This window comes from Phoenix dactylifera, unplaced genomic scaffold, assembly GCF_009389715.1.
Source record: "Phoenix dactylifera cultivar Barhee BC4 unplaced genomic scaffold, palm_55x_up_171113_PBpolish2nd_filt_p 000694F, whole genome shotgun sequence".
Classification (NCBI taxonomy): domain Eukaryota; kingdom Viridiplantae; phylum Streptophyta; class Magnoliopsida; order Arecales; family Arecaceae; genus Phoenix; species Phoenix dactylifera.
Window position 1 is genome coordinate 12375 of NW_024068077.1, and position 71023 is coordinate 83397.

The following is a 71023-nucleotide window of genomic DNA, read 5'->3' on the forward strand; positions in this document are numbered from 1 at the left end:
CTGTTCCACGCCATGGGTTCGATGTATAAAGCTGTTTTATTTGTTGGGGTAGAGAATTCTCTATCCATTCAACCAGTTGTGGCTATTGAACGAACAGTGTTTTACAGAGAAAAGGCATATATGTTCCCGTAGTATATGTCCTGTTTGGGTGTGAGTGGAAGGCTTCCAAGTTCTTCTGGACCTTATTTTTCACATACTTCACACTCCTATACTACAAATTTTATGGGATGATGGTGGTCACCTTGAGTCCCAATTTACAATTTAGTGCATTATTCTTCATCATCTTCTATAATATATCGAATCTTTTTGCTGGCTTGTCAATCCCTCATATGGTAAGTCTTTCAGAGCCCCATGTTTTCTCTCAATTCTTGATAGGAAGATCAATGCAACATCCATGCAACGACTCCTGGCCACTCATTCATGGAGAATTCCAGAATGGTGGAAATGGTATTATTGGGCATGCCCAGTCTCTCGGAGCTTATATGGACTGCTTGTCTCCAAATTTGGAGATTTGACGGACAATCTCGAATCCGGCAAGACTTGTGGCCTGGATTCTTGGATGACTACTATTGGGTACTGGCCTCAGATGTAATCATCGGGTTTGGGTTGCTCTTTGCATTCACATTTGCCATCTCCATGAAGTATCCCAACTTCCAGAGGCGATAAAAAAAGATAAATCTTCTCCAAGAAACAGCTCTTTCTTTTTGCCCCAACTTCAAATAAAAGACAGGAAGACGGTTCTCAATGTTATCCTTGGCCATGATCCATCCCTAAACCCTATACTACTGTACTTCTAGTCATATTATACTGGTTGGAAAGAGCGATGGCGAAGTCTAAAACCACTAATAGAAAGTTTGTAATGCAGTAGACGATGATCATGAAAAAAAAATTAGTGCACAATTGAAAGATTGTGATGCAACAGTCAAAAAAATTGTCGACATTGCCTTGTCCATGATCCATAAACTATAATATTAAATAGGCAATGCAGGATTCGAATCAAGCAATAAGATTCTTAAAATCCAGTAAGCAAGGATGAACTAATTCTTCAATCACAAACGGATATTCTCGCCTAATCGAAAGATTATGATCCAAAAAAGCGAGAGAAACCAAGCGTCACAGATTGATTAAAAGAGGAAGAAATCAAGAAGCAAAGAATTGGGAGAAGCCAAGACCGTACCTTCGGTTGATGCCCATCGTCGCTGTGAAATGGATCTCTGATTTCTTTCCATCTCCGGTGGTGCCATTAGCGAGGTCGCCACAGCACACCACCAAGGCCACAATCGTCCCCCTCTGGACGCTGTTTTCTCAAACAGGAAGGAAGCCTCGCGTGTCGGAGACTTGAGGGCACCGCGCTAAAGTGAATGTTAATGGAAAAATTATTACTAGGTCGCTGTTTGTAGAGAAACTCCAATATAAAATTTTACTATAGAATAAATTGATCAAATAATTTAATTATGGGGGTTTTTTTTTTGGCATGAATATCCATCTAACATTTTAAATTTACGAAAATACTCTCTTAAAACTTATATTTATTTTTATATCATCATAAAACACTACTTTTATACAAATATTTTTAATATAACAGTTATTTTAACACGATTAATAAAAACCATATTTATTTTAATTAAAAATATAATAAAATTTTGAAATTACTTTTTATGTTTCTTTTTGCACATCTACTCATTAAGAATATTTTAGTTATTTTAATTTAAAACTATTAATTTTTTAACGGCGTTAAATGATGTAGGTACATTTGCAAAAATAAAAATAAAAAAAGAGTAAAACAGCAAAATAAGTGTTTTATGAGGATATATATGTGAATATCAATTTTAAAAAGATATTCATACAAAATTTGATATTTAGAAAGATATTTATGAAAAAACTATTTAATTATTTAGGATCAGTCTAGCATCCTTGCTTTCTTTTCCGGGTGCCACTCCAATACGGAATCCTTCTTGGGCATTTTAAAATAAAAATAGAAAAATAAAAGCAATATCAAATTAGAAAATTCATATATTCTTCATATGGAATAAGTTTAGAAAAAATTACAGTAGATTTCTAAATAAAAAATAGAATTTTTTTTTTAAAAAAAATAACTTTAAGGTCTCTAAATGCAAAATTAATCATTAACATCCCTTAAGTCACAAATTTATATAAATTGGAAATTTCTGTCCCACGCTGGAAGATGTTTGGCATATTCTTATCCATAACCCTCTTGCTTGAAACATCTGAAATTCTTTATCAAATAGAATTCAAATACTGCTTATCTTCGGCTCTATTTCATCCTTGTTGGAGATCATTTCAATCCAGGATACTACAGGGATCATGCAAAGGTTGCTCTATTTTGCTCATATTTACTAGTTGGATGTTGTGGAATGCGAGAGATCTTCCGTCTTCCTCTCAATTGTATACCAAATACAGGGAAGCCAAAAAATAATCTTTGAATCACAAATCAGTGGCATTGGATTTGGGTGGATTGAAGGTGAGTCATTCCTTCGTACAAAAAATACGGCCCCCATCCTTCTAGAAGGTCCGATGCGCTATTTGTGTACATATTTTAATGCTTGATAGCAAAGGAAAGTAATAAATATAAATCCATCAACTTATTTCTTTATATATATTTAGTATTCCTCCCAAAATAGAGTATAGAAAGTAACGGAGTTTAAAAAGAAACAGTTGTTCATAAAGAAAGTAGCTCAATGCTTCCTGCATGGTAGTTGGTCGAAACAAACGAGCGTCATACCATTTATGCTTTCGTAGTAATACATATCCAAACCTTCTGCTTCAAACATGCGGTGGGCTGGGTCATAGGCCTTTCTAGAAGATCAAGACGGGCTGGTATGAAATATACTATTATAGTATGCGATGAATATTTCATTATTATGGCATGATACTATAAGAATGACAGGAGAAAATCTCGACGTGTTTCTTCAAATATGTTGATATCTTTACATTTTCGTATGACAGCCAGTTGTATATTGCTGATCACTTATTTATCCCATCAATCTGGAAAGAATGATGGCTGCTCCGAACTCAAAGAAGCAAAGAATTTATATAGGCACAATTAAGTGTTGGTCACAGATTGCTTAAAAGAGGCCCGGTCCATTTGTGCTTTCAGAGTAATATATGGCATGATACTAAAAAGAGACAGGAGAAAATTAAAGCTCGACGTGTTTCTTCAAATATTTTGGTATCTTTGCACGACAACCAGTTGTATATTGATGTTCATCACTTATCAATCCCATCAATCTGGAAATTATGAAATCCCTCCCATCCATTTAGAAGCTCTTCTCTTTCATTCTTTCTTCAGGTCTCGGTTTTTCTTTTCTGGCTGGCTGGAAGGAGATGGCTTCACTGGATGCCGGTGATGCATTCAGAGCCGGGAGTTTGCGGCGGAACAATTCGATTTGGAGGAGCCGAGACGACATCTTTTCACGGTCTTCGCAGGAAGAAGATGATGAGGCGGCCCTGAAGTGGGCTGCTCTCGAGAAACTGCCGACCTACGACCGACTGAGGAGGGGCATACTGACTCTAACCGAGGGAGAGCACAAAGAAATCGACATCCAGAGCCTTGGGGTGCAGGAGAGGAAGACATTGCTGGAGAGACTCGTTAGAGTTGCAGAGAAGGACAACGAAAAGTTCTTGTTGAAGCTAAGGGATCGCATCGACAGGTGAGAACTCGGTAGCCTTATGTTTCGCATCAGCTGGATCCCCAAAAGGCTGCTAATCCTGCTTCTTACTCTTCTTTTCCAGAGTTGGAATTGAACTTCCTACCATTGAGGTGCGTTATGAGAACCTCAACATCCAAGCAGAGATTCATGTGGGCAACAGAGGATTGCCGACGATCTGGAATTCCACCATAAACGTACTCGAGGTACAATGCAAATCTCAAGTGTTCCCGTCAAAACAGCAGTACGGAATACCACTGTGCTCATAACTTCCTTCTGCGTTTGGTATCCTTCTGAACCAGGCTCTTGCCAATAAATTCCACATATTACCAAGCAGGAAGAGATCATTGCCGATCCTTCATGATGCCAGTGGAATCATCAAGCCTCGCAGGTAAGAGAGCTTTTTTCTTTTTCTTTTTTTTGACTCATATGAAAGTGAGATGCATTGTTCTCTCTGTCTTTTTCTTCAACATTTCAGGATGACTTTGCTCTTAGGTCCCCCGGGCTCAGGAAAGACCACATTGTTGTTGGCCTTAGCTGGAAAGCTGGATTCGGATCTGAAGGTCAAAATCATCCATTTTCCATCCATTTTCTTTAGTTTCAAAACATAAATCCCCCATCCTCCTCTTTGATAATTTGGAACTAGCATAAAAGTTGCAATTTTGCTTACTATCCATGCAAAAGTAAACAGGTTTCAGGGAGAGTAACTTACAATGGTCATGGAATGGATGAGTTTGTTCCTCAAAGAACAGCTGCTTATATCGGTCAACATGATCTTCATATAGGTGAGATGACAGTTCGTGAAACCTTAGCTTTCTCTGCAAGGTGTCAGGGAGTAGGAGCTCGTTACGGTAAGAATCACCTCATCAAAATTAAAGCACAGAATTAGTCCACTGATTTGTTCTTTTGTGTGTGTGTGTGTGTGTGTGACCGCAAATAAATCATCTCCATTTGACACCATACAGAAATGTTAGCCGAGCTATCAAGAAGGGAGAAGGAAGCTAATATCATGCCAGATCCTGATATCGACGTTTTCATGAAGGCAAGACACAAAATTTTAGATAGAATTCCTCTTCTAAAATCCTCAACCGCAGCCAGCTCCAATCTGAAATTTTCCTTGCTTTTCACTCATGCAGGCAGCTACCACCGGCGGACAAGAAACCTCTGTTGTCACAGACTATATGTTGAAGGTACATTCTCCGCATTTCAATTATATACAAAGGAATGCTGATAGAATGAAATGAATATTTTCTTTATATTATGCAGATCTTAGGATTGGAAATCTGTGCTGACACTATGGTGGGAGATGAAATGCGGAGAGGTATCTCTGGTGGCCAAAGGAAGCGTGTCACGACAGGTATAGCGATCGATAATACGAACATCTAAGTTCAAAAAATTTTCTGTATGAGGCTTCATAGAATACATGTGCCCTTCTTGTATCTCCAAAATTAAATGGATTGGTATAGGCGAGATGCTTGTCGGACCTGCAAGAGCTCTGTTCATGGATGAGATATCAACTGGTCTGGACAGCTCCACAACTTTCCAGATAGTCAACTCACTCAGGCAGTCCACTCACACTCTTAGCGGGACAGCTCTTATTTCCTTGCTCCAGCCTGCTCCGGAGACATACGAACTTTTCGACGACATTATTCTTCTCTCTGATGGACAAATTGTGTATCAAGGTCCCCGTGAACATGTGCTCGAGTTCTTCGAGTCCATGGGCTTCAAATGCCCGGAAAGGAAGGGTGTTGCAGACTTCTTACAGGAGGTAGGTTAACCAGGAAAATGAATTAATTCATCCAACCATGAGATCAATGCATACTCTGCACTCTTGTTTCACCATCACAAGGATTATAGTTAGTATCTTTTTTGGGTGCGAAGGTGACGTCGAGGAAAGACCAGCAGCAGTATTGGGCACGCCCTGAGGAACATTACCGGTATGTGCCTGTCAGGGAATTTGCAGAGGCCTTTCAGTCTTTCCATGTTGGTCGGGCTATAGGAAATGAGCTTTCCATCCCCTATGACAAGAGCAAGAGCCACCCTGCTGCCCTAACAACATCACAATATGGCGCTTGCAAGATGGAGCTTTTGAAAGCCAACCTTGCAAGAGAACTATTACTGATGAAGCGAAATTCATTTGTCTACGTCTTCCAAGCAACTCGGGTGAGCGACTTGGACTCGTGGCGATTGGCTCAGACTCAACAAATAAGAACCCTATCTTTAAAATCTCGTAAATTTGAAATTTCAGGTGGTAATCATGGCCCTCATCACAATGACAACGTTCCTGCGCACGGAGATGCATCATGGCTCGGTAGCTGATGGGGGAATCTATTTGGGCGCACTTTTTTATGGATTAGTCACGATCATGTTTAATGGGTTCGCGGAGCTTGCTATGACCATTCTGAAGCTTCCTGTCTTCTTCAGGCAAAGAGATTTGCTCTTTTATCCTGCATGGTCTTATACACTTCCAACATGGATTTTGAAGATTCCGATTACATTTATAGAAGTTGGAATCTGGGTGTTCGCAACTTACTATGTTATCGGCTTCGATCCAAATGTAGGAAGGTAATATGGTTGACTCTGGTTCTGTCTGTCTTCCATTAAAAGAAATGACTCTCAGTTTCTTGGGACCTTGTAGCTCAATCCTTACATTCCATGACCTTCAAAATGACTGTGTACTTGTCTCCTTAACAGGCTGTTTAAGCAGTATTTACTGCTCTTAGCGATCAATCAAATGGCATCGGGACTTTTCCGGTTCATTGCCGCACTGAGTAGGAATATGATCGTTGCAAATACCTTTGGAGCCTTTGCGGTGCTTGTTCTTATGCTTCTTGGTGGGTTCATCCTGTCGAGAGGTAATTATGTTCCTATCACTTGATTTCTTCTTTAGGTCATATGCCTTGTCCCGAATGTTCGTTATCTAGTTCTGGTCTCAGTTGCCTGCAATAATGGTTTGCTTACTATAATGCTATCTCTATTCTTTTGATAGAGAATGTGGAGAAATGGTGGATATGGGGTTATTGGATCTCGCCCATGATGTACGCACAGAATGCAATATCGGTGAATGAATTTTTAGGAAAAAGTTGGAGCCATGTAAGGACATCTCTCCTTGATAGGAGAAGGAAAATGCATGATTTGAGGAAAGAATATCTGATATCTGTGTTCGATGTTATTGCAGATTCTTCCTGAATCAAAAGAGTCACTAGGAGTTACCATCTTAAAGTCTCGTGGGATCTTTCCTGAGGCAAAATGGTACTGGATTGGTTTTGGTGCCTTGGTTGGATACATGTTTCTATTCAATGCTCTTTGCACTGTGGTTCTCACCTACATCAAACGTGAGTATAAATCACATGATAACATGTTGTGGAAAAAAAAAATCTTACAAGCTACATGCTGAAGTTATAAGTATGAGAACTCTATTCTGAGCATCGTCTAATGTCCGCAGCATTTGGGAAAGCTCAACCAGGGATACCTGAAGAGACATTAAAAGAAAAGCATGCAAATTTAACTGGTGAAGTATTAGAACCATCATCCACATCCAAAAGTAAGTCTAGTAAATGGGTTTGACATAAGCTAATTTCCTCGCAGCAGGCTTCGTCAATTGTAATTTTCATGCTGTGCAGAAACTGCCGATAAGATTAGGAGGAGCAGGACCTCATCAAGATCCAGAAATGAAGTTCTTAATTCAAATCAGAACAAGAAAGGAATGGTCCTTCCATTTGTACCACTTTCTATGACCTTTGAAAATATAAGATACTACGTGGACATGCCACAGGTAATACCATAGGCAATACATATACCGAACCTTCGAGTAACTATCATGGTGATATACCTAAATCCTGACAAAAAAAAAATTGAAAATTTTCGGCAAACTTGTAGGAAATGAAAGCAGGAGGTGCGACAGAAGACCGATTGGAACTCCTGAAGGGGGTGAGCGGGTCTTTCAGGCCAGGAGTGCTCACAGCTCTAATGGGTGTTAGTGGAGCCGGTAAGACAACACTGATGGATGTGTTGGCTGGAAGAAAAACAGGTGGATATATAGAGGGAAACATTACCATAGCCGGCTACCCGAAGAAGCAAAAAACATTCGCTCGTGAATCAGGATACTGTGAACAAAATGATATCCACTCTCCACAGGTGACAGTCTACGAGTCTCTTGTATTCTCTGCATGGCTACGATTGCCTGCTGAGGTTTATTCTACAACAAAAAAGGTTGGTTAAATGGATGTCGACCTAATCCTTACAATTCCTTTGTCTGTCCATGCATAGAATTAATGACCAATACAACTATTATCCACAGATGTTCATTGAAGAGGTCATGGAGCTCGTAGAGCTGACACCATTAAGAGATGCACTGGTTGGATTACCTGGAGTTAATGGGCTATCGACTGAGCAACGGAAGAGGCTGACGATTGCTGTGGAGCTTGTTGCTAATCCTTCTATAATTTTTATGGACGAACCAACCACCGGACTTGATGCACGGGCTGCAGCAATTGTTATGAGGACTGTGAGGAACACGGTGGACACTGGGAGGACAGTTGTGTGCACCATTCACCAACCTAGCATCGACATATTTGAAGCCTTTGATGAGGTGGGGGAATGTTAAGATTAATTAGCTTTTTATTTGTGTTGGTGCATTTGAAGTACAACGAGGCATAACTTTTGATATATCTTATATTTGCTTGCAGCTATTCTTGATGAAGCAGGGAGGAGAAGAGATATATGTAGGCCCACTGGGGCAACATTCTTGTCATCTTATTAATTATTTTGAGGTGACACACAAAGGAAAGCTTACTTCTTTTTAAGATTCAGCTCCACAAAACAACCAACAATATCTTTTGGTTTATTTATCAAGGGAATTGAAGGTGTCAGTAAGATAAAAGATGGCTATAATCCTGCCACATGGATGCTGGAAATGACTACATTGGTTCAAGAAGAGATGCTAGGGGTTAATTTCCGTGAAGTATACAAAAATTCCAAACTGCATCAGTCAGTAACTTTCGCTTTAGCTTTTTGCCTAATTGAGCAGCCAGCTTGTCCTTATTCATACTTGCATATTTCATTTCAGGAGGAACAAGAATTTGATAAAGGAACTGAGTACACCATCTCCTGGTTCAAGTGATCTTTACTTCCCAACTCGGTATTCGCAGTCCTTCTTCACACAATGTATGGCCAACCTATGGAAACAGCACTCGTCATATTGGAGAAATCCTTCATACACTGCAGTAAGGCTTGTCTTCACGACAACTATAGCCTTACTATTCGGGACTATTTTCTGGAACCTTGGCACCAAAAGGTACATTTTCAGTCAACCTTTCTCCCCGTAAGCTTTTCACTCTTCTATTTTTTTGGTCCAGAATGATTTCAGTGCACATATAACATTTGATGTTACAGGAGTACGCAACAGGATTTGTTTAATGCAATGGGCTCCATGTATGCTGCTGTTCTGTTCATTGGAGTACAGAATGGTTCATCTGTTCAGCCAGTTGTGGCTGTTGAACGAACTGTATTCTATAGAGAGAGAGCAGCCGGAATGTATTCAGCCTTGCCATATGCATTTGGACAAGTAAGTACTCTTACTTCACCTTGTCTATCCTCCTTTCGAGCTTCTTGATCTAGAGGTTCTAAAACCTGAGTTGAATATTTTCATATTTGTCGCTGACCACCATGTCTGATTTGAAGGTTGCAATCGAAATTCCATACATCTTCATCCAGACTTTGATATATGCTGTCATAGTATATGCAATGATTGGGTTTGAATGGACTGCAGCTAAGTTCTTCTGGTATGTGTTCTTCATGTACTTCACATTACTTTACTTCACATTTTACGGAATGATGGCAGTAGGCTTGACACCCAACCACAACATTGCCGCAATAGTTTCCTCTGCCTTCTACGTACTATGGAATCTTTTCTCTGGGTTTATTATTCCACGACCTGTAAGTTCCAACTCTGGGGCCTTGATTCTTGCAAGATCTTTTGCGAAATTATATCCACTGAAGCAGCTTCTTCATTTCACAGAGGATTCCTGTTTGGTGGAGATGGTATTATTGGGCATGCCCTGTTTCATGGACCTTGTATGGTTTGGTTGCTTCTCAGTTTGGAGATGTACAGGATAAGCTCGACATCGGTGTGGCTGTTGATGATTTTGTCGAAAGCTACTTTGGATTCAGACACAGCTTTTTGGGAGTGGTAGCAGCAGTGGTTGTCGCATTCTCCGTGCTATTTGCTTTCCTATTCGGGATCTCAATAAAAATGTTTAATTTTCAGAAAAGATGAAGAAGGTTATCCTACAATCGACCATGATGTTTTGGACAAATACATTCAGATTAGCCTACCATGTCATGCAGACTGGAGTCGCTTGTTTTGAAAAACATTTAGATAAATACTTGTAAGACTTGATCGGCAAAGAAGTAAAAAACTCGAACAGAACGACTCTCAATTTTTCCTGTAGCTTTGTATTTTTTGCCATTTGTCTGCCACAGTTTTTTTTCAGACTTTCTCTAAATGTGTTTGTACAGATGTCTGTACGTGCTAAAATGAGAACTGAAAAATGGTCTGGTGGAATTCCAAAATGCTCACTTCAATGTGTTTTTACAGAAAAAGATAAGATAATTTCCAAATAAATTCAAAATATGGACACCTTACAGCACTTCCGTCACATAACATGAATGCAAAAATAAAGAAAATCATATGAGGAAACCCCAATTCTATTGAAAGTGACAGATGATACTATGACCATGCAAGAAGCAAATATCAATGGGAGGAACCTAAACAAGTCCAAAAGTTGGTAAAGGAGATTGTTGAAATATGAAGGACAGATCAAAAGTGCTTTTTAGCCCATCAAAAGTTTTGTCAAATGGGGCCTAAATTGTTGTTCGTCGAGAAACTCCAACATGAAATTTTACTCTCGAATAAATTGATAAGATAATTTAATTATTTAGGGCCAGTTTAGCACCATTGCCGTTTTTCTGGTGCCAGACCAGAGTACATCATCCTTCTTGGGCTTTGAAAAGAGAAACAGAAAATACAAGCAATATCAAGTTGGCTGTGTATCCCAAATCATATATTCTTCCTACGGGATAAGTTTAGGAAAATTATGTTAGATCCCTAAGTAAAAAACTATTGTTCACAGTTCCTAATTCCCATGTTGATGCAAGGACGGTAAACAAAATAGGAATAATTTTTTTAAGTCACAAATTTATATAAATTGCAAATTTCTGTCCCGAGCTGGAAGGTGTTTAGCCTATTCTTATCCACATCCCCCTTACTTAAAACACTTGAAATTCTTTATCAAATAGAATTCAAATACTGCTTACCTTCAACTATGTTTCATCCTTGTTGGAGATCATTTCAGTCCAAAATACTATGGAGATCATGCAAAGCTTGCCCTATTTTGCTACTATAGCAGATGAATGTCTTCATCCTTTTACTATTTTGTTGGAAATTTGATCGGAATTTGTGTCCTTGGAGATAGAAATAATATGAGTTTTGCTACCATAAGAACAAACAACCATGAAAATCTAGCTACTTGTATTCTTTGAAGCCATGACAGCTGAAAGAGCTGGGAGGGATGAAGAGATGCTGCAGAATGCTATTTCAATATTTGCTATGAAGAGAATGATAATATAGAGTGGGGAGGATTTTTCTTTACGGACTCTTTTTACATATTAATAGATAAAAAATTGGGACTGTTTTCGGTTCACATTTTATAAAGACATAGAACTAAATGGAGAAGAAGAGAATCAATTTCAATATTTGCGATCACCCAGGATATTGAGAAGAATAAAGAAACGATTTCAATAAACATATTGATTTGCATAAATAACAAATTTGGGGTATGCGTGTAAGATCGTGACAATGCTGCTATGATTAATTATATTAATAGAAAGGGATTAATTGCAATCACTCGCGATTTACTCAATATGGTTGTAACGTTTTGGTGGGAGTCATGGGTATATCTGTGGAATTTTAGAATATTGAAATGGTTATTAGGGCCCAAAAAACGAAAAATTTTGTTATAGCGTTATCGTCGAGAAGATGAAGAATTAATTTTTGCTATTTTTTTTAAGGAGAAATTAATGGTTGGTCCATCCTTGGACTGGACTCTAACTTTTAGTTCCTCTTGACCAATTTTATAACAATGACTCCGGCAGCAATGTTTCGCTATTTAACTATTTTCCAAGAGACAAAAATACCCCTCACTGTTCCGCTCTTCCGCTCTTTCCTAGTTTTCAACCCTGAGTTGGACTTTCTATCCCTCGTATCAAGATCATTTGCAACATTCCCCAGAGCTCTTACTCAAGAGCAGAACCAATTAAGGAATGCTGATTGGAGAAAAGCATCAAAATCTATTGCATATCCTGCTGTAGCAAAAAAGCTCCAGCAGGATATGCTGTAGTGAAAAAGCATGATTTTGTATCACGGAATGGCCTAGCGAAAAAGCTCCAGCAGGATATGCTGTAGTGAAAAAGCTTCTACTTCGAGGGAGTTTCGTGATTTTGTATCGCGGAATGGCCTAGTAGATTTAGGTTTCTCCGGACCACAGTTTACCTGGTATAATAACCAATATGGCAGTGCTAGGGTTTGGGAGCGATTAGATAGGGCTTTTGCATCCCCAGATTGGATCTTACGATTCTCTACCTGTCATGTTAGTCATTTACCTCGGATTGCATCGGACCACTGTCCTTTGCTGCTGTCCACTTCATCTGGACCTAGACATCACAGCCCCTTCCATTTTGAGAAGGTCTGGCTATCGTACCCCCAATCTTGGGATATTGTCCGCAACGCGTGGCGCCTTCTGGTGCGTGGGGATGCTATGCAGCGGGTCTCGCTTAAATTAGAATTGACCAAAAGACGGTTTCGCCGTTGGAACCGCGAGGTAGTGGGCAATATCTTTCGGAGACTGGAGGGGGTAGAGTCTGCTATTGCTGAGTTGCAAAGGAAGGAAGACCTAGGAGGTGTGCTCCCGGTGGACGATATGGTCGACTTCTGGGGGCTATTAGCGACTCCCCACTCGTTGCTACAGCAGCATGAGATTTTCTGGTGACAGAAATCTCGTGTGCAGTGGGTATGTGAGGATGATCGCAACACTAGGTTCTTTCACCGGATGACGGTTATTTGGAGACAGCGAAGCATGATCCACTCTCTGCGAGATGGGTCTGACCATCGGGTGGAAGGTGAGCCTGCTGTCCTGCATATTCTTCATGTTCTTCACATTCGTTTACTTTACATACGATGATGGCAGTGGCACTGACACCCAATTCAGACATCGCTGCAATAGTATCCACCGCATTTTCTTTTATATGTGATCTCTTTGCAGGCTTCGTGATTCCTCGTCCGGTAAGTTTAATTTAACATATACTTTTTATTCAAGGATTCAAGCACTAAATTTCATTTATTGACTACAGAGGATACCTCTATGGTGGAGATGGTACTACTGGGCATGCCCAATTTCTTGGACCCTTTATGGCCTGATTGCCTCACGGTTCGGAGACATGGATGATGCCATGGACACAGGTGAAACTGTGAAGCACTTCTTAAGGAGGTACTTTGGATACAAACACGACTTCTTGGGAGCAGTTGCTGCTGCAGTTGTTGCATTTCCTTTGCTCTTTGCAACTGTCTTTTCATTTGGAGTCAAGGTGTTGAATTTCCAACGGAGATGAGATCTCTAGCGAACGGCAGAGCTTATATTTTGTTAGATGCTGGTAAAGTAGCTCCTCTGTTAATGAAGAAGTGCAAGCTTTGGTATTTGTTATTTCTGAAAGATCACTGGATCCATCACGATGTAAAATAATAAAATAATAGACCAGATTTTGGCTCACAGTATCTGTGGGCACAGAGACTAAAACCCTGGCTACCTTAACCAATAGATTGATTGATGGGATTGTAGAGAATGAGAAGAATTTAATTGTTTAATAAAAACCTTGGTATCGAACTTTTCTTGTTTCATATTTCCAGGATCTTTTGCGCCTTCGAACTACATCCGAGCACCTCATGGCAGGAGATTGCTCTGTTTACGTTTCAAACAACCCACGAAGCAGATGTAAGACTCAAAAACAAATGTAGACACTCTTCCAAGCCCAAGAATAGGAAATAGTACAAATCAGTTCAAGCTATAGTGGTGGAAGAACTCCACTATTCTCATTTGATGAAAACACAGTGCATTGCATATCTCTATTCTACTCTGCTCCCTCATGTCCTCTCGGTCTCCGCTCGTCAATGTGATTCACAACGCCGACACGTTCTTTGGCCAAATAGCCTCAAAATTCCCTCATGTCCTCTCGGTCTCCGCTTGTCTCTATCCTTTTCCATAAGGCATTAAATTAGGGATAGAATAATCCTCCTATGTAAACTTGAGCTACCAAGAAAGAAAGAAATAAACACTATCCTCTCTCTCTCTCTCTCTCTCTCTCTCTCTCTCTCTCTCTCTCTCTCTCTTCTCTTATTTTATTTTATCTTTTCCTAGGAGGGTTGAAAACTATAGATAAGAGAGTTGTATCTTTTGCGCGAAAGAAAAATTTACCTTCTTTCCCACGAGTTCACCATTGGATCGTACAATAGTAGCTTGGAGATCTATACAGCAAATGAATAAGAGAATTTGGAATAGTTTAAGAGCTATGCAAAGAGTTATCCAACAGTTGACGTCGCAAAAGTAGAACAGTTATTTTTTTATTTTTTCGCATGAAGGATACAATCCTAGCACATGGAGAAGGATATAACTCAGTAGCCGGAGGGCAGCAATATTTTAGATTCGTCTCGTCTTTATTATTAAAATGACCAAAAAAATCTTTTATAACCAAAAAAAACTCTTTTTAGCCCAACAATAACCATTTATATATTAGTTGTATAATCATGATATGAAGATCAAAGTGAACTATCTTTATAAAAAAGAAAAAGAAAAGAAAAGAGAGAGAGAACAATGTATCCGACCCTATCTCGGATAATTACACTTTATCTCTGCATTACACGGCTCCTCTCTTCTGTTTCGCTAACCTATTCAACAATCCAGTAAGGATATAGTCACATTGACAAGGATGGTGTCTCTTGTTGATCAGTTCCTGACTGCGACAAATGAAATAACGATACTGCCTATGACGAATACAACTCTAGGGTCAAACTTAACATTTTCCTTAAAACCTCATGGAAAAACATCAAACCACATCATTTCATGGAAAGATGCCTTCATTGTAGGTCTCTCTTGCCAACAAATCGGATTGACCGACGAGTCAAAAATGGAGCTATTCCATTCAAGGCCGGCCCAACCCTTAGGCGACCGCCTCGGACGCCTAAGGCCCCGGCCCAACCCTTAGGCAACCGAGGCGGTCGCCTAAGGCCCCGGCCAAAAGAAAGGCCCCGACAGGCACTAGGCAATGTGTTCGCAGGCACTAGGCAGCAGGCTCCAATCTCTCTTTTTAGGCCTCGCTTCTTCTCTCGCCAAAGAAGAGGAAGCAGAAGGGAGGTGGAGATGGGGTGGTTCCCCTACTCCGAAAAGGCCACCAAAAAGACCAGAAGGAAGGATCAATTTGCTCCCCCCTCAGATACTTCGAATCACTATCGTTGGTTTAGGGATTTTTTTGTTCAGTCTCCAGTTGGGTTTTCTTTGGTCCTTCATCTTAGTTCCCGATTCGAGCTGAAAGATTGGATTTTTTTGGACGGAGGTATTCAATATGATGATTTGTCCGTGTTTTCTTGAAAAAAAAAGTTGAATAATTTTGGCTATCGGATCCTGGTTTGGTATTGAAAAGGGTGTTTCTATCCTATTCTCTCGACATGGTTCTCTTCGAGTATTTCTATATCGGCTTAGAAGAAGGTATTTGATGGGGCTTGGGAGGAAAAAATTGTTGTAATAGTCCAAAACAATCACCTTTGGATTATTTGTTGAAAGAAATATCCTTTTTGAAGGGAGATATGATGTTCTGTTTTTAATCATCATGTTTGATGAGGCTATTGTATTGATATTGGATAGATGATTTTTGGCGTAGTTTTCTTTTGGGTTTTCACTGATGGGGCACCATAAGTTTCTAATAATTTGATTGTGGATTAATTTGAAATTTTTTGAGGAACATTATACCCAGATGGCCAAATTATTGTCGCGCATGTCAACAAATAAGTTTTGTTTTATGTTTGACCGCTCACTTGAATGATGGGAATTAGAGTTTAATGTCATGAGAGCTAAACTAATTATACGTATACGGTTTCTCCATTGTGTTTTTTTTTTCATTAGTTATGTGTTTATTTTGGGAGAGTACACAGTGCGTTGTTGTTAGGTGAATGTATTGAAAGTTTGACGGTGGAAGCTTATATTATTTCTATTCATAGAGAGATGTTGTTCTTGAGCTTTTTGTTTGATGATGTTGCTCCAATCCTTCTTTGGGGCCTTCTGCTTTAGAACTTGTGAAACAATGTTCTTTTTTATCATATAGAGTGTGGAGAGCATCGCATACTTCTCTGGCATCTATCAATGTTTGCGTTTCTTTTTCCTTTTCTATTATATGCTTGTTGTGGAGATGGTTTTGATTACCAGATAATAGAGAAGTCAAAGCCAAATTCCGCATCAAATGTGAAGAAAAAGAGTTCATTAGATGGAAAGAAGAAAGCTTCGGACAATGGTTTTGACACATTGCCGCCCAGACCTTCACATTTCGTGAATTGGCTACCGCAACCAAAAATTTCAGAGCTGATTGCCTTTTGGGGGAGGGAGGGTTTGGTCGAGTTTATAAAGGAAGATTGGAGAGTATAAACCAAGTCAGTTTTGTGCTATATTTGCTTTATTTATTTGATCATTCCTGCATTAGACTATGATAAAGTAAACTTTCAGCCTGGTCTTGAATTACAAGGTGATTTAGAACTTAAGAAATAATTATAAGATTTCAAATTTGTACTTCTCACAGATCAATATTACTGTCTTGGACAGATTGTGACTATAAAGTATTTTGCACTTATTAAAATTTTCTCATCATTTAGAAAAAAAAAACCTCCATTAGCGAGTTCGTCTTAAGCCCCCAAATGCATTGAGCCGCCCCTGATTTCATTGGAGGAACTGACAAATAATGGTGTGGACGAGAAGCTTCCAACCGACGGTCAACTTTTTGAGGTAAAGATTTCGGTTCAATTTTGGTGGCAAAAGAATTCCCTCGGCCAAATTGCAGAAGATGTACGCCGTCTTTATGTGCTAAGTTTGTAATGGCTGGGATGAAGACCAACAAATCTTTGCATCAATTTGCAGCTTAAAAAATAATAATAATAAAATGTAATAAGTAAAGACACTTCTACATGCTCAAGTTTTCATTATCCTTGAAAACCACCACCGACAGCCCACACATATCACGTGCAACCAACAACCAACAGATCCCACGTGCACGTCCTTCGATCCTCAAACAGATGGCGAGAATCCACCAGATGCTTGAGCAGATGGGAGAGGGATTCGTGATCAGCTTGTAACCTAATAAGTCTTTTGGATTCTCGTACTCGCCGTCTCAACCTTCGGATGCTGTGCAAATTTTTTATTTCCGGACAACCATGTGAAGGGTTCATGCGCTGAACAAATCCTTTACATACAGGTACATGTGCCTAATGGTGACGACAATTTATATATCTCACATCTAATGACTCCATGCTGTTCTCACCATATTAATGCTTCGTCTGCTAAATCAGCAACCACACTGATGACCATTAAATAATTTGTAGAACATACATCTTTCTCTGTGAAACTTTGACCATTCACTCATTCATAAATATTTTCAGTTCAAGCTATGGTGGTGGAAGAACTCCACTATTCTCATTTGATGAAAGCACGGTGCATTACATGTCTCTATTCTACTCATGTCCTCTCGGTCTCCCCTCGTCAATGTGATTCACAATGCCGCCTCAAAATTCCATAAAACTTGCGTTTTCTAGAAGGGAGAAGTAGTACGCATGCTTTTTGTAAGCCCCCCGCCTAATTTATCTAGTGAAATCGCCATCTAGTCTGCCGGTACTTAGATAGTGCTAGTGTGACATAATCACACGTGGAAGGAGCTGCCACGTTGGTAGACCTCCTCAACGGATGGAGAGTATATGAGTAAAACTTGTCTGCCTGTATCGAACATTTTCTAACAGGAAAGAGGCCCAATAGGGGTTGCTACACGGGTGAGATTCTTCTCACCCTCCTCTTCCCTTTCGTCTTGCAAAAAAAAAAAAAAAAAAAAAAAAAACAAACAAACAACAACGTCACCCACATGGTTAGGTCGTTCTTAGAATCTTAGGAATTGTCTAGTTGGTAGCCGGCGGTCTCTAGCTTCATTTATATCCCCATTCCACGTGATATTCCCACGGAGTGGGAATTCGTGGGACATGACTACTTATTTTAATAAAAGGATAAACTAAATTTGCTAAGAATAGATGTTTTTACAAAGATGGTTGCCTTGCCTTCCAATCACATGCTAATTATGACTACATTCTCTCCCTAGGACATAACTTGCACCTCTACCGTATGGATCATGACAGCGGCAATTTACCATGTTTCGCACCCCTAAGAAAGAAGTTATACCATATATTTGTACAGCGTATACTAATTTTTATGATGTACTTACGCCATAATCTCAATTATTATCTATACTTGGTGGCCCAGTTCATACGGCTTTCTTATCTTTTTAATCCAACCCCTGCGATTGCTCCCCAGAAAACTTGCCTTTCATCCTAAGATACAGTTCCAACAAGCTGGTAACTCTCTTAAAATAGAAAGAGACATGTATAACAGCTCACGATTAAAACTGACGTGCAGCATTAATGCAGTCGATTTTTTTTTAACTAATTGATGCAGCATTAATGCAGTCGATTTTTTTTAACTAATTTTTTTTTTTTTAAAACTGACGTGCAGCATTAATGCAGTCGATTTTTTTTTAACTAATTGAGATTTTAGACAGCAACTCCGTGCTATAAGCTCCATTAGATCTTAAGGTCTAGTTTGGAAATTGGATGAAGTGTCTTATTCTTGCGATAAATACCAAAGGCATCATTTAACAGCTTGGAATCGCCTATCCTGCATATAACTCAGTAGCCAAGAGAGCAGCCATATTTTAGATGCCATGAAACCAGGTTATCCTCATGTTTCGTCTCATCTTTATTACTAAAATGACCAAAAAAGCTTTTATAACCAAAAAAACTCTTTTTAGCTCGCTCATATATTACTTGTATAATCGGAAGATTAAAGTCAACTATCTTTATAAAATAAAAAAAGAAAGAAAGAAAGATACGCTCTCCTATTCAACAATCCAGTAAGGATATAGTCACTTTCACAAAGATGGCGTCTTTTGTTGATCAACTTCTGACGTGACAAATGGAATAGTGACACTGCCTATGATGGATACAGCTCTAGCGGTCAAACACATTTTTCTTAAAACCTCATGGAAAAATATCGAACCACATCATTTCATGAAAAGATGCCTTCATTGTAGGTCACTCTTTTGAACAAATCGGATTGATCGACGGGTCAAAAATGGAGCTATTCCATTGGAGAAATTGACAAATAAAGGTGAGGACGAGAAGCTTCCAACGGACGGCCAATTTTTTGAGGTAACGATTTCGGTTCAATTTTGATGGCAAAGAATTCCCTCAACCAAATTGCAGAAGATGCACGCCGTCTTTACATGCTAAGTTTCTATTGGTTGAGATGAAGACTAACAAATCTTTGCATCGATTTGCAGCTTAAAAAATTATAATATAAAATATAATAGAATAAAGACACTTCTACATGCTCAAGTTGTCATTATCCTTGAAAACAACCACCAACAACCCACAGATATCACGTGCAGCCAACAACCTACAGCAAGACAGGGCTTCACATGCTTTTGAATTTTAAGTTTTTATTTTCAGTCCATGATGATTTCATGATTCTTTGACCACAAAAATATTACAGGGTAGGGATGCATGCTTTGATATTAGTTACTTAGTAGAGATTATGAAGGACAAATGTTGGAATCTAGAGTACATCTATTAGAGAGGAGGTAAAGAAATATCGGACACGATGGGTTAATAACTTGCATCCTTGGTAGAGTTTGATCATCTGCTCTAATTAAATAAATCACTAGATCTTATAAATGCTGAATTCCTTGATGAAATGCATGTAATTTGCTTTCTCTCTCTCTCTCTCTCTGGAGCATAGATTTGTGAAAGAACAACATATAGAAACCTTTTATCAAATCACTACCAAAAGACAAAGTTGCATGGCATCCATGCGCTTAATCTTTAGCCGTTCATGTGCTGAATGCATGCTTTACATACAGGTGCATAAGCCTGATGGTAACGACAGTTCATAGATCTCACATCTAATGACTCCACGTTGTTTTCACCATTTTAATTCTTGTGCTATTAAATCGTCACGGACACCGATCACCATTAGATAATTTGTAGAACATACATCTTTCTCTGTAAAACTTTGACCATTCACTCATTCATAAATATTTTCATAGTTCTCGATCACGTCCGTCAGATTCTATGTAGCTCTTTCTTTTTTTTTGGCAGTCTTCGAGGCTTGATGACCCCAGGGTTCAGACTCCCCTTGGAGGGGGTTTTCCATTCATATATACAAATCATAGACTGAACCAAGGGGTAGACTGGATCACCAACACCGCCTACCAAGAGGAGAGAATCCATGAGCTTGGGTAGTCATGTATCTGCGAGTTTACACCAGATTTTGGCTCACAATATCCGTGGGCACAGAGGCTATGACCCTGGCTCCCTTAACCAATAGATTAATAGATGGAATTGTAGAGGATGAGAAGAATTTAATTGTTTAATCAAAACCTTGGTATTGAACTTTTCTTGTTTCATATTTCTAGAAACTTTTGCACTTTCAAACGATACCATAGCACCTCATGGCATGAGATTGCTCCGTTCATGTTTTTAAACATGACAAGTAGAGAACTCTAGACAAGCTGAATCGCTGAGTAGAAACTCTCGAGATTAATATCTACATCTTAGCTACTTGTGTCCACATGTGAATGGAAGCCCGCACAAACTAAACCTCCATGCAGAACTTCTTGTCGTTGATATCGGTCGCATAGTAGATACAATTTTTTCTTTTTTTCCAAATATTCTTGAAATACAATATAATAATATAATAAACTATAATAAATAAAAAGTTTCAATTGCACATTAAATAATAAACTTTAATTATAATCGAGCATATTAATATCAGCAGCATTAATATCCGATGCGTATCAAGCAGCCCATACATTAGTATATTAATATCAACATCATTACTACAGAAGGCGCCCATACAGAGAATGAAGAGTTATGTGCAAGCTAAGCCTCCATTTCTATAAGGGTAGTCTTTGAGTGGTCATGGATAAGGATCAAAGTAGTGACATATATAGACGGTCACATATTCATCATCAAAAATCAACAGCTTGTATGTATTCATAGTGCATAAAAGTTTATTCTTGTATTATATAAAGCCTTGCTCTCTCTAGTATTTAGGTATGCTGAGTGCATGCTGGGGAAGCATCCGTCCTTTCATTAGACTATTTAGAGATAGTCGTGATCCATGCGGTACCACGTACCAAGATAAGTCCGTGGTCCACCGGCTTGTGTGAACCTACACGACTTTGACGAGCGGAAAAGCAGCGTCCAACAGCCATATGTCTGACACGGACGCGAGGGCCAAACTGGTCGGGTTCGAGACCAGAACCAACATGGACCGGGTCAGGATACTGGACCGGACCCAGATGAACCGGTGCTAAGAATAATATATATATATATATATATATATATATATATATATATATATATATATATATATTCTTGTATTAAATATATTATGGTTTCTAGCGGTGGGCGGCGAAAGGATGGATCCTTACGTTGAAATGGAAGGCCTCCCCCTCCTCTAGAAACGTTGAAGTCCAAACGGTCACGTGCTGTTCTCACGCGCAAAGAAGGCAGGGAGCTTGCGTAGCTACTGGTGCGTCCTTGAAGTCCCCGAGGAATACCATTTCACTAGTGCTTCCTTACATCATTAACACCAGAGGTTCCGGTTCTATTTAAAAGGCGCTATCCTCCTTACCTGCCCCAGTACTTCCTTCCCACGAGAAGCAGAGACCCCATATTCTTCCCTCGCAGCTACCTCCATATCTTGGGATCTCAATTCTCTTAGGGAGGAAGCTGGTGATTCCCAGTCCCTTTTTGGCTGTCAGCCAGAGCCCAGCTATTCCTTGTTTGAAGTTCTTGAAGTTCCCAAAAAGTTTCGGCAGGGGCAGAGAGCTTTTTCTATTCTGTTTCTGAAAAAAAGAATCAAGGGAGTTCGAGCAACCGAAGATAAGATGGAAATCGCAGGAAGCAGCATAGTTGCAAGCTTCCACCGGAGTAGCTCGGCGTGGCGGAGCGGCAGCACCAAAGATGTCTTCTCACGGTCTTCAAGGGATGAGGACGATGAGGAAGCTCTGAAATGGGCAGCGCTTGAGAAGCTGCCCACTTACAACAGAATGAGAAAAGGAATACTGACCGGGGCCACAGGTGAGCGTATGGAGATCGATGTAGAGAATCTTGGATTTCAAGAGAGGAAGAATCTGATGGAGAGGCTAGTGAGAGTGGCAGAGGAGGACAATGAAAAGTTTCTATTGAAACTCAAGAGCCGTTTGGACCGGTAAGTTTATTTACCTGGATTGCTGGTTTCCTTTTAAGGTAGGACCTGCTGGTTTCTTCGAGTTTCTTGCTGATTTTTTCACTCTTTTCAGTGTTGGAATTGAAAATCCAACAATTGAGGTCCGCTTCGAGAACTTAGAGGTTCATGCGGAAGCTTTAGTGGGAAATAGCGGTGTTCCTACGGTCATCAACTTCTTTGCTAACAAGATAGAGGTAACCTACTAACTATAGAGACAATCATGCAAGCTCATATAAATATAAGATGGATTCATGAATTCGAGGTAGCCAAAAACTAATAATGGCTGACCTGATATACTGTTGTCTCTCCACAGGGGTTGCTGAACTCCCTTTATATACTTCCAAGCAGAAAGAGACCTATGACAATACTTAATGACATCAGTGGGGTCATTAAGCCTAGCAGGTAAGAAACGAATCGATGATAAATTTATAATAAGAAATAAAATACTTGGCAGTGAATCAGCTTTCCGTTTTGGCTTGCATGCACTAAGTTTCTGCATTTCAGAATGACTTTGCTCTTAGGGCCTCCAAGTTCTGGGAAAACTACTATGCTCCGAGCTTTAGCAGGAAAGCTTGATACCAGCCTCAAGGTAATTTTATCACCTTATCTATTTGTGGCCTCTCACTATGGTTTACATGCTCATGATATTTCAGGATTACTTAAATATTCGTGTATGAAACATTAGGTTTCGGGTAGAGTGACTTACAATGGCCATGGGATGGATGAGTTTGTCCCCCAGAGAACGTCTGCTTACATCAGTCAACATGATCTCCACTTAGGTGAAATGACAGTGAGAGAGACCTTGGCTTTCTCTGCAAGATGCCAAGGTGTTGGAACACGTTATGGTATGCACAAGATAAAAATGTCAGTCCCGAGTTCATTTGAGGGATATTTCCAATGTTTGAATCTAATAACTCTTGTATCGGCCTTCTTGCAATGAACTTCAGAAATGTTGACAGAGCTATCAAGAAGAGAGAAGGCAGCAAATATTAAGCCAGATCCTGATATAGATGTCTATATGAAGGTAAATATTCAATCAGTAGGATCGAAATTATCCTATCTCAGACAAAAATAGACCATTAACAGGAGCAACCAAAGAAGAAAAAGAAAGGAAGAAGGAGATCATTTGAATTGCAAGATATCATTCTATTGTAGCACCCGAGTAAATATTCAACTGTTGATAGCAATTAAATTTCTTAAATTTCATATTGCATGAACCGAATCTGCCTCGTCACAAGCATATTACTTTTGTCCATGACTCAAGAATCCTAGTTCTAGGATACAACACAGACCACATTTATACTACAGACAAGTGAAAGCACTTTCTTCATATACACTTGCAAGTCAAAAGAATCAAGCATTCTAGCTGTCTTGAGGAACATAACTGCAATAAAAAACCAAAAACAACTTTCAAAATAATTAACCACTCTTCTTGAAACAGCAAAGAATGAAGCCACAAAGATTTCTTACTTCTTTCTATATACCCACCATTTTGTCTAATCATAAAAGATGAAAAGATGCATGGATACCTATTGGAATTCTGGAAATTTGCCTTCGAAAAAAACAACCTCCAGTTATTATCTCTGGCACAAACCAAAGCTTGATTATGTCATCTCAGGCAAAAAGATGCATCCCTAAAGGCATTCAGATTTGGTATAAATATCCGCATGATAACAAGCTCGTCATTCATTTGACAATTCTCTAGGCTCGCTTTCTTTCATATTCTCACATTGCTATCCTTTTTTCCCTCTTTTTGTTCTTAGAATATGTCTAGCACATATATTTTAGAAGCTTGATTTAGTTAAATGTTGAATTTTCTTTTTTTAATCTTTCTTCCTTTCTCTACTTTAACAGGCTATTTCGGTAGAAGGTCAGGAAAGTGTGGTCACAGACTACATTCTGAAGGTATGCCCTGAGATCAAAAAGATATAAACTCTTCAGCAAGTGTAGAAAATGCTCTCAGAAGTAGATAACCTACATATTTCAAAACAGTACTCCTTATGCCGTGCTCCATCAATCATTCCTGTAACCCCAACTATTATGAGTGCTTCCATCCAAGCAAGTCAACTAGGTGCTATGGTCAAAATACTGCATAAATCAAAACCACTGACCATTTTATAGACATTCCTACTGAGAGCAGAGATACTGCAAAAGGTATCCCACAGGATGGTAATTGATAAAATGATTACATAGAGAAGAAAATATTAAAGTCCAATTAAGGATAAGGTACAAGTGGCAAGGTTGGAGGCAAGCGCTCGACATATTAGGGCAACAAATATGTTCAGAGATCTCTTACCCTAATGCACAATAGTCATGACTCCTATCTTCTTCTCCCTGCTTCCTCTAAAACTGCAGATTTTAGGACTGGATATCTGCGCCGATACTATGGTCGGGGATGCAATGTTAAGGGGTATCTCTGGAGGGCAAAAGAAGCGAGTCACGACAGGTCGAATTACTGTTAATGAGAACCTTTGGGATTGTACTCTCGCACTCAAAAACACTCCTTTTGTTGTAAGACTGCCAAACTTGAACAAGTCTCTTCTTGTCAATAGGTGAAATGCTTGTCGGTCCAGCAAGGGCACTGTTCATGGATGAGATCTCTACTGGCCTGGACAGCTCCACAACTTTCCAGATTGTCAATTCCCTCAGGCAGTCCGTTCACATCCTTGGAGGCACAGCACTGATAGCTCTGCTTCAGCCAGCTCCAGAGACTTACGACCTTTTTGATGACATTATTCTCCTCTCCGAAGGGCAGATTGTGTATCAGGGCCCACGTGAGCATGTGCTTGAATTTTTTGAATCCATGGGTTTCAGATGTCCTGAGAGAAAAGGTGTTGCCGACTTCTTGCAGGAAGTAAGTAGCTAAAGTAGTTTGATATGATATTTTGTTTATATTGTCTATGTTCCAAGAATTGTATTGTAATTTCAACAATAAATCTGATTGCATTAACAGGTAACATCAAGAAAAGACCAGCAACAGTATTGGGCAAGAAGAGATGAACCATACCGTTTCATTCCTGTTAAGGAATTTGCAGATGCATTTCTGTCATTCCATGTTGGTCATAGGTTGGAAATTGAACTGTCCACCCCTTTCGACAAGAGCAGAAACCATCCAGCTGCTTTAACTACATCAAGATATGGAATTAGCAAGAGAGAATTGCTGAAAGCTTGCATGGCGAGAGAGTTTTTGCTGATGAAGAGAAACTCATTTGTCTATATATTCAAACTCTTCCAGGTCAGCGACAGACCTTGCACAATTCCTAAATTCATATCATCCTGCATCTTACATGCTCTGGCCTTTAACAATTTCAGCTCTGTTTGATTGCAACTATTGCAATGACGGTCTTCCTGCGCACCAAGATGGGCCATAGTGACACGGAGGATGGTTTAGTTTATATGGGTGCACTTTTTATCGGTATTATCACGCATCTGTTCAACGGGTTTGCTGAACTTGCAATGAGCATTGCAAAGCTTCCCGTCTTTTACAAGCAAAGAGATCTCCTATTTTATCCTGGCTGGGCATATGCACTACCTGCGTGGATACTGAAGATTCCGATCTCATTCTTGGAATGTGGTCTCTATGTCGCCATGACTTATTACGTCATTGGTTTTGATCCAAATGTCCAAAGGTGAAATTGGATAGAAAAATCTGATCACCATCAGTAAATCCAGATTGCAAATTTGTAATATATATCTTTCAGCGTCTTGAAATAACCAGACAATTTTCTTTGCACAGGATGTTTAGACAATTTTTGATATTTGCACTGGTTAGCCAAATGGCGTCTGGACTCTTCCGGCTCCTGGCTGCATGTGGTAGAGAAATGGTTGTTGCAAACACATTCGGTTCCTTTGCACAGCTGGTGCTTATAGTCCTTGGAGGCTTTGTCATATCAAGAAGTAAGATGTCTTTAAGATAATGTGCTTCTGTACAAGGCCAAGATTCTTGCAACAAATTAAAAGCCATTATCTCAACTTTAATTTTATTAGTAAGACTAATGACAAATGCATGACTAAATCTTCTTTGCTTTCTTCAGAGGATATCAGGAAATGGTGGATCTGGGGTTACTGGTCTTCACCCTTGATGTATGCACAGAATGCAATAGCTGTGAACGAATTTCTTGGGAAAAAATGGAGACATGTAAGAAATTCCCTACTGAATATGCAAAAGTTTGATTCATTGGAATTGATCTGAGTTAGCATTGACTCCTCAAAACAGGTTGTTAATGCGACTGCTAGCACAGAAACTTTGGGAGTCCAAGTTTTGGAGTCTCGAGGTCTTTTTCCCCAAGCAAAATGGTATTGGATTGGTGTCGGTGCATTGCTTGGATATATTGTGGTTTTCAATTTCTTCTTCACTGTTGCGCTTTCTTACCTTGACCGTGAGCTCCCTCCCCTCCAAAATTAAATGTTTCTCAGTAATACTGGTCGCACTTCTCAGCAGGATAAATCAATGATCTAATTGTCAAATTACATTGATGCAGCAATTGGAAAAGGCCAAACAGTTATATCTGAAGAAGCGTTGAAAGAGAAGCAAGCTAACCGAACAGGCGAAAGTGTCGAGCTGCCAACTAGAGAAAGGAACTCCAGCCATCCATCTGAAGGTCAGTTTAATAAAAAAGTTCGCAATCTGATTTACAAGAACACTGATGCTTACCTACAAATCCACATGACTGCAGCAAGAGGCAGTGGAAGTAGGACCACGGGGATGGAGATCAGCACTGAGGCTAATCAGAACAGGAGGAAGGGTATGGTACTTCCATTTGTTCCACTCTCACTCACATTTGATGATGTCAAATACTCCGTGGACATGCCACAGGTATGCTCGAGTTCAAACATATTATGCAATTTTACAAAGTAAAGGCTAGGTTATGTCATTCACATTATTATAAATTTATAACCAAAGAACTGCGGACTGATTGTTAATTTACACTCACAGGAAATGAAAGCTCAAGGAGTGACAGAAAATCGATTGGAACTGCTCAAGGGTGTAAGTGGAGCATTCAGGCCAGGAGTTCTCACAGCACTGATGGGTGTCAGTGGAGCAGGTAAGACAACATTGATGGACGTGTTGGCTGGGAGAAAAACGGGCGGATATATTGAGGGAAGCATCAAAATATCTGGTTATCCAAAGAAGCAGGAAACTTTTGCACGGATATCAGGATACTGTGAGCAAAATGACATCCACTCACCCCATGTGACAGTATATGAGTCTCTTGTCTACTCTGCATGGCTAAGGTTACCCCCTGAAGTTGATTCTAGCAGAAGAAAGGTAGGCACTGCAATAACTTTACACCCTACAGCTCAAATGGTAGCATCATGTAGTATGTACAATATGCATCATTCATCATTTCCTGGACGTTTAAACATATATGTCGGGTCTTTCTTTTTCAGGAAAAATAAAGGGTCAGTGCCAGCATGTAATACAACACTTTAGAAAGAATGTTTTCTACATAATTTCCTCAGATGATATGTAGTTTATATTGGAGCATCATGATATTATTATGCAAATGAACAGGCAAAAGTTAGACTAGACCACATAATCATGAGTTGGTAATCTGCAATTACCTCCTAGAATACCAAAACCTGTTCACAAGCTCATAACAAGTTGATTATACAGATCCAGTAGGTTGATTACACCATCAGTTCAACAAGTTTTATTATATATCACATTTGAGACTAAGTTTATAAAGTTGGTTATTCAGATCCAGTGGGTTGATTGCATCATCAGTTCAACATATTTTATTGTATATTCGATATATGCATGAAAAGAAGTATGTACATGTGCATGTTCATCAGCATATGTGTAGTCTTAATAACTTCAACGTCAGCTTATCTTCTCCATAAGCTCATCGGTATCACTTTCAGATTACAACTATTGACCTAACCTTATATTTCGCAATTCCATTCTTTCCACTTATTATACTTTATGTTATTTGTGTCTAAGTCACACATGTTAAACAGTTTCTATATGATCTATACAAAACACTCATCATAAGCTTCTATCTTATTTATGTCTTAATAGCACCTGAGGTGTAAATTCTCATGTTTTGTGATGTAGAGAACACAAGGAATTTCTCTTAGTGGATTCCAAGCATTTTATATTATGTAATCAAGTTGCAGGTAGGCTCCCAACTTGGTATAACCAGTTGTTCAGTTATTGTTTGAGGAATTTGTCACCGACCAGCCACATGCAGCATCTTCCTCCCAATCCTTATTGCACTTTATATCATAAAGTGCTGAAAGAGCATGGCATGAAACACGAGACTATTAATAAACAATACTTATCTAAAAATTCTAATTAATCACATAATGCATACAAAACACATATATGCCCTGAAAAAACAATACAATTGCATACATAAGATTTAAGGAAGGAAAAGAAAATTTTCTTTCTTTCCTCTTCTTATGAACATTTTGCGTGCCTTGTTTCATTTATCTATCTACACAAACAATAGAGGCAAGGGCTAATATACTGGCATACTAGTGATTGTAGAAGCAGGATTGCATGGATCACTTGACATGGATTGTCCAAAAACTATTTGTGAGAATATCTTTAAACTCAATGCTCATATTTTGCTGATGTTCGCATGCATGTGACTGCTTACAAAAAGCAAAACATATAGAGAAGGCGTGTTTTGTAATTTCTTTTGGGGCTAATAATTTGGTCATATTGTTTTTTATGTGTTTCATGCTGTGTCTGCTATACTTACACATGCTACATAGCATATGACATAATATACTGAACTTTGATATTAAACATCATACTCACTCTTGACTTTGCTTTTCTCTGATCCATCAACTCTTGATGCCTATGGTCTCTTACACCAGTAACTAACAACATTGTGGTTCTAGTAAAGCCATATTCAATGCAATTTATGTAAGATATTCATTTTTAGATCTATTACCTATTTACAGAAATAAATCAAATAAATAAATTTATAAAAAACACATTTCTAGGATGACAAATCTTCAAAAATGAAATAAAATAAGTCCTCTCTACTGTAATTGAACCAGTCCAACTACCTCTCCTTGATGTTTCTATGATTTGTTGTACATCCAGAAACCATGTAATACATCCATCATGCATTTCTAATCGAGTAGCGTATCTCAAATATTCCATATATCTTAAAAGAAATTATCTCTGGTATCCTATAAATTGTATGCAAATGGTAAGATGCTATTTGGATGATAGTGGTGATGAATGAAAATTTTAGTGATAGAAAAAAAAAAGAGTGAAGGTCGGTCCATACAGCTAGCTCAGAAGATTGGTTTTTAATATAACAAACTACAATTACATTTAATCAAATTTAACTATATAGCAAACTCAAATCTAATGTTAGTGAATAAAGAAGATTAGCAAATGTACCTCTATAGTATTCCAATATTGATGGCTAAGAAAAAAGGCCCGAGTTATTAAAATCTTTTCTGGCATCTTAAGCAGGAGAAGAATAAATTGATATGGCACATATGCAATGTATTGATTTTTTAAAGATTAGAAGAGTTCATATATCCTTAACAGTATTTCCTACATTGGTCTATGCTTGTCTATATCAACTAATGCCTAGATGAATTGGTTTACTTCTAGTCTGTTTAGCCAATAATCGACAGTGGACACAATAAATGCAGATGTTTATCGAGGAGGTTATGGAACTAGTCGAGCTCACACCGCTGAGGAAAGCAATGGTTGGCTTGCCAGGTGTAAATGGGCTGTCAACCGAGCAGCGCAAAAGATTGACAATTGCGGTTGAGCTTGTTGCAAATCCTTCCATAATTTTCATGGATGAGCCTACATCTGGACTAGATGCACGAGCAGCAGCAATTGTCATGAGAACTGTCAGGAACACAGTAGATACAGGAAGAACAGTTGTGTGCACAATTCACCAACCTAGTATTGACATTTTTGAAGCCTTCGATGAGGTAAGAGATAACTGGAAAAGCAAAATTTGCTGTTCCTCCTTAGAGATGGATATGCTAATGCACCACAATTCCATGACCTTTCTGTGCCAGACCAACCAGAAGGGTTCTTTTGGCTTATTGGTACTATTGTTTTGATGTCTAATTTTACCAAAATTGCAGCTCTTTCTTATGAAACGAGGCGGTGAAGAGATCTATGTAGGCCCACTGGGGCACAACTCATGCGAACTAATCAAGTATTTTGAGGTGATGAGAAAAATAGTATAGATCTGCATGAATTTTTCCTTTCCCTTAATGAGATCCCATGTTATAGGTGCTGATAGCAATTGTTTATTTTTAAGGGAATAAGTGGAGTCCCTAAGATAAAAGATGGTTATAACCCAGCAACATGGATGTTGGAAGTCACTTCAATGGCACAAGAAGAAATTATAGGAGTTAATTTTGTTGAAGTATACAAGAACTCAGATTTATTCAGGTATGTTGACTACTAGCACTTTCACTGCATCTCTGACCTCTTGTATTAAGAAAATTTTTGTGGTGATTCTTGCAGGAGAAACAAAGCTCTGATTCAAGAACTCAGTACACCTCCTCCTGGTTCAAAAGATCTCTACTTCCCCGCACAATATGCACAACCATCCCTCATCCAGTGCATCGCTTGCTTCTGGAAACAGTACAAGTCATATTGGCGCAATCCATCATACAATGCCATACGGTTATTCTTTACAACAGTTATAGCCCTAATGTTTGGGACAATATTCTGGAGACTTGGCTCTAAAACGTATTAATTCTGGATCTTTACTTCAATTTGATGTAACTCTTGTCTTCATGTCAAATTTATGATTTTTTTAATTTGGTAATGACAAAAGCACCTCTACGTGGTCGTAAAATTTGCAGAACCACACAGCAGGATCTGTTCAATGCCACGGGATCAATGTATTGTGCAGTCATGTTTATTGGAATACAGAATTCTCAAACTGTCCAGCCTATTGTGGATGTTGAACGGACAGTATTCTATAGAGAGAAGGCTGCAGGAATGTATTCTGCTTTACCATATGCATTTGCACAGGTAAATGTATAAGATTTCATGTTTCAGGACTGTCATGTTTCAAACAATCAAATGATTTTTCAGGTTATTCTGTACTGGATCCTCATTAACAATTGGGGACCAATATTACCATATTTATGCATTTCTTTCTTTTCTTTCATGAATCACTCCTCACCTTATTCTATTGCATTCAGGTTGCAATTGAAATACCATATACCTTCCTTCAGACAGTGGTATATGGGTTACTTGTGTATAGCATGATAAATTTTGATTGGACAGCTGCCAAGTTCATGTGGTACATATTCTTCATGTTCTTCACATTTCTTTACTTCACATACTATGGGATGATGGCAGTGGCACTGACACCCAATTCAAACATTGCTGCAATAGTATCCACTGCATTTTATGCAATATGGAATCTCTTTGCAGGCTTCGTGATTCCTCGTCCGGTAAGTTTAATTTATCATATATTTTTTATTCAAGGATTCAAGCACTAAATTTCATTTATTGACTACAGAGGATACCTGTATGGTGGAGATGGTACTACTGGGCATGCCCAATTTCTTGGACCCTTTATGGCCTTCTTGCCTCACAGTTCGGAGACATGGGTGATGCCACCATGGACACAGATGAAACCGTGAAGCACTTCGTAAGGAGGTACTTTGGATACGAACATGACTTCTTGGGAGCAGTTGCTGCTGCAGTTATTGCATTTCCTGTGCTCTTTGCGACTGTCTTTTCATTTGGAGTCAAGGTGTTGAATTTCCAACAGAGATGAGATCTCTAGTGAACAGCAGAGCTTATATTTTGTTAGATGCCGGTAAAGCAGCTCCTCTGTTAATGAACAAGTGTAAGTTTTGGTATTTATGATTTCTGAAAGATCACGGGATCCATAATGATGTAAAATAATAAAATAATTGCTTGTTAATACAATCACTCGTTTGGTGTGACCTTATGCATTCTCAAAGGTTGATTTTCTCCAATATGACAGACACCAAGGATGAAGTTTCTTTTTATGTGTCCCATTCAATTTTTTTGTACTTATTAATTAAGGATAAATCTTTTTTTGAAAGGCGAAGAAGGAGCGAGTTGCCTCCCTCCGCACCAATTTATTCAAAGCATAGAGAAAATACAGGAAGAAAGATTACAAGTTAGGAATCAGAGCTAATAAGTAGAGAGCTAAGATTGCATGTTATTTTAGGATAAATCATGTTGTTTTGTTTCAATTTGCCTTGTGTTTGGACAACTCCACGGCAACAGGTACGAGCAATAAGATTTCATTGACCTATGACCTCCTCCAAAAAACTAGCTGGTAGGTGTCATTTGGATTTCTTGGCCCTTTATAAGTATCCAAGATCTACCTAGTGTATAGCCGATGTGGAACTAAATACATACCTGCACGGATTCTCACATACTTCTTTTTTTAAGCTCCAGCATCCTTGCCAGGCTAAATATCCAAATCCATTCAAATCCAATCACAAGTGCCACAAATCCATTCACAAACACCACATACAACTCATGGGCAATCCAAATAAACCTATGCTACGGTATCTTCTAATCCATATGAGCTATAAGCTGGACCCACTCTAATACCATTTGCAACAATCCAAAACCTTGTCAAAAAAAACTAGTCGGAACATAGTATGTTATACCAGCTTGAACCGGATGGTACGTACCGTACTGTACTATACCATACCAGTTCGGTACCAATATTTGATATGGATGGCGTACCGACACTCAGTATGTTATAAAAATTCTATACCATACCATATCGACAATGTGCTAGTGTGGCACCGGTACCAAGATGGCAAATCTTGAGTCGGAAAGTATTATTTGGATTTCTTGACCTTATATAAGCGCCCAAGATTTATCCAATGCATATGGGAGTAAATACGCACTCGAGCGGGTCCTCACATGGTATCTAGCACTTTTGTACTTAGGGATCAGCTGATGAAACCACTAATCACCACATATCCTCATCTCAATCACCAAGTTTCATATATACTCCATTTAACTAGATAATTACCTTATCACTAGTCCCATTGGATTTTCATAACAAAAAGGGTGCCATAACCATGTAATTGTTTGTTAATATTATCATGATAATTTCTCTCCTTCAACACTCCTTTCATCATCACCTATGACACACTCTAAAGCGAAGACATTTCACAACAATGTCTTGAGACCAAGGCCCAGAAACTCTTACAATTACTCCCCTTCTAATTGATATATTTGCCACATGATGCAATTTTATTTCCTAAATGAAGGACTTCAGCCACTTATGTTCTCTCCTACCAATATTCACAGATCTTTTGATTAATTTGAGTAAACATAATCAATCCTACCACTGATAGAGACCTTATCACCAATTTCATCCACTTTCTGCCTACCCTTAACACTGCCACATCCTCATCCGGCTTCCCATTCTAGCAACCTCCTCTTGTCTATTTCAACTTAGTAAGGTCATTGCCTACCACTATTTGACTACCACAGTCCATATTTTGCTATCAAAATTATGACCCGTCACCCATCTCACCTATCAATAACCATCGACAACTGTAGGTTCAATCAGATCGCCCCAATAGGCACACATGAAAACCTTGTTGATGCCTCATCCTCCATTGGTTAATGCACTGCTCATATAATCTACCATCTTCCCACTCCCACATCTAACATCTCGTCTTGAAGCACTGTAACACAAATAATTGAAAGTGTTTGAACTTTCAAGTGTTGAAATCCAAAAGACACAGAAATGTAACTTCAAGAAGGCCAATAAAATAATGCACGGTAATCATGAGACAGCAAAATCAAGCAAATCTGATAGTCCAAGCAATGTTACACTTGCCAACTTTTGGCAATAGTGTAAAACACTAACATGAAAGATTATCATAATGTTTTGGCGATGACCGTTATGTTGTCTTGTCAAGGAGTGTCCATGACTCTTGAGGAGCTTAGGGCTTGTTTGGTTCGGGAAAAAGTGTGGTCAACGGAAAAGTAATGAGATGCCTCTTGTTTAGTTAGAGTTTTCAAAGGAGAGAGACAAAAAAGTTGTATTTGCATGGAAATATGATTCCCACATTTCATGGAAAAGTCTTTCCCATGAGAAACATGCCATGAGTCAAAAATCACTCCATTTTTATTTTTTTCTCAAAAAGGCCCTTCAGCATTAAAGAGGCATTAAAGACCTAATTTTTATTAAGGGTATAATAGAAATTATACATAACTTTTTCAGAAAAGTGGATGGTCAACCAAACATAAACACTCTAAAAAAAATCTGTCACTTTCTCATAGTCAACCAAACATGCCAAAAGTATTTTCCTATGCATGCTCTTCCTAAAAATATGCTTCCCAGAAATCATATTTTTAGGAAAAAAAAATGCTTCCTGCGAACCAAACGAGCCCTTAGAGTTTCCAGGTGTCTGACATGCCAAAAAGCTATACGCTTAGAGAGTTTCCTGGCAACCAAAGTGCAGGGACTCGCGTAAATCAAAAATCTGAAATCATTCCACCAAGAAAGCAAAATCTTTCCTGGTGCAACTGGGGACTTGAGGGAAGAAGATGGCATCTTGTTTCACAACTCATTATGCCAACTCAATGCTAAGTCGCTTCAACACATTGAATTCTTGGAGTTATTCGGCAAGACAGGGTCGATAAAAACTATGATAATGGACATGAATCAAAATCTATCAAGAAAAGTGCCTCTAAGAGAACGAAATGATGACCCATTAATCAAGAGGGCGAACAGGACGAACTTTTGCAGCGCATTCGGAAGCGTAACATGAAACAGTCAAGTAAAACAAGAAATTAAAGAAGATGGATGAAGGAAGAGAGGATGACCTACCAGTAGATCCCGTCGAGATATCTGGCTTAAAATATCTTGATCTCACCAAGAAACAGCAATGGAGATTGAAATAAAGCAGGTGCCTCCAAGAATTCGAGTAAATAGAATTCAGATACATCGATTACATCGGTCCAGAGACGGCCATCTGGAATCTTCAAAACAAGGAACGAGATCTCAATATCTTTCAAATAAATCAAAAGCAACAATCACAAGAAAAAGAGAGGAGAGCAATTAAAGCTGCCGATCAAGAAGAGAGTCGAAGCTCACCATAGAGTTCAAAAGTCTCCAAGATAGAGATTAGAGAGGAGAGGATAGAAAACACAAACCCTTAGGGTTACCTCCTCCTCCTAAGCTGTGAAGGAAAAAACAGAACAAACCCCCACACGCCAGTTGTGTGACCGTTGCTTTCCCGTGGAATCGATCGATTCGATGTGATCGGATGCGACAGCGTCCGATGAGATCTGGACGGTCTCCGTGGCTGACTGGAGCGTGGATGCGATTTTTTTATGACTTCTCGAATTCTTGAATGGAGTGAGTGATAGGGCTGCCAACGAGCTGAGCCGAGCCCGAGCCACCGCAGTCTCAGCTCGGCTCGTTCCATAAAAGTCTAGGCTCGGGCTCGGGCTCAGTACTGAGCCCTGTACTGGGCTCAGGTTCGGGCTCGCCTGGCACAGCCCGACTCGGCTCGGGCTCGTAAGGCTCGTTTGCCCGTGCCCGAGCCCGCCGCGGCGGCCTGCGCCCCATCCCCATCGTTCGTCGGAGGACGAGAGCAGAGAAGAACGAAGGAAATAAATAAAGAAAGAAAGAAAGAAAGAAAAGAAGAAGAAGAGAAGAAAGAAGGGGGCGGCCACGCCACCGGCACGAGCGTCGGCCGCGGGTCGGCCGCAGGTGCCGAGGGCTCGGCCGCGGGGAGGGAGTGAAACTTTCACTGTGAAAGCAGGGGGTAGGAGGGACCTCGATGCGGGAACGGCCGGATGGGGCGGCGGCGCTTCACGCTTGTTGCCTCCCCCGCTGAGGGCGACGGCATCGGGGGCGGAGAAGGGAGAGGAGGCGTCGTCATTGTCATCGGAGGGGAGGGGGCATCGGCTTCAGGCTTGGGGGCAAGGAGGGGTTTGGACTTTGGAGGGAGGCACCGAGGCACGGGTGAAGGGGGGTTTGAAGGGTGTGGCCGTGTGGGGGGTTTGGAGGGCAGGAGGGGGGGTTTCGGACCTTTCGGTGGACGATGGTGCTGTCTGTGGAGTCGGGGACTGAGATGGCAGTGGACCACCGAAGCGACGAAGCCGAAGCCTTCAAGCCTTCGATTCGAACCACCGAAGGCAATGGGGGCAGTCGGGCAGACCAGCAGAGCTAGGTGGAGCCGGGATTCGGGAGAGAGCGCCGCCGTCGGGGAAGGGGATCGGGACTCGGGGGAGGGCTGGGAGAGATCAGAGACGGAGAGTGGGAGTGGCCAGCGGGCAGTGTGGACCCAACCCAAGTCGCAATTCGCGAATTGGCGTGGCGATTCGGATTTCGGGAGGGGGCTGGGCGTGGACGGCTGCCGGCTGGGCTAGGCTCGTTTGAGCCTGTAAGCTACTTAGGCTCGAGCCCGGGCTCGAGCTCGAGTGTAAACGGTCCTCATGTTGGGCTCGGGCTCGGGCTCGTTTCACTAACGAGCCGAGCCCGAGCAGCTCGGCTCATCAACAGGCCTACTGAGTGAGGCGACCGAAGGTGATATAGGGAGATCTGGTGTGTGCCAGGGATGACATGCCAACCGTTCGATCATAGTCTATTTGACGTCCTATGAATTTAAGTTCAAATCAGGTGGTTGATGTGAGTTATCAGGGATTGGCTGAAGCACCGCTGCTGAAAGCCTTGGGCGGGAGAAGGTTAGAGCCGGTTGGGGTCCCTCTTTTTGTTTCCCTTCATAAATTGAGGTCCATGGACTGGATGGCTCTGATTGAAAGCAATGTTCGAGGTGGAAAACACTCAACCGTCAATTATGTGCGTGCTGAGATTTTACTGTTGGCTCACATGCAACATTGATCAGCCGGATGGCCTTTGGACTAAAGTTGGAAGAAGATGATTGTCACAGATGAGTTCGGGTTGTACCTTTCACGTGAAAGAATGATTCACCTTGATATCATCTGCTGTTAGAAGTATTTTGAGATATGTACGAGATACGATCCAATAGTTGTTGTCGCGAAAGAAGATCAATCATTCTTTCATGTAACACGAAGTATTTGTTGGTGTCCAGGCCAATCATATCCATCAGCTCAATGAGAATCTCTTGTCGAAACCTACTTGTGATCATTTTCTTTCTCCACAGAGAATATCAAGAATGGTTGATCTGGGTTTACGGATCCTCTCCCTTGATGTACAAAGAATGGGTTTCTTGGGCCTAGTTGGCAAAGAAGCAATAGTTTCCTTCTTGAGTTGTCTTACATCATATGTTCCATCTGGTACAACTTGTTGATCCAAAGTTGAGCTGTAATGTCCGGGCCCAATACAGACCGGGCCCAATACTGTAGGGCCCAGTTAAATAGTATTGGGCCAGGGAAGGGTTAGCAGGCCTTGTAGGCCCAAGAAGAGTAGGCTGCCATCTCCCCGAGGGCTGAAAGGACAGTACCACCAGGTGGCCAACGGAGAGACCCCCCACAGAGCATGCACAACAGAAAACCGCCACCTCCTCCTTCCCTCGGCAGCCGAGCTGTGAGCTGGCCGGAAGGGGAGGGCAGCTGGTGGCTCCCGGGGCTCTGAGGAAGGAGAGGATGCCACCTCTCCTTGGGGTCAAATCCTAAGCCAAGTTTTTATAGCCCTAAAACCTGCTAACCCTGATTTTTGATATACCCTCCCTAACTCTCTAACCCCCCGAAATTCTATACCAGAGAGCTAGGCCCTGGAGCTGGAGGTAGAAGGTGCCCCGCAGCCCTAGGAGAGGAAGGAGGGACTTTGTACCGAGGTGACACCGCACTACTTCGACCGACCACAACCAGGTAAAGACTCTGCAAGTATAATTTTAGATAGGAAATGGAGGGAGGAAACCCTCTAGCGGATGTTCACCTCTCTGTTCCGTCCATGGAACAGAGGGGAGTACACCGGACAGGGAGGAAGACCGGCGCTAGAAGGAAAGAGGGAGCACTGGGAGGATAACCCTGGGCCGGACCCACGGGCTGCAGGCCGGACCCACAGGCTGCGGGCCGGACCCACAGGCCGCGGGCCGGCCTGAGAAAGGCCCAAGCCCAGGCCCAACTGCCACCCGGGCCGAGCCCAACCGGACTCGGCCTGCGGGTGACAATCGCGGCCGCCGCCGCCCTGGGGCCGAGGGGCAGCCTAAGGGGCCGCCGGGCCTGGCCGTGCCGGCGACAGACGCGGCCCCAAGGCCGCCAGCCTCAGCCCCCACCTCTCGGCCGGCGAAGAGGGGGTAGTGCAGCTCCCGCCAAGGAACACACAAAAAAAAAAAAGAGAGAGAAAGACCGGTGCTTACCTCGGACCACGGCCCTACCTCGCCGTGGTCGGAGCCGGTGAGGGCCCCCAGAGGAGATACGGTGTCGATCCCCCTCTCGGCTTTTCCCCTTTTCTCCGGCATCACTTCGGAGAAGGGGAAAGCGGGGACGGGCCTCCCCCGCCGCTGCCCCGAGAAGGGAGCACCACTCCGGCCGGCGGATCGGAGGGCGCTTCGTCTCCCCGGCCGCCTACGAAAGGGAGGGAGGAGCCGGAAGGCGGAAGGGAGCCGGAGGAAGGGGGGAGATGGAGAGACACGGGCGAAGAAGGGGGCCGAAGCCTCTGGAAGCTCCCGGAAGAAGAAAAAAAGAAAGAGAGAGAGAGAGGGGCCTTAACGGGCTAGCGGGTCGGATCCAAGTCCAGATCCGAAACCCGTTAGGCCCAAATGGTTCAAATCGATTGGGTGAGCCCAAATGAAGGGTCGATCCAAGCCCAATCAGATTGGATGGGTCAATTAGGCCTAATTGGTGTTGGGTCTGAATCCGACCAAGCCTGAATGAACCCAAATTATGTAAATTGGGCTAAATCCGGACCCAATTAAACCCAATTCAGCTGGGTCCGAACCATGTTCATGACAGGTTGACCCCAGCAAGCCCAATCAGCCCTAAATCAAGCCCATACCAGGCCCAATTAAATTGGCAGAAGGCCAAATTGGCTAGGAAAAGTGGACTTAACCACAAATCAGGCCCAACCTTTCCCTTAGAGGCCCAATTAGGCCTCGTAGACTCAAATTTACTTTAATTGGGCTAAAATTTATGATAATGTGAGTCTTATAAATGGTTCCAGGAATTAAAGACTCGTCGTCCGGATCCAAGAAATTTAAATACTACTTATTGTAAGTAACCTGTCCTAATCCTGTTATGGATCATGTTATGTTATTAATGTTTCCTAAGCATTTATTTTAAGTATATATGTTTCTTGCATGATATGTTACAATGCATAAGTAACTTGCATGATTTCAGAAGCTATGGCTATGTATGCAACATGATGATGCTGATATTTTAATCATGCATGCAAGTTGGTATAATGAAATACTATCTAGCCAAGAGGCACTATTATAATGGGCTCAAAGATGCTACTGATCGAATGCAACTGAGCTGGCCTTGCTAGTGGCCGAGAATAACTTCGCTGGCCTTGCTAGTGGCCGAGAATGACTAGCTGGCCCCGCCAGTGGCCGAATGGACTTCGCAGTAGCATCCGAGAGAATGGACCACGGCATGCCGGGGGTACGGTTTCATATGCATACTTTATGAAAATGATATTTGAAGCATGATCATGAGGCTCATTTCAGAGCCTGGGTATATGAGGCGGGTGTTTCCAAATCCTGCAGATGCGTTTTGGGGAGAAGCAAAATTGGTGAGGGGTGAAAGACGCTTGCGTGAAGCCCCGGAACCGGCCAACATCTGGCAGGGGAGCCCCGTGTTTCCCCCTCATGTGGGCCCGATAGTCACGTGCCCTGCGCAAGCGGGCCGTGACATTTATGAACGTGCCTGGCCAAAGCATACATTGTTTTACAATGGGTTTTTGAATATATCCTTATGAAATGTTGTATTTTGCTAAAACCGCTATCTCCTTTAAATGATGCTAATCGCATGAATTCTTATGTTTTATGAAAATTTTGTTTGACTGCAAATACTGCTTTGTTTAAATTGCATATATATTATGCCATGATGATTATTAGATAAATATGCATGTCAGCTTCTCAAAACCTGATTTACATGTTTAGCCTACTAGTTGATCCGGTAGGATTATGCAGGATTACTTACTGAGCCGTGTAGCTCATATCCGTTCATTTACTTTTTTCTTTCAGATCCTCATCAGTGATCGCCATCAGATATGCTTTTATTTTGTTACAGAGCTTCGTATTTTTGGAGAAGCATATATACTTTTGTACATTTGAATAGCATAGAAGTTCCGTATTTTTGGTTTCAAACTTGAAGGTTGTACTGCAAACTTTTAATATATATATAAGTTTGAATCCTTTTGGCTACCTGTTACCCCTGTATGAGGCTGCGTGCTACTGTGGGCGATAGTCGCCAATAGCACGGCCGTGTCACGGATCCGGGTCCGGGGCGTGACATCTAGTGGTATCAGAGCCTTAGGTTAAACAATAGAATAACCATAAAATGCCTAAGGAAAGGGGTAGTTAAGAATGTCACCGTCAAAAAAAAAGATATATATATATATATATATATATATATATTATAATATGCTAGTTTATTGTAATCTTATTATGAGAACTTTTGACTGCAAGGCGATTGTTCGAGAGATATGGACGACGACAGGAGACCACCCTCCCCGGAGCCTAGTGAGCAGTCGGTTCCCCCAGATACTCCACGATCTGCAGCAGGTCAAGCAGGCCTTGCCGAGGTATATCAGCTTATGGCACAAGTGCTGCAACAGCAACAGATGATGCAGCTGGCCGCTATGCCACCGGCAGGCACCTGCTATGAGAGGTTTCGCCGACTAAACCCTCCGACCTTTGAGGGTGGGCCTGACCCTATGGTAGCAGAAGCATGGATCCGGGAAATAGAGAAGATGTTCCGAGCTCTTCTTTTCCCCGATGAGGTGAAGGTCCGGCTGGCGACCTCTATGATGAAGGGGAATGCCGAGTTCTGGTGGACGGCCATGGAGACAGCCTATGCTGTCGACGGACTTACATGGAGGGACTTCAAGAGGTTGTTTTACAACCAATATTTTCCAGATTCAATCAACCAGTCTAAGCAGAATGAATTCTTGGCGCTAACCCAGACCGACCGGATGTCTGTTCTGGAGTATGCCAATAAATTCAACGAGCTGGGACGATTTTGCCCCCAGTTCATGGAGGAGGAGAGAAGTAAGGTGAACCGGTTTGAACAGGGATTAAGGTACGGGATTCGATCCCGAATATCCTCCCATCTGTTCTCAAGCTACAAAGATGTACTGGACCGAGCCTTGAAGGTTGAGGCTGACCTGATACGGTCCGGGAGGGAGAGAGAAGACATGAAAAGGACCCGATCGTCGGGAGCTCAGAGTAGTAGGTCCGGGGGCAGCAAGGGGTCGGAGCCCAAGAAGAAACAGAACAGAAGCTGCTCCACCTGCGGTAGGAACCATGGCGGACCCTGCTTAATGAAGACCGGAGCTTGTTTCTCTTGCGGGCAGATAGGACACATCGCCCGCGACTGCCCGAGTCGAAAGAAGGACGAGCCCAGACACACTGCACCAGAGGACCAGAGATCAAGGGGTAACCCTCGAGTTTTCGCACTGACTCGACAGGAAGCCAGTGCTAGCGATCACGTGGTGACAGGTACACTTCTGGTCAACTCGGTTCCTGCCCTCATTCTATTTGATTCTGGTTCTACGCATTCTTTCGTGTCAGTTAACTTTTCCAGACAATTACATGGCATACCTGAGAAATTATTAGGACCATGGCATGTTGCTACACCCCTTCAGAAAACCGCAATTGTTGACACTAAACATAGAGATTGCATAATTCAGATAGGGAAAAAAAAAAAAGAATTAGAGACAAATCTTTTACAGCTTGACATGCAAGACTTTGATATTATCTTGGGCATGGACTAGGGTGGTATTTCGGATGCCTGGGGAGCAAGAATTTTTCTTTCAGGGCGACATACCCCTTCAGGGTGCTCCCACATTGCACTTCATTTCCGCTTTGAAAGCTGGAAAGGCTCTGAAAAAGGGGTGTATGGCCTATCTGGCCTGTGTAAAGAATGTTCAGAAAGAGATCAAAACTGGAGGATATTCCAGTAGTCAGAGAATATCCGGATGTTTTTCCGGAGGAATTACCGGGATTACCCTCAGACCGAGAGATCGAATTTGCTATCGACCTCGCACCAGGAGAGGAGCCAGTCTCCAAGGCTCCTGATTAATCAAAGGCTTCAGGCTGCCCAAGACAGACAGAAAAGATGGGCTGACAGAGGAAAAAGGGCCTTGGAATTTTTGGAGGGGAACTTTGTCTTCCTGAAAATTTCTCCGTCGAAGGGCATTACCCGATTCGGAAGACACGGCAAGCTAAGTCCTCGCTACATCGGCCCTTTCGAGATTCTTGCCAGGATAGGCAAGGTTGCCTACAAATTGGCCCTACCCCCGGAGCTATCAGGCGTACACAACGTCTTCCACGTCTCCTTGTTACGGAGGTATGTCCCAGATCCCAGCCATGTGGTGCCATATGAGCCTCTGCAATTAAATGAAGATTTAACCTATGAAGAGGCTCCCCTGCGCATCATAGACAGAAAAGAGCAAATCCTCCGAAGGCGCACCATTCCCTATGTTAAAGTCCAGTGGACCAACCACACTGAAAGGGAAGCTACCTGGGAATTGGAGGAAGAGATGCGACAATGTTACCCTCAACTCTTCGAGAACCAAGGTATGCTTAATTTCGAGGACGAAATTTATTTAAGGAGGGAAGGATGTAATGTCCGGGCCCAATACAGACCGGGCCCAATACTGTAGGGCCCAGTTAAATAGTATTGGGCCAGGGAAGGGTTAGCAGGCCTTGTAGGCCCAAGAAGAGTAGGCTGCCATCTCCCCGAGGGCTGAAAGGACAGTACCACCAGGTGGCCAACGGAGAGACCCCCCACAGAGCATGCACAACAGAAAACCGCCACCTCCTCCTTCCCTCGGCAGCCGAGCTGTGAGCTGGCCGGAAGGGGAGGGCAGCTGGTGGCTCCCGGGGCTCTGAGGAAGGAGAGGATGCCACCTCTCCTTGGGGTCAAATCCTAAGCCAAGTTTTTATATCCCTAAAACCTGCTAACCCTGATTTTTGATATACCCTCCCTAACTCTCTAACCCCCCGAAATTCTATACCAGAGAGCTAGGCCCTGGAGCTGGAGGTAGAAGGTGCCCCGCAGCCCTAGGAGAGGAAGGAGGGACTTTGTACCGAGGTGACACCGCACTACTTCGACCGACCACAACCAGGTAAAGACTCTGCAAGTATAATTTTAGATAGGAAATGGAGGGAGGAAACCCTCTAGCGGATGTTCACCTCTCTGTTCCGTCCATGGAACAGAGGGGAGTACACCGGACAGGGAGGAAGACCGGCGCTAGAAGGAAAGAGGGAGCACTGGGAGGATAACCCTGGGCCGGACCCACGGGCTGCAGGCCGGACCCACAGGCTGCGGGCCGGACCCACAGGCCGCGGGCCGGCCTGAGAAAGGCCCAAGCCCAGGCCCAACTGCCACCCGGGCCGAGCCCAACCGGACTCGGCCTGCGGGTGACAATCGCGGCCGCCGCCGCCCTGGGGCCGAGGGGCAGCCTAAGGGGCCGCCGGGCCTGGCCGTGCCGGCGACAGACGCGGCCCCAAGGCCGCCAGCCTCAGCCCCCACCTCTCGGCCGGCAAAGAGGGGGTAGTGCAGCTCCCGCCAAGGAACACAAAAAAAAAAAAGAGAGAGAAAGACCGGTGCTTACCTCGGACCACGGCCCTACCTCGCCGTGGTCGGAGCCGGTGAGGGCCCCCAGAGGAGATACGGTGTCGATCCCCCTCTCGGCTTTTCCCCTTTTCTCCGGCATCACTTCGGAGAAGGGGAAAGCGGGGACGGGCCTCCCCCGCCGCTGCCCCGAGAAGGGAGCACCACTCCGGCCGGCGGATCGGAGGGCGCTTCGTCTTCCCGGCCGCCTACGAAAGGGAGGGAGGAGCCGGAAGGCGGAAGGGAGCCGGAGGAAGGGGGGAGATGGAGAGACACGGGCGAAGAAGGGGGCCGAAGCCTCTGGAAGCTCCCGGAAGGAGAAAAAAAAAGAGAGAGAGAGAGAGGGGCCTTAACGGGCTAGCGGGTCGGATCCAAGTCCAGATCCGAAACCCGTTAGGCCCAAATGGTTCAAATCGATTGGGTGAGCCCAAATGAAGGGTCGATCCAAGCCCAATCAGATTGGATGGGTCAATTAGGCCTAATTGGTGTTGGGTCTGAATCCGACCAAGCCTGAATGAACCCAAATTAAGTAAATTGGGCTAAATCTGGACCCAATTAAACCCAATTCAGCTGGGTCCGAACTATGTTCATGACAGGTTGACCCCAGCAAGCCCAATCAGCCCTAAATCAAGCCCATACCAGGCCCAATTAAATTGGCAGAAGGCCAAATTGGCTAGGAAAAGTGGACTTAACCACAAATCAGGCCCAACCTTTTCCTTAGAGGCCCAATTAGGCCTCGTAGACTCAAATTTACTTTAATTGGGCTAAAATTTATGATAATGTGAGTCTTATAAATGGTTCCAGGAATTAAAGACTCGTCGTCCGGATCCAAGAAATTTAAATACTACTTATTGTAAGTAACCTGTCCTAATCCTGTTATGGATCATGTTATGTTATTAATGTTTCCTAAGCATTTATTTTAAGTATATATGTTTCTTGCATGATATGTTACAATGCATAAGTAACTTGCATGATTTCAGAAGCTATGGCTATGTATGCAACATGATGATGCTGATATTTTAATCATGTATGCAAGTTGGTATAATGAAATACTATCTAGCCAAGAGGCACTATTATAATGGGCTCAAAGATGCTACTGATCGAACGCAACTGAGCTGGCCTTGCTAGTAGCCGAGAATAACTTCGCTGGCCTTGCTAGTGGCCGAGAATGACTAGCTGGCCCCGCCAGTGGCCGAATGGACTTCGCAGTAGCATCCGAGAGAATGGACCACGGCATGCCGGGGGTACGGTTTCATATGCATACTTTATGAAAATGATATTTGAAGCATGATCATGAGGCTCATTTCAGAGCCTGGGTATATGAGGCGGGTGTTTCCAAATCCTGCAGATGCGTTTTGGGGAGAAGCAAAATCGGTGAGGGGTGAAGGACGCTTGCGTGAAGCCCCGGAACCGGCCAACATCTGACAGGGGAGCCCCGTGTTTCCCCCTCATGTGGGCCCAATAGTCACGTGCCCTGCGCAAGCGGGCCGTGACATTTATGAACGTGCCTGGCCAAAGCATACATTGTTTTACAATGGGTTTTTGAATATATCCTTATGAAATGTTGTATTTTGCTAAAACCGCTATCTCCTTTAAATGATGCTAATCGCATGAATTCTTATGTTTTATGAAAATTTTGTTTGACTGAAAATACTGCTTTGTTTAAATTGCATATATATTATGCCATGATGATTATTAGATAAATATGCATGTCAGCTTCTCAAAACCTGATTTACATGTTTAGCCTACTAGTTGATCCGGTAGGATTATGCAGGATTACTTACTGAGCCGTGTAGCTCATATCCGTTCATTTACTTTTTTCTTTCAGATCCTCATCAGTGATCGCCATCAGATATGCTTTTATTTTGTTACAGAGCTTCGTATTTTTGGAGAAGCATATATACTTTTGTACATTTGAATAGCATAGAAGTTCCGTATTTTTGGTTTCAAACTTGAAGGTTGTACTGCAAACTTTTAATATATATATAAGTTTGAATCCTTTTGGCTACCTGTTACCCCTGTATGAGGCTGCGTGCTACTGTGGGCGATAGTCGCCAATAGCACGGCCGTGTCACAGATCCGGGTCCGGGGCGTGACATGAGCAATGACACCAATGGAGTTCAAATCCTGAAAGCTTGTGGGATCTTTGTTGATGCAAACTGGTATTTGATTGGTGTGGGTGCACTGGTTGGATCTCTTCCTGTCTCACATCCTTTCCATTCTGATTCTTGATTGGCTTTATAGTGTTAGTGTCAAAACATACTGATGTGCATTAGCTTCTCCTGTGGCTATAAGCATTTTGAATTAGATACTGCGGTACTAACTGCAGCACTTGGCTGAAGTCAGACAGTTGTATCCGAGGAGGCCTTGAGGGAGATACATGCTAAGAGAAGAGGAGAGAATGCTCAATTACTAGCTGCAGGGACTGATTCTGCTCAGCCTGAACCCGAAATCCCGTCTCGAATAATTGCTTTCTGCTCTCTTCTATATCCTGCTGACACAAGAAAGGTTGGTAAATTCGACCCTTCTTTTTTTTTTTTTTTTGAGCAGATTCTCTGTGTTTGGTTTTCAGCTAACTTGTTAAAGATCATCATTGCAGATGTTCATTGAGAAAGTGATGCAACTTGAAGAGCTGAGCTCACTGAGAGGTGCACTTGGTGCATTGCCTGGTGTCAGTGGTCTGTCAACTGAACAGCGGAACATGGATTCTGAAATTTACATGTAACCATGGCTTACATGAAAATTTACTTGGTGTCGGAGTCACCGCTATTTCTATCAAGACCTCTTCCATGTAAGCATGGCTTTTGGTGTCCATTAGTGTTACTGGCTGCACCAAATGACAGAATGCATCTTGGTTGCAGCAATTTTAGGAGCACATAACAGGATCCGTCCAAGTCCTTAGGTTCTTTTGGGGGAAAAGTGTTGCCGCATCCTCGGCCGAGCGCGTTCCGCCAAGCAGGGGCCAGCCAAGCAGGCTGAGGAGCCGGCCGAGCACATTCCTCCGAGCAGGAGCTAGCCGAGCCCGTTCCGCCGAGCAGGGGCCGGCCGAGCAGGCTGAGGGCCGGCCAAGCAAGCCCCTGCGCGGGAACCGGCCGAGCGCATTCCTCCGAGCAGGAGCCACCCGAGCGCATTCCTCTGAGGAGGAGCCAGCCGAGCGGACCCCCTGGGCGGGGTCCGACCTAGCAATACTTAGTCTGGCCAACCCAAGAACGCCCAAACCATATCCTGAGGCCACGTCCTCCCGCAGCTTAGTCGGAAGATTACGTGTTGACGTCACCAACAGCCGACGTATATGAGTCGTGCAGACTCCCGGTTTACTCAACAATCAAAGCGCATGGCGTTCGCAGGCCCTCAGCTTACTCAATAATTAAGGCGTATGGCTTCCATCGCTTACGGACACCAAGCCTTTCACGGCAAACTCACATGCCCATAAATGACGGCATGGCTCCATGACGACTTGGGCTCCGGCCTAATCTCCTGCGATGATGGCATTGACTTACATGATCGGGCATTAAAAGATTGATCGTACGACAGACTCTGTCACATCACAGGTGAACTAGCTCTCCCTATAAAAGGAGTATTTCTCCACTCAAGGGGGGCTCTCTCTCTCTCTCTCTCTCTCTCGGTCCATTTTTCCCCACATATTGCCCCTGTGCTGACAAAAGCATCGGAGGGCCGGCGCCGGAGAGCCCGGCCACTGGCTTCTTGCAGGTCTCCAGGAAGACGCCACCCGTCGACGGACCGTCACTCGCCACTCAGGCGGCGGAGCCTCCCCCTTCCGGCCGACGGTCGCCCCCGGGTCCAATTTCCAGCAACAGTTGGCGCTAGAGGAAGGGCTCGAGTCGCGACCATGAAGCTGAGAAGCAAGGGAGCTTCCAACGCCTCCCGACGTCCTCCACCTAACCCTGGACACTCTGTCCAGAACTCGCCGCCTCCGGCCGATTCGACTCCCCAAGTTCGGCCGGAGCAGTTTGATGCCCTGGTGCAGCAGGTTCAGGCCTTGGCTGCTGCTAGAGTTGGGCAATGGGCCGTGCCGGCCGGCCCGGCCCAGGCCCACCGGGCCTAAGGACTAAACGGGCCGTGCCTGGCACGGCCCGTCCAGCACGGAACACCAGCCCGGCCCGGCCCCAGGCCCCTCTATTGGTGGGCCGGGCCGGGCACGGCACGCCACGGGCCGTGCCAGGCACGGCCCGTAACGGGCGATAACGGGCCGTGCCAGGCACGGCCCGCAACGGCTTCAAACGGGCCGTGCCTGGCACGGCCCGCAACGGCTCCAGACGGGCCGTGCCAGGCACGGCCCGTCTGGAGAGGGGGGAGATCAACGGCTATTTTCGTGAAAATGACCCTTTTACCCCTCCCAACAGTCCAATAACGGCTGAATTGAGGGGTATTTTGGGAAAAAAATTTTTTGGGCTTCTATAAATAGCCCATTCCTCCCTCATTCTCACCACACCAAACCTCTCATTCTTTCCTTCTCTACTGCTATTATTTCTCTCTTCTAAAGTGCTCTTCTAGCAATTTAATTTTTAGTTTGTTCAAGTGCTACACAAGAGGAGGTTCCTGTTGAGAAGAGAAGGTCGCTTCTGTTGAGAGCACAAGAGGAAGCTCGGAATCTCGGCTCTGCCTCTGCCCTCCGACCCTCTACTCAATTCCTCCTTGCGGTTAGTTTTTATTTTTTGAATTAATCATAGATATGTCATCTTTTGAGGAAAGTCAGTTTGGCATTCCTCCTGTTTCTGAGGGAGAAGAAACTAATCCCCAACCCTATGTTCCTAGTTCCTCTAGAACTGGTGAACCGAGTGAAGGTCAAACCTCTTCTCGTAAGAGGACTAGTGCTGTATGGAATGAATTTGATAGAGTTATGGTTGAGGGAGTCTGGAAAGCTAAATGTAAAAAATGTAACTTTATAGTTGTAGTAGTAGTGGGGGAACAGGGCATTTAAAAAGACATCAAGAGAGTCATAGGATGCATGATTCTCATGCTCAAACTCAAAGTACCCTTAATATATAAGGGGGATTACTTGTAGGTAATTTTGCATATAATCATGAAAATCAAAGAAAAGCACTTGTAAAATGGATAGTTAAGGATGAATTACCTTTTAGTTTATGTGAATCTTTTAATTTTGAAGAATATGTTCAATTAAACCTACAACCTGCTTACAAAAGAACTAGTAGGCGTACATTTAGAAGAGTAGCTATGACCAACTTTTTAGCAATGAAACAAAATTTAATTGAAACACTTTCTACTTTAAATGTAAAAATTTCATTAACTTCTGATATTTGGTCGGCATCTGTAGGTAGTAATTGTTTTATTGCCATTACTGCTCATTATATTGATAATGATTGGCAATTAAATAAACGTATTCTTGCTTTTCGTGCTTTTGATTTTCCATATTCTGGGCAACAAATTTCAAATATAATTTATCAAACTGCATGTTCATATAATATTAATGATAAAATTATGTCTATTACTTTTGATAATGCATCTAATAATAATTCTGCTGTTGCATTATTAAAAGACTCATTGCATCCCATATTAGATGGAAATTTACTGCATATTAGATGTGCATGTCATATCTTAAATCTTTCTGTTCAAGCTGGCATGGGCATGATTCAAGATGTGATTTCAAAAATTAGAAATGCAGTTTCTTTTATTCATGCTTCAAGATCAAGACTTCAAGAATTTAAGGAATTATGCGTAAATCATGGTAAACATTTTAAAAAATTTAAACTTGATGTAATTACTCGTTGGAACTCCACATATAGCATGATACATGATGCATACCCATATAAGAACTTATTAAGTGCATATATTAATGATTGTGGATTAGGTTTTACATTGTCTGAAACTGATTGGAATAAAGAAAAAATTTTGGAAGATTTTTTGCTTAGTTTTTATAATGCTACCAATGTTCTTTCTGGTATTTATTACCCTACTTCATGTTCATTTTTACAACAAGCATATATAATTAGTCAAAAATTTGCAGAACATAGATATGATGATGTTTTAATGCCTATTATTGACCTAATGGAATCTAAATGGAATGAGTATTGGGACAAGATATGTCCTATGCATAACTTAGCTGCTGTATTTGATCCTAGAGTTAAATTAAATGGCGTGCTAATTTTACTTGATGCATACTCTGAAAATATGAATCAAGATTCTGAATCTGCTAAAGATGAGGTAAAACAACTTCTTTATGATATTTATGCTATATATGATGAAAAAATTCGTGGATCTAGAACACAAATACAAACCTCTATTTCTCCTTCTAGTAGTTCTCGTTCGTCATCTACTTTTTCATTCATTGCACAGAGAAGACACACACATGCTTCAAGTTCCTCTTCATCTTCTTCATCTTTAAGTAGTGAACTAGAATTTTATTTACGAAATGATCTTCAGTCTGCATATGATGAAAATCAAATAGAGAATCTAGATGTATTATCTTGGTGGAAGAGTGTTAGAAATCAATATCCTGTTATGTCTGCAATTGCACGCGATATTTTAGCTGTGCCGATGTCCACGGTAGCATCGGAATCCGCTTTTAGTGCAGGTCGGCGTGTTCTTGACGAAAAGAGAAGTAGGATGACGGGCGAAACGGTGGAGATGCTTCTCTGCTTCAAGGATTGGCTGGATGCTGAGGCAAGACTTCAAGATAAAGGTGGACATAATACAACATCCTCTGATGATGATGATACAAACACTACTGAAGACTGAAGACTGAAGACTGAAGAGTGAAGACTGAAGAGTGAATACTGATTCACTGAATCACTGATGATTAGTAAGATTTCTTAATTTTTTATAATTGTACATTTTTATTGTATTCTGGAGGTCAGACCAAGGTCCAAACCTCGGCCCTTTCTTATTGTATTCTGGAGGTCAGACCAAGGTCCAAACCTCCCTTCATGTACCATTTTGATTTAAATTAATAAACTGGTAGGGGTCTATGCCAAACCCCCCACCATTAAGGTGGCTTTATATTCATAAATCCTTAGTGTTCAATATTTATTAATTTATTAAAAAAATTTATGAAGCATTAATTTTTATCGGGCCGAGCCGGGCCCAGGCCCGGACCGTGCCAGGCCCGCGTGCCAGCCCGGCCCAGGCCCTTATGGGCCGTGCCGTGCTGGCCCGCGGGCCGTGCCGTGCTTGGCCCGCGGGCCTAGACCGGGCCGTGCCGGCCTAGGCCCGAAGCGGGCCGTGCCAGGCACGGCCCACGGGCCAGTACCCTGTGACCCAGCACGGCCCTATCAAATGGGCCGTGCCAGGCACGGCACGGCACTGTAGCTGGCGGGCCGTGCCAGGCACGGCCCGCTTCGTGCCGTGCCGTGCCGGGCCGTGGGCGGCCCGGCCCAGTGCCCATCTCTAGCTGCTGCTATCCAAGGTCTGCAACCTAGGGGCGTCCCGACGGCACCCCTCCCTCCGGCCCCAGCTCAACCGACGCCCCCTGTGAGTGGACCGCTCCTTCCAGACCAAGATCACCGTGTTCCGGCCTCCCCCTGGGGGGAACACCCGGTGAGGGGTCCTGGAGACTGGCCACAACCGTCAGAAGCCGAGTCAGTCCCAGGACAACTCGCGCCGAGGCGGACCGCTGCGGCGGTCCCTCCAAGTGATGAGCTCGACAAGAAAGTCGAGAACCTGGAGCGTCAGATTGAGGCGCTTCGTGGCAGGAAAACAGGACGCGATGGTGACTTTGAGTTCACCACGAGTTCCCCCTTCTCCCAGCAAATCGAAGATGAGCCGGTCCCGCCAAGGTTCAAGATGCCCCAGGTGGAGCCCTACAACGGCAGGACCGACCCTCTCGACCACCTGGAAAGCTATCGGGCCTTAATGGCCCTGCAGGGAGCCTCGGAGGCTCTGCTTTGTAAACCCTTTCCAGCAACACTCCGAGGAGCAGCCCGGCTCTGGTTTACCGGGCTGAAGCCTAGTACTGTCTCATCCTTCGAGCAGCTCGGCAGGCAGTTCGCCAGCAACTTTGCTGCCAGCCGACCCCAGCGGCGGACCTCTGACTCCCTCCTCGATATAAAACAAAAGGAGGGGGAGTCTCTCAGGGAGTACCTGGACCGATTTACCGCCACAACATGGGAGGTCCGGGAACTTGACCAGTCAATCGCCATGTCAGCGTTGAAGACTGGAGCCCGGTCCTACAGATTCCTCTTCTCCATCGAGAAGAGTTTCCCTGCTGATCTCACCGAGATGCTGGTTCGGGCGCGGAAGTATGCGAAGGCCGAAGAAGCCGTTGCTTCCAGACGGGGCGGGGCCGAGCAGGCCTCCAAGAAGCAGAAAAGGCGCCGCGAGGAGCGTGGCCGTCCCAGGAGCCCGTCCCCGCGCCGAGCCAAGAACCCGACCCACCTGAAGAGTCCGCCCCGGCTGCGGAGGCCACCTCGCCAGAGCTCCCCGCCTCGCCCGAGGTCTCCACAAGCCCGCACATCCAACGGGAGGTATGAAAACTACACTCCCCTTACCGCTCCTCGGGCCGAAATCCTTATGGAGATCGAGGGCCGAGACTACTTCCGGCCCCCGCCCCCGAGACGAGACCCCGGGGCCAGGCGTAACCCCCGGAAGTACTGCCGCTTTCACCGGGACCACGGCCATGATACGGAGGAGTGCTTCTAGCTCCGGGACGAGATCGAAGCACTCATTCGCCGAGGAGTGCTCGACCGGTTCGTGCGGAACCGGCCCACCGGAAGGCCGATGGAGAATCCCCCACAGCCCGAAGATCCAAATGCCAACAGGCCCATCGCCGGCACTATCAACACCATCCGAGGCGGGGCCTCGGCTGGAGGAGCTCCAGAGGAAGGAACCACCTCAAAGCGCTTGCGCGCCTCGGAGGCCATCTCATTTTCAGATGAGGACCTGAAGGGAGTTGAAACTCCCCATGACGATGCTGTGGTCATCTCTATGGTTGTGAACAAATTTGATGTAAAGCGTGTTTTGATTGATAATGGAAGCTCGGCGAACGTTTTGTATTTTGATGCCTATTCCAGAATGGGGATGACGGAAAAGCAACTGCGGAGGATGAATGCCCCGCTGGTCGGCTTTACTGGGGACTCGGTCCCAGTAGAGGTCGAGGTCGACCTCCTGGTTACGGTCGGACTCGCCCCCCAAGAGAGCACCGTGAAGATGAGTTTCCTTGTGGTGCGCCTGCCCTCGGTTTACAACGCCATCCTTGGACGACCAGGGCTCAACGTCCTCCGAGCTGTGGTCTCGACACGCCACCTGCTTATGCGGTTCCCCACCAGCCAAGGGGTCGGCGAGGTTCGTGGGGACCAAATGGTAGCGAGGCGATGCTACATGGCGACCCGTGAGGCGAAGCAACCGACAGCAGACAAAAAGCTCTCGGCCGAGGCCTTGGAGGCACGGGTCGGCCCTCAGAAAAATCGGGTAGAGCCCGGTGAGCTACTCATCCAAGTTCCTTTACGAGAAAATTTTTCCGAGCTAACCGTGCAGGTCGGCTCCGGCCTTGACGTCCGCGAGAGAGATCGCCTCGTCAGCTTCCTGCGGGACAACATGGATGTCTTCGCTTGGTCGCCCGCAGACATGCCAGGGATAGACCTGGAGGTCGCGGTCCACCGACTCCAGGTGAAACCTTGCAAGCCTGTGCGGCAGAAGAAGCGGAACGCCGCCCCAGAGCGGCAACGGGCGATAGCTGAGGAAGTCGACAAGCTCCTCAAGGCCGGCTTCATCCGGGAAATATCCTATCCAGAGTGGCTCGCCAACGTGGTCCTCATCAAAAAGGCTAGCGGAAAATGGCGCATGTGCGTGGACTACACCGACCTGAACAAGGCCTGCCCAAAGGACAGATTTCCCCTCCCCAGCATTGATCAGCTTGCGGACTCCACTTCGGGGCACGAGCTGCTGACATTCATGGACGCCTTCTCCGGATACAATCAGATCCGGATGGCGCCAGAAGATGAGGAGAAGACGGCCTTCATCACCGACGGAGGTACCTACTGCTACAAGGTGATGCCTTTCGGCTTGAAAAATGCCGGAGCAACTTATCAAAGGCTGGTCAACCGGATATTCAAAGACCAACTAGGCCGAAACATGGAGGTCTATGTTGATGACATGCTGGTGAAAAGCCAGATAGCGCAAGATTATGTGGCCGACCTCAGTGAAGCATTCTCTACACTTCGGAGGCACCGGATGAAGCTTAATCCAGCTAAATGTGCGTTCGGAGTCACCTCGGGCAAGTTCCTTGGCTTCGTAATCACACAGCGAGGAATCGAAGCCAATCCCGAGAAGATCCGAGCGCTCCAGGAAATGATGCCTCCGAGGACAATCAAGGAAGTGCAGCGGCTTACGGGCCGAGTTGCAGCTCTCGGAAGGTTCGTCTCCCGATCGGCCGAGCGCTGCCTTCCGTTCTTTACGGCCCTCAAGAAGCCGAAGGACTTCCTATGGTCGGCCGAATGTCAGCAAGCCTTCAAGGAGCTCAAACACCTTCTCGCCTCTCCCCCGCTGCTCACGAAGCCTCAGCAGGGCGAGCTCCTCTACTTGTACCTGGCTGTCTCTCCCGTAGCAGTGAGCTCGGTCCTAGTTCGGGAGGAGAGCAAGCTCCAAAAGCCGGTATATTACACGAGCCGGGTCTTGAGGGACGCCGAGACCCGGTACTCTAAGCTGGAAAAGACCGCTTATGCCCTGGTCGTCTCAGCTCGAAGGCTCCGGCCGTATTTTCAAGCTCACACAGTGGCCGTGCTGACCGACCAACCGGTGAAGCAGATCCTGCAGCGATCAGATCGCGCCGGTCGAATTACGAAGTGGGCCATCGAACTCGGGGAGTTCGACATCGAGTACCGACCTAGGCCAGCGATCAAGGCACAGGCACTCGCCGACTTCATAGTCGAGTGCACAGTGCCGGACGAGCCCGAAGCCAGGCCACTCCAGCGGAGCAAACCCCGAGTCCGATCTGGACTTTACATGTCGATGGCTCCTCGAACTCGGGGGGTAGCGGAGCGGGCCTAATCCTCACCAGTCCAGATGGAGTGGTCGCCGAGCAGGCCCTACGCTTCGAGTTCCCCGCCTCCAACAATGCGGCGGAGTATGAAGCTCTCATCGCCGGGCTCAAATTGGCCGGCGAGCTGGGAGTAAGGGACCTGAGGGTCTTTAGTGATTCCCAGCTGGTTGTGAACCAAGTCCTGGGTGATTTTGAAGCCAAAGAACCCACGATGCAGGAGTATCTCCGAAAAGTGCGGGATCTCACTTCGACCCTGAGCTCCTTCCACATCCAACACATCGCCCGGACGGAGAACCTCCGAGCGGATCAACTATCGAAGTTGGCGTCCTCCCGCATGAGCGAGCTCCCGAAAGCAGCGGCGCTGGAGTACCTCCGAATACCCAGCACAGAAGAGCCCGAGCCGGCTCTCTGCATTGAAATTGAGCCGAGCTGGATGGACGAGCTCATCAGCTACTTGCGGGATGAAGTCCTCCCCAGCGATGAACGCGAGGCTCGCCGAGTCAAGCGCTTGGCTGCCCGGTACATATTGTACGAAGGTAAACTCTATCGGAGATCTTTCACCTCTCCCCTCCTCAGGTGCCTCCGCCCGTCCGAGGCGGATTATGCAATGCGCGAAGTCCACGAGGGGATTTGTGGAAGCCATATGGGGGACGAGCATTAGCGCACAAGATTCTGCGCCAAGGATACTACTGGCCGATGCTCCAGAAAGATATCCTGGACTTCGTCCAGAGGTGCGACCGATGTCAGAGGAACGCCAACATCCAACGACGACCCTCGGCCCTACTGACCTCGATCAGTTCCCCCTGGCCATTTGCCCAGTGAGGGATCGACATCTTGGGACCGTTTCCTCTGGCGACCGGGCAAAGAAAATTCAAAGTTGTCGCCATCGACTATTTTACGAAGTGGGTGGAGGCCGAGCCGGTTGCCCGGATCATCGAGCAGAAGATGCGGGACTTCGTCTGGAAGTCGATTATTTGCAGATTCGGGCTTCCCCGCATCCTCATATCAGATAATGGTCGCCAGTTCGACAACGCCCGTTTTAGAGAATTCTGCTCCGAACTTGGCATCGACCACCGTTTCACCTCGGTCGCGCATCCACAGATAAATGGAGAAACCGAGGTAACAAATCGAACCATCTTGCAGGGGCTCAAGGCTAGGCTCGATCGGTCCAAAGGATAGTGGGTCGAAGACCTGTACAACGTCCTGTGGGCCTACCGGACCACGTTCCGGGTGCCCACCGGCGAAACTCCCTTCAATTTGACGTACGGGACAAAAGCCGTCATCCCCCTAGAGATCGGGCTCCCTTCTTCGAGGGTAGAACATTTTGATACCAGCTCCAGCTCTTCGCAGCTCAGAAATAATCTTGACTTAATCGAGGAAGTAAGAGAAGCCGCCCGAGTTCGCATGGCAAAGTACCAGCAAAGGACGGCGCAATACTACAACGCTAGAGTCAAAATCAAATCCTTCAAAGAGGGGGACCTTGTTCTCAGAAAGGTGGAAGCCTCCCAGCCAACCAAACAAGGAAAGCTGGCCTCGAACTGGGAAGGACCCTACCGGATCGCACGTGTCCAGCGACCCGGAGCCTACAAGCTAAAATCTCTTGACGGGACTCCCATTCCACGGAGTTGGAGCTCCGAAAACCTTCGGGTGTACTACCAATAATGTCCCGAAGGGTCCTCCGCATCAATTGTAAATTTGACTTATTTGCAACTGTTTAACTGTGCTAAATTTCTCCTGGTGTCTACATGCTTCCAGATGACCCGGCCCAGCTCGTATATACGACCCTGCTCGGATGCAAATAGAACCGAGCAAAGCCGGGCACCGCAGCAAAAAACTCGGAACGCCGATACCTCCATCTATCGATCTCCATCAGGCACCGAGCTCGGCTCGATCTCCATCGACCATCGAGCTCGGCTCGATCTCCATCAAGCATCGAGCTCGGCTCGATCTCCATCAGGCATCGAGCTTGGCTCGATCTCCATCAGCCATCGAGCTCGGTTCGATCTCCATCGACTATCGACCTCCATCAGATACCTCGACCACGGTCGGGATGCCCCAACGCTTCGGGATGACGGGGCAGTACCTACGTGGTCCCCCCCGGAAACAAATGATCGCGATCTCCATCGATCATCGAGCTCGGCTCGATCTCCATCCGTCATCGAGCTCGGCTCGATCTCCATCGACCATCGAGCTCGGCTCGATCTCCATCGACCATCGAGCTCGGCTCGATCTCCATCAGGCACCGAGCTCGGCTCGATCTCCATCAGGCACCGAGCTCGGCTCGATCTCCATCAGGCACCGAGCTCGGCTCGATCTCCATCGACCATCGAGCTCGGCTCGATCCCCATCAGGCATCGAGCTCGGCTCGATCTCCATCGACCATCGAGCTCGGCTCGATCTCTATCAGGCATCGAGCTCGGCTCGATCTCCATCAGCCACCGAGCTCGGCTCGATCTCCATCAGGCACCCCCCACCAGGCACCGAGCTCGGCTCGATCCCCACCAGGCATCGAGCTCGGCTCGATCTCTATCAGCCATCGAGCTCGGCTCGATCTCCATCGACTATCGACCTCCATCAAATACCTCGACCACGGTCGGGATGCCCCGACGCTTCAGGATGACGGGGCAGTACCTACGTGGTCCCCCCCGGAAACAAATGATCGCGATCTCCATCGATCATCGAGCTCGGCTCGATCTCCATCTGCCATCGAGCTCGGCTCGATCTCCATCAGCCATCGAGCTCGGCTCGATCTCCATCGATCATCGAGCTCGGCTCGATCTCCATCAGGCATCGAGCTCAGCTCGATCTCCATCAGGCATCGAGCCCGCCTCGATTATCGATGCATAATTCTAATGATAGACCCAGATCAAGATCTGGGCCCCAGAAAGCCAGTAGCGGCTTCGAGAACGGCTCCTCTATAGCCCCGAAAAGGTACGCTTTGGTTAGCGCCTATGCACTGCTCGATATATATGCTATGTTCGTTCCTACATTGGATAGTTCTAGCGAGAAGTACCTCGATAGATACCGAGGTCTTAAGCTGAGCCAACTACGGCCAGAAACCTGGTCGAATGCGCCTACTTAACCTTTGTTTGCTTTTTTGACCGCTCGGTGAGGTTTAATCCCGAGCTCGAGGTCTCGCAATGATTAAGAGCACGGTGCCCCATATTTGGGACCCCGAGCCCTACGGTCGCCAAATTGCGACCCAAACTCAGCTCGGCAGGTCCGAGCATCCTCCGATCTATAGTACGATTAGCGGCTCGGTCCGAAGCATTAGAGAACAAAGACCAAAAGTTGAAAAGTATATTCATTTAAAAAAGCCCAGAGTGCCTCCAAATACACTCCGATCCGGCCTACCGGGAGATTCGTAACACGGTCCCCCAACCCGGCGGGTTCCAAACAGAACCCGTGCAGAGGAAAAAACCACTCCTCGACCATCTCAACCTCTACCTCGCTCATGACGGACGCAATGTCATTCGGACCAGAACCCATCGGAAAGGAGAGGAAGAAGGGAGACTCCGGACAAAAAAGAAAAAAAAGAAGAGAACCTGTCGGAAGTTCGCCGGAAATCGGTTACTCCAGACTGAGAAGAAAGTAGGAAGAAGAAGAAAGGAGGCAGGAGGTGGCCCAAGGAAGACTTATATATACACCCCTCCAACGGCCCGGATCCGCGGGACGGAGCGCTGCTCACCGACCAGATCATGACACGTGTCAACCCTAGTAATTAAGATGCCGCATTCAACCCGAACCGGCACCTCGAGTACGGGAGCGTCGCGTCGGATCGTATGGTCTCCTCTTGAGCCCACGACGCGAGGATGCTTCGAGAAGCGAAAAGGGGCTGACGAAGCGACTGCCCATTATTAGCGCCTTGAAACGCGCGGAAATTCGAAAATCCCCCTAAGCTACATTAACACGGCCAAACCTACTTCCCGCGCTCGAACACCCGAGTAGCTCGAGCTCGGAAGTCGGGGGGTAGTGTTGGGGGAAAAGTGTTGCCGCATCCTCGGCCGAGCGCGTTCCGCCAAGCAGGGGCCAGCCAAGCAGGCTGAGGAGCCGGCCGAGCGCATTCCTCCGAGCAGGAGCCGGCCGAGCCCGTTCCGCCGAGCAGGGGCCGGCCGAGCAGGCTGATGGCCGGCCAAGCAAGCCCCTGCGCGGGAACCGGCCGAGCGCATTCCTCCGAGCAGGAGCCACCCGAGCGCATTCCTCTGAGGAGGAGCCAGCCGAGCAGACCCCCTGGGCGGGGTCCGACCTAGCAATACTTAGTCTGGCCAACCCAAAAACGCCCAAACCATATCCTGAGGCCACGTCCTCCCGCAGCTTAGTCGGGAGATTACGTGTTGACTTCACCAACAGTCGACGTATATGAGTCGTGCAGACTTCCGGTTTACTTAACAATCAAAGCGCATGGCGTTCGCAGGCCCTCAGCTTACTCAACAATTAAGGCGTATGGCTTCCATCGCTTACGGACACCAAGCCTTTCACGGCAAACTCACATGCCCATAAATGACGGCATGGCTCCATGACGACTTGGGCTCCGGCCTAATCTCCTGCGATGATGGCATTGACTTACATGATCGGGCATTAAAAGATTGATCGTACGACAGACTCTGTCACATCACAGGTGAACTAGCTCTCCCTATAAAAGGAGTATTTCTCCACTCAAGGGGGCTCTCTCTCTCTCTCTCTCTCGGTCATTTTTCCCCACATATTGCCCCTGTGCTGACAAAAGCATCGGAGGGCCGACGCCGGAGAGCCCGGCCACCGGCTTTTTGCAGGTCTCCAGGAAGACGCCACCCGCCGACGGACCGTCACTCGCCACTCAGGCGGTGGAGCCTCCCCCTTCCGGCCGACGGTCGCCCCCGGGTCCAATTTCCAGCAACAGGTTCCATGGATGATGCAGCTCTCTTGATTCGAATATAGAATGACCATAGCTTGCAGCCAATTGTAGATGCTGAAACAACAGTCTTTCATACAGAGAAGGCTGCTGGAATGTACTCTGCTCTACCATACGCAATTGCTCAGGTAAGCACAATGTGCTCTGTCCAACTCAATTATGCTTCAAAGATGTTTCTATCAAAAGCTTGGTCCTCATGCGGAGAGTTGCTCTTCCATCTCACCTGGTCTCTCTACATGCAGGTTCTGATTGAGATCCCTCACATTCTCCTACAGCCTGTTACGTATGGGCTAAGGCCCTATTTGGGGGAGCTGTTGGAAGTAGAGCTATCTGAAGCAGAGCGTTTATAAAAAGCTGTTTGCTGTTTGGTAACTACATTTCTAAAGTGCTGTGGCACTTTAACATTTATTTGGTAAACAAACTGAAAAAGTACTTTTGTGTGACAAAATGACCATAAAGGATATTACCGGTATTATACAACAGAGCATAATAAAATATAATATGTATTAATACATAAATATATGATATAATATAATATTAATGTAATGTAATATAATATTATTATAATATAGTGTTGCTGGTGGTCCAAACCGAGAACGATTGGCACAGCGGTGTGAACGGGGTTCCCTTTGAGTTGCTTTGGTTGCGCTCCGCCCTCCGCCGTGAAACCTGCAAGCAAGCCTCGCACCACCACCGGGGTAGTGGGGGCCCTCCGACGATCAAGTCAGAGGAGATCGAAGGAGAAGGAGAAGGAGAAGGTAGCAGGTGAGATGATACTCTGGAAGATATATCTTACCCTCCCCCTTCCCCCCCAGCCTCATATATATATCAGGCTGGGGGGTTTTCCCGGGGATTCGTCATCGTGTGGCACGATGGGGCTGCCACTGACATGGCCGTTACAGGGCGTCGTGGGGCAGCGCTGGGTACAGCCATGGCAGGGCATAGTGGAGCTCCGCTTTGTACGGCTGTTACAGGGGATCGTGGGGCAGCGCCGGATACGGCCGTTGCAGGGAGTAGTGGAGCAGGGGGCCGCGGCGTGCCTCAGAGGAACAGTCTGTTGTTGTTGAGAGATTGCCGACTCGGGGTCGGATTGCTGGATCAAGGGGCAGCCGACTCGGGGTCGGGCTGCGGAGCTGAAGATATCCGACTCGGGGTTGGATTGCTGGATCAATGGGCAGCCGACTCGGGGTCGGGCTGCGGAGCTGAAGATATCCGACCCGAGGTCGGATTGCTGGATCAAGGGGCAGCCGACTCGAGGTCGGGCTGCGGAGCTGAAGATATCCGACTCGGGGTCGGATTGCTGGATCAAGGGGCAGCCGTAGTCTTCCTGGGCGCGCGTGCCGGTCACGTGGGGCATGGTGGCTAAGTTCCCCCGTAACATATAGTATTATAACATTATGTATTATAGAATAATAATTTAATATAACATTCAATTATTTAACATAACATATCAATGTATTATGATATAATGTAATATAATATTATATTTATAGTATAATACAATAATAAATATATAAAATATTATAATTATTAGTGTAAATTAATTTTTCATCCTTCTAATGACCATTTATCTCTCTAACAAAGTTTCTAGCTAGATGATAAAATTGGTTAAATAATTACTAATATTTTTATTTATTTATTTATTTAGATCAGATTATTTGCCACTCACTCATTATTTTTTTTATTTTATTTAGTTATTTATTTATTTATTTATTATTTTATTTCATTGAAATATAGAAGGATCGCCGGTTATGGTGGTGGCCGGCATGGTGGCTGCCACCGTTGGCAGCCACAAGCTCCCAAAACAAAAAAAAAAAGAAAAAAAAAGAGGAAGAAGGAACAGAGGTGGCGACATTGAGAGGAAGAAGAAAATAGAGAGGGAGAGGGAGAGGATGGGTGAGAGAGGAAGAGGTGGGATGAGGATTTTGGGGAGAAAAGTGAGATTTAAATGGGGGTATTTTGGTCCAAAAAATAGCTTTCCGACAAAACTGAAAACAGCATTTTCGGAAAGCTCCAAATTGGAGCTTCTCCCCAAAAGCTGTTTTCAACTTCCCGCAAAAGCTGAAACAGCTTTCCGAAAATTTACCAAACACCATTTTTTATCTAAAAGTACTTTTGGAGGGCCAGAAAGTGCTTTTTGGCCCTCCAAAAGCTTCCCCTAACAGGGCCTAATTGTCTGCATTTTAAGTCTTTTGAATGTACAGCAGAGAAATTCTTTTGATACTTGTTTTTCATGTTCTTCACATTTATGACTTCACATCCTAGGGAATGATGGCTGTGGTATGACACCCAACAGTGACATTGCTACCATAGTCTCTATTGCCTTCTCCATTAAAGTGTTTAACTTCCAAAGAAGCATGAGAAACGTCATGACAAGCTGCTATTCCAATTTGCCCCTGCAGATTAACATGTACAAGAACAAGATATAAAACGGGTGCCACAGATTTTTATTTTTTCAGTTGACTCATTAATCTTCTTCTGCTGTTCTATCAAACAGGCAAATGATTTTTCCTTTGAGTTCGCGTAATTTTGAATTAGTGCAATGCAGCATCTATTACCAAAGACTGTAAAGGAGGTCAGGGAAATATCTTTTTAAAAAAGAGTAGGGGTATTTTTGACATTAAAATAATGATTGGCATGGGTCATCCTATCCTCTTTAGGCTAATTCTAACGCTAAAACCACTAAACTTATCCTCTTCTAGCTAATCCTATTCTTTTTTGGCGATGACATCTGATGGATGGTGTGGAATTGCAGCGCCTTTCAAACTGTACATGTGTACAGAAAGTCAAATAGAATCGTTAACTAGATCGCCTCTTTTGCTGTTCGACATTCCGGAGAGATCTTTTGAACACATCAAGGAGTTGCTCCTCCGCCACTTTATTGTTGTTCTTCTCTTAATTCTGTTGGTTGTACTAGCATTAGAGTAGCATGAGCAGCAGTTGTATTAAAAGGAACACTGAACTTACAAAAAGACCAAAATACCCTTCCTTGCTTCGGTACCTAACAAAACGACCCTATCCTTTCCCTCCTGTTTCCATGGCTTCTCTTCCTCCTCTCCCCACCATCCCGAACCCTCCCTCCTCCCCGAAAAGACCCATCAAAACCCTCCAAAATTTCCAATTTTCTGAGTCTCCTCATCTCTCCAAATACCCAAAGAAGCTCAAAAGCTCTCGATTCTCGACCAAATCGTATCTCCAGAAAATCTCCTCCCTGTGTAAACAAGGGTTGCTTCGCGATGCCTTCATCCTCCTCGTACGATTGGAGTCCGATGACCTCCCCATCGGACCCGAAATCTATGGGGAATTGCTTCAGGGATGCGTCGACAAGCGGGACCTTTCCCAAGGTCAGCAAATCCATGCTCGGATCCTCAAAAACGGCTCTTTATTCTATAAAAACGAGTATATAGAGACCAAGCTGTTGATTTTTTATGCGCAATGCGGTTGCTCGGTGATAGCCGAGGAGTTGTTTCTCCGGCAGTCGTTGCCCAATGTTTTCTCTTGGGCGGCCATGATTGGGCTGCGCTGTAGACTTGGTTTCAATGAGAAAGCTCTAATGGGATTCAGTGAGATGCTGGAAGCCGGCGCTTTTCCGGACAATTTTGTTATCCCGAATTCTCTGAAAGCATGCTCCGCCCTTCGATGGGTTGGGTTTGGAAAGGGGATTCATGGCTATGTCTTGAAGATGGGTTTTGCTGGTTGTGTCTATATTCTGAGCAGTCTCGTAGATTTTTACGGGAAATGTGGGGTTCCGGAGGACGCAAGGAAGGTTTTTGAGTATATGCCCGAGAGAAATGTGATTACTTGGAACTCGATGCTTGTAGGTTACGTTTATAATGGCCTAGATGAGGAGGCCGTGGAACTATTTTATGATATGAGAAATCAAGGAATTCAGCCAACTCGGGTCAGCATTGCAAGCTTCCTCTCTGCATCAGCAAATTTACAAGCTCTTGATGAAGGCAGACAAGGTCATGCAATCGCAGTCTTGTGTGGATTAGAGCTTGATAACATTCTGGGAAGCTCTATCATGAACTTTTACTGCAAGCTAGGACTGCTAGAGGAGGCAGAGGTCATCTTTGGCCGCATGGCTGATATGGATGTCGTGACGTGGAATTTGCTGATATCAGGTTATGTGCAAGACGGACAGATTGAAAAAGCTCTTTGCATTTGTTGTCTGATGAGGAAGAAGAAATTTAAATTTGATTCTGTGACTCTGGCATCTATCTTATCAGCGTGTGCTCATTCCTGGAAGCTAGAACTCGGCAAGGTTGGGCATGGTTATTGCATTAGAAATAATTTTGAATCAGATGTAGTGATTGCAAGTGCCCTTATAAATTTGTATTCAAGTTGTGGGAGGATAGAATATGCACAGCGAGTATTTAATGCTACGAAGTCACGAGATTTGATATTATGGAACGCAGTGATTTCTGCATATGCACAGTACGGCCTGAGTGGGGAGGCCTTGAAAATTTTCTATCAGATGCAGCAGGAGAGTGTGCCCCCAAACGTGGTCTCATGGAATTCAGTTATTTTGGGTTTTCTAAGGAATGGACAGGTCGGTGAGGCCAAAGGTATGTTCTCGCAGATGCAATTCAGTGGGGTGCATCCAAACCTAATCACATGGACTACGCTAGTTCATGGGTTAGCTCAAAATGGATATGGTTATGAAGCAATTAAACTATATGAGCAAATGCAAGCAATAGGCCTCAGACCCAGTCCTATGAGTGCTGTAGGAGCACTCTTGGCCTGTACTAACCTGGTGTCATTATATTATGCAAGGGTTATGCATGGACATGTCATGAGACAAGGACTCTTATCATCTGTTCATGTTGCAACATCTCTCATAGACATGTATGCTAAATGTGGAAGCTTGAATCTTGCAAAGAATGTATTCCAAATGGTTTCAACTAAGGAGCTGCCACCTTACAATGCAATGATATCTGGGTATGCGTTGCATGGTCAAGCCAAAGAAGCTCTCACACTCTATAAGAAGATGCATCAGGTGGGAATAGAGCCAGATGAGATTACCTTTACTGGGCTTTTGTCAGCATGTAGCCATGCAGGACTTCTTGATGAAGGTTTGAAGGTCTTCACTGAGATGGTTTCTGTATACCATATAACTCCCCAAAATGAGCACTATGGCTGTTTGGTTACTCTCTTCTCGAGATTTGGTAGTTTCAAAGAAGCACTAAGGGTTGTAGCTGCGATGCCTGTTATACCTGATGCCCATGTATTAGGATCTTTACTTGCCGTGTGCAAGGAGCATCATGAGATAGAGCTTGGTGAATATCTCTCTAGGTGCCTATTCAAGTTGGAACCAGAAAACTTGGTAAACTATCTAACACTTTCCAACATTTATGGAGCTTCTGCAAGGTGGCAGGAGGCATCAAAAGTTAGGACAATAATGAGAGATACTGGGCTGAAAAGAAATCCTGGATGCAGCTGGATTCAAATTGGAAGTAAAATGCATGCATTTCTAGCAGGAGATAGATCACACCCTCAGATGGACAATATATTTGACACCTTGCTGTGCTTGCACAGGGAAATGAAAAATATTGGTTGTACTTGTGCACCAACGATTGCTCACGACAGGCAGTTCGATGCAGCAAGGACCCTGTGCTCTTAGAACAGAAACTAGTTGCTGAATAAGTTCATGATAGTGACGAACCCTAGAGTAAAATCAAAGTTGAAAATTTTGGACTAGAATTATTTGGAGAGAATTTTGAGAACTTATACCTAAATGAATCTGGATCTTCTGGACCAGTTGGTATAAAGGATAAACAGTGTTTGAGGGTTTGAAAGTAGCTCTTAAAGAAACGCAGATTCTTAATGTGGATCCTAACAGGGACAAAAAAAATTCATTTTGATGGTTATGAAAAGACACTGAATCCTTTTTCCAAAAGAAGAAGAAGAAGAGGAGGAGGAGGAGGATAATGAAGATGATGAAGACTTTGAATCCATTGGCTGGCAAGAAATTACACTGAAAAAGTCAGCATCTCAACGAAAACACAGTGATGTTGAAGTTCTTGGTGAAGCTAGAGAACCCTATCTACCACAAAAGCATAATACTTGTCATGGGTTTGAAGAATAAATCCAGTGACAGTGTCTTTTGCAGCTAAATGCTTCCACACTAGGGGCTCTCAATTGATTATAAACAGGAATGATGTGACTAAGAATTAAGCAGATTTGATTGTGGTTGCTAGTTTGCAACATAGACATTAGAACCCACTCAAGAACCAGCATGTCAGTTTGATATCCTGAGTGCACTAAACATGGCAGGTAGTGGTGTTTTTAAGCTTCATTACACCATAACAAGGTCCAGATCATATTCTCATATATGTATGTATATCAAGTTTTACTCTACAGTTGAAGTTCAGGACGCTGACAATATATCTTATACATATGCAATTGTGTTGAAGTGCATCAAAATTTAACCCTGCAATGACATACAGATTCTTTTATTTTTTTAAAGCAAAGGTGTTTATGTCCATTTTGTTTCCTCCATCAGAGCTCCAAGAAACCAACAGGAAAGAGCACTGACACAGATAAATTCTACCTTAGCATCCAAGTCATGTTATACTTCTACAATGTAGTTTCATAGCCATACAGCTTCTGGAACTCAAAATCATACAATTGTGATTGGTATAGAGTTCACTAAAAAAATAATAATCTCACCTTTCTTATCTACTCAGGGCAGGTGGTTCCAGATGTTTGGATTGCATTCATAACCTTCCCTAATCAGAGTCCCTAATCTGACTTCACTTTTTCAATCAAGCTTGTATAAATTCCATTGCAAATTAAATCAATGATCTTGCAAAGTCAACTATCAATTTCGAGATGCACAGGAAGCCCAGCAGAGCAAAGCTTAGACCAGCATGCTGCAGCAATGCAGCATAAACCTAACAAACTGCCGTGCTGATGAAAAAAAAAAAGAAAAAAAAAGGCACAGATTATTGGATCTTAATAGCATTACTTGCTCACCTGAGATTGAAATTGAGGACTACGGATTGATGGTCGATCAAATTTAGTTAACCAGTCAACATTTCTAGCTAGCATGTCATTTCCACTGTATGAAGTATGCATTTTGAGGCCTCAGATGATCTGCACCCCTTTGTACAAGAACTAGTCCCTAGGAACAAGTTTAGCATGCTTTTTTAGTTGCAATTGATGGAATCATTAACTTAATAAATTATAAATCATACCTTGATTCGCTAAATCCATCTTTAATTGGACTCTGATATGCGTGCGCAGCCGCGGTCAAATGAAGAGAGATTAGCGAGTGATCTTCTGGAGAGAGAGCTCTTAATGCATGTATTAGAGAAGGGGTCTGACAGGCTATTTATAGCCCTCTCCAGGGACCAAACGCCGTGATTAGTTACACCTATAAAAAGTCACCCCCATCAAGGCAACCTTTCACTGCCGTGCAATTACCTTAATGCCCTTGTGATTATCAGGATTTACGAAATTCAAGGGACACTTGTCAAATGTGGGTTTTAATTAAACGGGATCAGGGTTTAATTAAAATGGGATCCAACATTCTCCCACTTGGACCATATTGACGCCATTTGTCAATGTGGGCCACAACTTGACGAGATCCCAACATTCTCCCACTTGGACCATATTGACAAGTGAAATATCCTTAGCATTTGAATGTTATAATCTTTATACGCGTGTTCTTTCTATCCTGATATCAATTTGGGCAAACTTTATGTTTGATTACTTTGAGAATAATAATACGAACCATGGCGGAAATAACACCTATTTGATCGGCGTATAACCTTTCATGATCAATATATTACTAAACCATCATAACCAAACCCTTATGAATGAACTTCTCATAAAATCCATTCTTTGGTCACCATTTCTGCTACCATAATATGCATAAACCACATGAATTCATTAAAGCAGAAAATATAATAAATGTGATTTACAACCATCTGAAATGTGCACAATAATACATCAATTAATTTATACAGAAAAGGCCCATTTGACTGATATGCTCCTTATGCAATCCCGGGGTTATTGCTTTGGTCAAAGGATCTGCCAACATAAGCATAGTATTGATGTATTGAACTGAAACTTTATGGTCATCACATTTTTCTTTTATAACAAGATATTTCACCTCCATGTGCTTATTTCCATTGGATATCTTGTTATTCTTTATTGAGGAAACTGCTGCTAAATTATCACAATATAATTTTATGGGCCTTGAAATAGTGTCCACGATCTGTAGGCCTGCGATAAAGTTCCTCAACCAAATAGCCTGTGTAACTGCATCATAGCATGCTAATAACTCAGCCTCCATTGTTGAAGCAGCTGTCATCTTTTGCTTCGAACTCTTCCACGAGACTGCACCACCAGCTAGTAGAAAGATATAACCTGATGTTGATTTTCTACTATCTGGACATCCCGCAAAGTCTGAGTCTGAGTATCCAACTATCTCCAAAAGATCGGATTTGTTGTATGTGAGCATATGATCTTGAGTTCCTTGAAGATATCTCAATACTTTCTTTGCAGCTCTCCAATGTTCCATTCCTGGATTAGCTTGAAATCTCCCCAGTAATCCCACAACATATGCTATATCAGGTCTGGTACAGACTTGAGCATACATTAAAGTCCCAATTAGTGAAGCATATGGAAATGCTTTCATATACTCCCTTTCAATTTCATTCCTCGGAGATTGTGATTGGCTCAACTTTTCACCCTTAGTAATAGGCACTGGGCTTGGTTTGGAATTTTCCATACCAAATCTCTCCAACATTTTCTTAATGTAGGCTTTTTGAGATAGACAAACTTTTCCCTTAGATCTATCTCTATGAACTTCAATGCCGATGACATATGAGGCTTCACCCATATCCTTCATATCAAAATTACTGGAGAGAAATTGCTTAGTCTCTCTAAGCAATGCCAAATCACTGCTAGCAAGCAAAATGTCATCTACATATAGGACTAGAAAAATAAATCGACTCCCACTGATCTTAAGATAAATACATCTATCAACAACGTTTTCTACAAAGCCAAATGTAGAAATGACGTTATTGAACTTAAGATACCACTGTCGGGATGATTGCTTGAGTCCATATACAGACTTATTTAGCTTGCAAACTTTTTGACTCTGACCTTCTGAAACAAAACCTTCAGGTTGTTTCATGTAAACTTCTTCTTCTAAATCTCCATTGAGAAATGCAGTTCTCACATCCATTTGGTGCAGCTCTAAGTCAAAATGAGCTACCAAAGCCATAATTATCCTTAAAGAATCCTTCTTTGAAACTGGAGAGAAGGTTTCATGATAATCAATACCCTCCTTTTGAGTAAATCCTTTGGCAACAAGTCTGGCCTTATGTCGCTCTACCTTGCCTTTGGAGTCTCTTTTGGTTTTAAAAACCCATTTGCAGCGTACTGCAGTAGCTCCAGGAGGTAGTTCAACTAGATTCCAAACATTATTTTTAGCCATAGAATCTATCTCATCTTTCATAGCATCTAGCCATTTGGAGGAATTTACTGAACTTATGGCTTGTGAGAAATTTATTGGATCATCTATATTCCCTATGTCATAATCGCTTTCTTGAAGGTATACTATATAATCTGGTGGAATTGGAGATCTTCTTACCCTTGATGACCTTCTTAAAGTTGCTTCTTGATCCACTGGTTCTATAGGTGGAGGAGCAACATTTTCAGTGATAACTGGCATAGATTCAAGTGGAACATTAATAGTAGACTCATCCTCCTCCAAATCATTATGAATGATAGGTGGAGGAATCATTGGCTGCTTATTTGAATCTTACACATCATACAGAGTTTGCTTTTCCTCAAAATTAATTTCTTGAGGTTTTATACTTCCACTGATTTGGTCATTTTCAAGAAATCTAGCATTTCTTGTCTCCACAATCCTCAAAGTATGATTAGGACAATAAAATCTGTATCCCTTGGACTTTTCTGGATAACCAATAAAATAACAACTAATGGTTCTAAAGTCCAACTTTTTCTCTTGTGGGTTGTACACCCTTGCCTCAGCTTGACACCCCCAAATGTGTAGATGTCTTAAACTAGGTTTCCTACCAGTCCAAACTTCATAAGGTGTTTTTGGGACAGCTTTAGTAGGAACCCTGTTTAGAATATACGTAGCAGTTTTTAAGGCATCACCCCACAGAGAAATTGGGAGAGTTGAGTGACTAATCATACTTCTTACCATCTCCATTAATGTTCGGTTTCTTCTTTCCGCAACTCCATTTTGATCAGGAGTACCAGGCATAGTGTATTGTGCAACTATACCTTGCTCTTGAAGAAATCGAGCAAATGGACCTAAATGTTGTCCTGTTTCAGTATACCTACCGTAGTATTCACCACCTCTATCTGATCTCACAACTTTAATCTTTTTATCAAGTTGTAACTCTACCTCTGTCTTGAAAAGCTTAAATGCATTTAATGCCTCAGCCTTATCGTACAACAAGTAGAGATACCCATAGCGTGAGTAATCATCAATAAAGGTGATAAAATATTTATGACCAGTAAAACATGGGGTCGAAAAGAGCCCACATATATCTGTATGTATGAGATCCAATAAATTTGTGCTTCTTATGGCACCTTTCTTAAACTTGTTAGTCTGCTTTCTCTTGATGCAGTCTAAACAAGTTTCAAAATCACCAAAATCAAGAGTTGGTAAAATTTCATCATTTACTAATCTCTTGATTCTTTTTATGGAGATATGACCTAATCTTCGGTGCCATAACATAGAAGAATTTTCATTTATCATGCTACGTTTTAATCCATAATGATCTTTATTTTGCAGGGATAAAAGGGATAGCTCAAAGGATGTATCAAGGTCTAATTTGAATAAACCATCCTCTAACAAGCAATTACCAACAATAATATTATTCAAGGAAAGGTTTACAAATGACCGTCCAAATGAAACAGTATATCCAAAGGAAGTAAGTTTAGAAACAGATATCAAGTTTCTTGAAAATCCAGGTACATAGAAGGTATTTTCTAGATACAAAATATGGCCAGTCTTTAAGGTCAATTTGAACGTTCCAACAGCTTCCACATGTGAACGCATCTTATTTTCCATTATGATGCTTTGCTCACTTTCCGTTGGAATTCTTTTGTTCAATAATCCCTGCAAAGTTTTACATATATGGATAGTAGCACCAGAGTAAATCCACCATGTGTTATGAGGTATATCAATAA

The 71023-nt window shown here is 43.8% G+C and overlaps 3 protein-coding genes and 3 long non-coding RNA genes across 14 annotated transcripts; 3 read left to right on the plus strand and 3 right to left on the minus strand.

The window, feature by feature from the left end:
• Positions 1-3310: 3310 nt before the first annotated feature.
• LOC120106930 (ABC transporter G family member 36-like) lies at positions 3311-10158 on the plus strand. 6 transcript variants are annotated; one of them, XM_039120027.1, is made up of 24 exons: positions 3311-3671; positions 3754-3874; positions 3971-4059; positions 4147-4231; positions 4360-4519; positions 4634-4710; positions 4805-4858; positions 4935-5025; positions 5135-5436; positions 5550-5831; positions 5917-6233; positions 6363-6523; positions 6658-6761; positions 6847-7003; positions 7114-7229; positions 7306-7443; positions 7548-7880; positions 7969-8259; positions 8357-8440; positions 8524-8657; positions 8737-8964; positions 9063-9234; positions 9351-9605; positions 9688-10158. In XM_039120027.1, the coding sequence occupies exons 1-24, from the start codon at positions 3346-3348 to the stop codon at positions 9943-9945; spliced, it is 4335 nt and encodes a 1444-aa protein (XP_038975955.1). In that variant the 5' UTR covers positions 3311-3345; the 3' UTR covers positions 9946-10158. The 6 variants fall into 6 exon arrangements, with proteins under 6 accessions (XP_038975955.1, XP_038975954.1, XP_038975957.1 ...); XM_039120026.1 differs by having other exon boundaries at positions 7114-7221; positions 7292-7443; XM_039120029.1 differs by having other exon boundaries at positions 7114-7216; positions 7314-7443.
• Positions 10159-21456: 11298 nt separating this feature from the next.
• LOC120106932 (pleiotropic drug resistance protein TUR2-like) lies at positions 21457-32076 on the plus strand. Of its 3 annotated transcripts, XM_039120034.1 has the most exons (24): positions 21969-22291; positions 22383-22503; positions 22623-22711; positions 22814-22898; positions 22995-23154; positions 23257-23333; positions 24164-24214; positions 24665-24755; positions 24862-25163; positions 25263-25544; positions 25622-25938; positions 26046-26206; positions 26344-26447; positions 26526-26688; positions 26791-26910; positions 26986-27125; positions 27246-27578; positions 29936-30226; positions 30386-30469; positions 30565-30698; positions 30774-31001; positions 31118-31289; positions 31463-31717; positions 31786-32046. In XM_039120034.1, exons 1-24 carry the CDS (start codon positions 21969-21971, stop codon positions 32044-32046), a joined length of 4344 nt encoding a protein of 1447 aa, XP_038975962.1. The 3 variants fall into 3 exon arrangements, with proteins under 3 accessions (XP_038975963.1, XP_038975962.1, XP_038975961.1); XM_039120035.1 differs by having other exon boundaries at positions 21457-22291; positions 26344-26476; positions 26546-26688; positions 26791-27125; positions 31786-32076; XM_039120033.1 differs by having other exon boundaries at positions 26791-27125; positions 31786-32076.
• On the minus strand, positions 22403-23151 carry LOC120106934. 2 transcript variants are annotated; one of them, XR_005508907.1, is made up of 4 exons: positions 23016-23151; positions 22757-22933; positions 22598-22665; positions 22403-22489 (listed from the first exon to the last, which is right to left on the minus strand). It is a non-coding gene; the product is annotated as an uncharacterized LOC120106934 (long non-coding RNA). The 2 variants fall into 2 exon arrangements; XR_005508908.1 differs by having other exon boundaries at positions 22598-22676.
• LOC120106935 lies at positions 25983-31881 on the minus strand. The gene is made up of 2 exons (XR_005508909.1): positions 31793-31881; positions 25983-26233 (listed from the first exon to the last, which is right to left on the minus strand). It is a non-coding gene; the product is annotated as an uncharacterized LOC120106935 (long non-coding RNA).
• On the minus strand, positions 31976-35471 carry LOC120106933. The gene is made up of 3 exons (XR_005508906.1): positions 35377-35471; positions 35110-35261; positions 31976-32102 (listed from the first exon to the last, which is right to left on the minus strand). It is a non-coding gene; the product is annotated as an uncharacterized LOC120106933 (long non-coding RNA).
• Positions 35472-62900: 27429 nt separating this feature from the next.
• Positions 62901-66235, plus strand: LOC120106936 (pentatricopeptide repeat-containing protein At5g55740, chloroplastic-like). Its single transcript, XM_039120036.1, has one exon. It carries the CDS (start codon positions 63348-63350, stop codon positions 65460-65462), a length of 2115 nt encoding a protein of 704 aa, XP_038975964.1. The 5' UTR covers positions 62901-63347; the 3' UTR covers positions 65463-66235.
• Positions 66236-71023: the final 4788 nt, after the last annotated feature.

Excerpts from the sequence above, each read along its gene's own strand:
- LOC120106930 (XM_039120026.1), top strand. The coding sequence starts at position 3,346 with ATGGCTTCACTGGATGCCGGTGATGCATTCAGAGCCGGGAGTTTGCGG. Across the intron at positions 5,026-5,134 it reads AAGGAAGCGTGTCACGACAG|GCGAGATGCTTGTCGGACCT; the intron begins GTATAGCGATCG and ends GGATTGGTATAG. Across the intron at positions 9,606-9,687 it reads GGTTTATTATTCCACGACCT|AGGATTCCTGTTTGGTGGAG; the intron begins GTAAGTTCCAAC and ends TTCATTTCACAG.
- LOC120106932 (XM_039120035.1), top strand. The coding sequence starts at position 21,969 with ATGGAAATCGCAGGAAGCAGCATAGTTGCAAGCTTCCACCGGAGTAGC. Across the intron at positions 25,164-25,262 it reads TTGCCGACTTCTTGCAGGAA|GTAACATCAAGAAAAGACCA; the intron begins GTAAGTAGCTAA and ends TTGCATTAACAG. Across the intron at positions 30,227-30,385 it reads TTTTTGAAGCCTTCGATGAG|CTCTTTCTTATGAAACGAGG; the intron begins GTAAGAGATAAC and ends CCAAAATTGCAG.
- LOC120106936 (XM_039120036.1), top strand. The coding sequence starts at position 63,348 with ATGATTGGGCTGCGCTGTAGACTTGGTTTCAATGAGAAAGCTCTAATG.